The sequence below is a fragment of the Primulina huaijiensis genome, chromosome 7 (assembly GCF_012295235.1).
Source record: "Primulina huaijiensis isolate GDHJ02 chromosome 7, ASM1229523v2, whole genome shotgun sequence".
Lineage (NCBI taxonomy): Eukaryota > Viridiplantae > Streptophyta > Magnoliopsida > Lamiales > Gesneriaceae > Primulina > Primulina huaijiensis.
In genome coordinates, this window is record NC_133312.1 from 17,780,932 (window position 1) to 17,853,020 (window position 72,089).

The 72,089-nt window shown below is 36.4% G+C and overlaps 5 protein-coding genes and 1 long non-coding RNA gene across 6 annotated transcripts; 2 read left to right on the forward strand and 4 right to left on the reverse strand.

The window, feature by feature from the left end:
• Nucleotides 1-11,130: 11,130 nt before the first annotated feature.
• On the reverse strand, nt 11,131-13,321 carry LOC140981261 (GDSL esterase/lipase At5g22810-like). Its single transcript, XM_073447615.1, has 5 exons — nt 12,979-13,321; nt 12,782-12,912; nt 12,247-12,480; nt 11,657-11,912; nt 11,131-11,522 (listed from the first exon to the last, which is right to left on the reverse strand). The coding sequence occupies exons 1-5, from the start codon at nt 13,223-13,225 to the stop codon at nt 11,329-11,331; spliced, it is 1,062 nt and encodes a 353-aa protein (XP_073303716.1). The 5' UTR covers nt 13,226-13,321; the 3' UTR covers nt 11,131-11,328.
• Nucleotides 13,322-18,500: 5,179 nt separating this feature from the next.
• Nucleotides 18,501-25,467, forward strand: LOC140981648 (poly(A)-specific ribonuclease PARN-like). Its single transcript, XM_073448068.1, has 9 exons — nt 18,501-18,525; nt 18,716-19,079; nt 19,402-19,532; nt 23,227-23,412; nt 23,491-23,603; nt 23,678-23,791; nt 23,870-23,984; nt 24,071-24,286; nt 24,507-25,467. Exons 1-9 carry the CDS (start codon nt 18,501-18,503, stop codon nt 25,163-25,165), a joined length of 1,923 nt encoding a protein of 640 aa, XP_073304169.1. The 3' UTR covers nt 25,166-25,467.
• Nucleotides 25,468-26,695: 1,228 nt separating this feature from the next.
• LOC140981649 (serine/threonine-protein phosphatase 7 long form homolog) lies at nt 26,696-28,363 on the forward strand. Its single transcript, XM_073448069.1, has 5 exons — nt 26,696-27,175; nt 27,320-27,480; nt 27,565-27,683; nt 27,770-27,857; nt 27,962-28,363. The coding sequence occupies exons 1-5, from the start codon at nt 26,716-26,718 to the stop codon at nt 28,361-28,363; spliced, it is 1,230 nt and encodes a 409-aa protein (XP_073304170.1). The 5' UTR covers nt 26,696-26,715.
• A 2,537-nt stretch (nt 28,364-30,900) lies between these two features.
• On the reverse strand, nt 30,901-33,182 carry LOC140981358 (uncharacterized). The gene is made up of 2 exons (XM_073447739.1): nt 31,179-33,182; nt 30,901-31,047 (listed from the first exon to the last, which is right to left on the reverse strand). The coding sequence occupies exons 1-2, from the start codon at nt 32,261-32,263 to the stop codon at nt 31,044-31,046; spliced, it is 1,089 nt and encodes a 362-aa protein (XP_073303840.1). The 5' UTR covers nt 32,264-33,182; the 3' UTR covers nt 30,901-31,043.
• A 10,508-nt stretch (nt 33,183-43,690) lies between these two features.
• LOC140980738 (uncharacterized) lies at nt 43,691-49,068 on the reverse strand. Its single transcript, XM_073446780.1, has 2 exons — nt 48,252-49,068; nt 43,691-43,755 (listed from the first exon to the last, which is right to left on the reverse strand). Exon 1 carries the CDS (start codon nt 49,066-49,068, stop codon nt 48,307-48,309), a length of 762 nt encoding a protein of 253 aa, XP_073302881.1. The 3' UTR covers nt 43,691-43,755; nt 48,252-48,306.
• LOC140980433 (uncharacterized) lies at nt 45,947-49,709 on the reverse strand. The gene is made up of 3 exons (XR_012175948.1): nt 49,193-49,709; nt 47,608-47,642; nt 45,947-46,264 (listed from the first exon to the last, which is right to left on the reverse strand). It is a non-coding gene; the product is annotated as an uncharacterized lncRNA (long non-coding RNA).
• Nucleotides 49,710-72,089: the final 22,380 nt, after the last annotated feature.

The following is a 72,089-nucleotide window of genomic DNA, read 5'->3' on the forward strand; positions in this document are numbered from 1 at the left end:
TGTCAAATGATTATGATTGTGAAATTAAGTATCATCCAGGATCAGCGAATCTTATAGCAGATTCTCTTAGTCGCAAGGTGAGATTATCAGCATTTTAGACAAGATTCATATCATGTGTAATCCAAGATTGTTGTTCTCTAAGATTCCACTTTCGTCATAAGAAAAGAATGGAACACATTGGAGTAACGATCATTTTATCTGAATCGACGTTATATGCCAAAATCAAAGAAGCTCAGTTTTCTGACCCGAAAGTGAAAAAGTTAGCAAAGTTAGCTAACGGAGACAACACATCTGGCTTTGCGTTCCAAACAGATGGAACCTTGTGTCTGTCAAGAAGAATCATAGTTCCAGAAGATTATAAATTAAGAGACAAGATTTTATCTCAAGCCGATAAGAGTAAATTGAGTATCCACCCTGAAAGCATGAAAATGTATAAGTATTTGAAGACCAGGTTTTGGTGGAAAAGTATGAAGAAAAGTGTTAACCAGTTTTTTGCCAAGTGTTTGGTTTGTCAGCAAGTGAAAGCTGAACATCGACGACCAGGAGGATTACTTCAGAATCTTCCTATCCCTGAGTAGAAGTGGGAGCAAGTGACGATAGATTTTGTCACCCACTTGTCGTTGTCTTCTAAGAATTGTGATGCCATTTGGGTTGTTGTGGACAGTCAAGAATAAATATCTGTTACCATGGATCGATGATTTGTTTGATCAACTACAAGGGACTTCAGTGTACTCGAAGATCGATTTACAGTCTGGGTATCATCAACCTCGAGTTCATCAACATGATATCCCTAAGACTGCATTTCGATCAAGGTATAGGCATTACGAGTTTCTAGTGATGCCGTTTGGTTTGACGAATGCTCCAGCAGTATTTATGTATTTGATGAACCGAGTATTCTAAGAGTATCTTGACAAGTTTGTCATTGTCTTTATTGATGATATACTGGTATACTTTCGTATTCTTAAAGAGCATGCACGACATTTAAGGATTGTGTTGCTAACATTAAAGAATCACCAATTTTATGCTAAGTTGAACAAGTGCGAGTTTCGGCTAGACAAAGCTGTCTTCTTGGGACATGTCGTATCCAAAGATGGGATATCAGTGGATCCTAGTAAGATCGAAGCAGTGTTGAGTTGGGCACTATCGGAATCAACTCAAGAGATAAGAATTTTTCTAGGTTTGGCAGGTTATAACCGGAGATTCATCTCAGGATTTTCTCAGATTGCCAAACCATTGACACATCTGACGTGTAAGAATGTGCAGTTCGAATGGACACGTGATTGTGAAAATAGTTTCAATGAACTTCGTCAATGTTTGACAACTGCACAAGTTTTAGCTCTGCCATCTGGATCAGGAGGGTACATTGTGTACACTGATGCATCATTTCAAGGACTTGGGTGTGTTTTAACCAAGAATGGTCATGTGTTTGCATATACATCCAGGCAGTTGAAGAAGCGTGAAGAGAATTATCCAGTTCATGATCTGGAATCGGTAGCGATTGTGTTTGCTTTGAAGATCTGACGACATTATCTCTACGGAGAGAGATTTGAGATTTTTACTGAAAAAAATAGTTTGATGTATATCTTCACTCAAGCAGATTTCAATATACGCCAAAGAAGATGGATGGATTTGTCAAAGGATTATGATTGCGAAATCAAGTATCATCCAAGATCAGCGAATCTTATAGCAGATGCTCTTAGTCGTAAGGTGAGATTATCTGCACTTTAGACAAAATTCATATCAAGTGTAATCCAAGATTTTTGTTCTCTGAGATTCCACTTCCGTCATAAGAAAGGAATGGAACACATTGGAGTAACGATCATTTTATCTGAACCGACATTATATGCCAAAATCAAAAAAGCTCAGTTTTCTGACCCAAAAGTGAAAAAGTTAGTAAAGTTAGCTAACCGAGACAACACATCTGGCTTTGCGTTCCAAACAGATGGAACCTTGTGTCTGTCAAGAAGAATCATTGTTCCAGAAGATTCTAAATTAAGAGACAAGATTTTATTTCAAGCCCATAGGAGTAAGTTGAGTATCCACCCTGAAAGCATGAAAATGTATAAGTATATGAAGAAAAGTGTTAACCAGTTTGTAGCCAAGTTTTTGGTTTGTCAGCAAGTGAAAGCTGAACATCGACGACCAGGAGGATTACTTCAGAATCTTCCTATCCCTGAGTAGAAGTGGGAGCATGTGACGATAGATTTTGTCACCCACTTGTCGTTTTCTTCTAAGAATTGTGATGTCATTTGGGTTGTTGTGGACATACTGAATAAGTCAACACATTTCATTCCGTATAGTTGGGAATATAGTTTTCATCGTATGGCAAGATTATACATTCAAGATATTCTTAAATATCATAGTGTGCCAACAAGTATAGTCAGTGAAAGAGATCCACGCTTTATCTCAAGGTTCTGGGAAGTTTTCAAAAAACGCTGGGGACGACATTGAGTCTGAGTAGTGCTTATCATCCAGAGACCGATGGTCAGTCTGAAAGGAATATTCAGACACTCGAGGACATGTTGCGTGCTTGTGCTTTGGATTTTGGGCCAGCATGACACGATCATCTGTCTCATGTATAACGATTGTGAAACCCCATTTTTTTTCTTGAAATAAGTATATCAAGAATTTAAATAATGAGATAATAAATACTTATATATGTGATATGTATTTATTAATTTAATAACCTAGAGAAATATTGTAAAATCTCGTAAATTCTAAATCATTATTTATTTGTACTCAATATGGTATTAATTTATCAAGGTTTTGGTATATACTGTACTATGAGGCTTGTTGTTTGACGATTATGTGATTGTTGAGCAACGTCGGTGTCGGATAACCTTGGTCTCGGGGCGTGACATTTAAGTGATATTAGAGCCGCCAGGTTCATAATCTAGTTGGGAAAAAGGAAAAAAAAATTAGGAAAAAAAAAATTTCGGTGGAATTTTTGATCGAGCCGATGCTATCCCCTCCAAAACAGCCCAACGAGCAATTTTCACGACTTTTTCGTGAGGTAGGGGTCAAAATGGCCAAAATCCTTCGTTTAGGTATCCGAACTCGCGTTTTTGTCGTTTTAAGAAAGTTTCGTAAACCCTGTAACTTTTTGTAGGAAACTCCGAATTCGATTCCGTCAATTGTTCTGAAATCCTCTCGACATATGCTTCGGACTCATATGTTTATCTCCAAACCTTCCATTTTTGGTAAATTTCTCGAAGAAAATTTATATTTCCATGTATTTGACTCTATATGATTTTGATACTTGTCATTTTCTATCATATATATGATTAAGTCTATTCTGAGCCTTTCCATTTTTTTCGGAAATGACTCCATCAACTCCCCTGCAACCCCGCACTCGTGCTCAGGCTGTCATTCGTATGAAACAGCTCGCCCTTGACTACCAAGCCCGCCAGCTTAAGCGACTTAGAGCCAGATTAGGTGAGAAGAGGCGTGAGATCGAGACCCTAGCCACTGAGAAGGAGGAGGTACGTTACCAGCTTAACAAGACAATTCACCGATATATGAACTAGTGAGAGGAGACAACATAGACCAGAACAAGTAAGAGAGGAAATGTTGCGACAAGACATGGAGCGATACCACAAGGAGTTAGAGGAAGAACCAGAAGAGATAGAGTCGGAACCCATATAAACCGTCGGGAATGAAGAGATAGTGGAGTAGAGTGTCTTAGTTGTTTGCACTATTATTACTATGAGTTTCTTCCATATTTTGTCGTTTCTTTTATTGACATTCGTACGCTTCATTTTCGGTACTACATTTGTTATTCTATTCAGACTCCCTATGTTTACCTGCTTTTAAAAAATCAATAAAGAAAGTTTTATTTGATCCATTGGTTTCAATTTATTTTCAGCACAATCTATTCGATTATTTCTGCTGATACGAACTCTTAGAAACCTTTTAGCTGTAGGAAATGGCCGGCAAACCTCCAAGAAAGAACCGTAACCCCCGCTATGCAAACAACAACCATGACAACGAAGAAGATAATGGACCACCGCCAGGATTAAGTCTTAACCAGGCAGACCTGATGGCCATAGCCACGATTGTGGCAACGACACTGCAAGGGTTAGTGAACCCGAACGCCAATCAGTAACCTCCACCCCCACCACAGAATGGGATCAAGTCTGAATCCCTCCGTAAGAATCGATGCCCAACATTTAAAGGTGACGCTGATCCTGAAGTCGGCCAGAGTTGGCTAAAGAGTATAGAGCCTCAGCTACGACTATTAGAAGTTCCCGAGGCACTTAAGGTGGATGTGAGCGTGCCTTTCCTAGAGGACAAAGCAGGCAAGTGGTGGGAAGCAATCTCGCCAGCCATGACCGCTATTGGACCAATCACATGGCAGCACTTCCGAGATGCCTTTCTGAAGCAGTATTATCTAGCTGAGGTCAGACTGCAGAAACTGAGTGAGTTCGAAAATTTCACTCAAGCTCCGGATATGTCAGTTGTGGAATACACCTCCCAGTTCAATGCCCTTGGATCCTATGCTCCGGCAATCATGGCAGACGAAGTCTTGAAATTACATCGCTTCAAGGAGGGATTGAACAGCCGAATCCTATCAGCTTTAGCAGTCTTCCAGCCATCCAATTTTTCAGACCTGATGGGCGCGGCCATCCGAGCCGAAACTGACATCCGTCGAAGAGAAGAGGAAAACATAAATAAACGTCCTCTTATCAGCCAGCCTTCTCAGGGAGCACAGAAGTTCAAAAAGTCTAATCAGTCAGATGGACCTTCTACAGGACAATTCTCTGCCACAAACCACTTAGAAATTAGACAGTGCCCCACCTGTCATCTCCGACACAGCGGAGAGTGTCGTCGAGTAAGTAGAACTTGCTTCGGTTGTGGAAAGCCGGGACACCGCATCACATATTGTCCTGAAGCCGCCAACAAGACATCCGGAACCAACAAAAGAACCAGACCAAAAACTGAAGCAAATCCCAACAAACCAAAAAATAACAAACCAAACGCCCATGTGTTTGCCATGATGCAAGAAGAGACAGAGGACGCAAACGACGTCGTGTCAGGTACCGTCCTAATTTACAAGTTCATGCCTATGTATTATTTAAATGTGGCGCTACACACTCTTTCATATCTAAGGAATTGCTAATAAATTAGGACATCAGCCGGATGAATTAATTGAGCCTTTTTATAATAATAACACCTACAAGTAAGACTATTTGAGATTCATAAAGATTGTAGAACTAAGACGACGCTCTATCCCCTACGTCAAGGTGCAACAATATAATCATGTAGAAAAGGAAGTCACGTGGGAGTTGGGAGAAAGAATGCAAGAAAAAAAAATATTCTTATCTATTCAAATATCAAGTCAACCCAAGTTTCGAGTACGAAACTTCCAATAAGGTAGGAGGGATGTGAAACCCCATTTTTTCTGGAAATAAGTATATCAAGAATTTAAATAATGAGATAATAAATATTTATATATGTGATATGCATTTATTAATTTAATAACCTAGATAAATATTGTAAAATCCCGTAAATTCTAAATCATTTATTTATTTGTACTCAATATGATAATAATTTATCAAGGATTTAATTATTTTAAACTCTTCAATAATTTAATTAAGTAGTTAATATAAATAAATATATATACCTATGTATATGTATATATATCTTGGGATTTAGATTTAGTTAAAGAGATAATTAATATAGATACATGTATGAGATAAATAAATATTGATATATGAATAGAAGATTAGATAATTTTGGACAATATATGTATGCATGATTCTCGAATTGAGTATATATAATTTTGATTCTTTTAAAATAAAATAAATGATATTTTATTAACAAGAGATTTTACTAATAATGGAAGAAATATCCTTGAAATTATGGAAGAAGTATCAACCCGGTTATGGTAAGATTTTTATTCACACACCTATAAATAAGAGGGCCTATGCATTCAAAATTTACACATTCCAAGCTCAAAATTTCGAGCTCCTCTCTCTCCAATTTTCTAGAATTTCGTCCCCCGAGGTGCTATCAAGAGACCGAAAATCTGCCCACGTTCTGAAATTTCATCCCATCACTCCAGGTCTTAGAATCCAATCTCCCCCGTTCAACATATACTTTCATATGTTATGAACAACATATCCAAAATTCAGTCCAATCCAACGGTTGGTTTTAATATATAGTCATTTCAAAAATACTGCTCAGATTCAACGTCGGAACAGCATATCTACGGTTTCTTGTTCATAATCTGGTACAAAAGAAGTCCAAACGCAATCTGCACCGTTCATATCTTAAATAGCATACTTTGGAACGTGCTGTACAAGTTCGAGTTTGATCCAACGGTTCATTAAGTCGCAAACGTGCCTGCAAGTTGGCTGATTTTTGAGAGACAAATTTCAACTTGTTCCTTCAACTTTTTCTTCAAGAAAGATCTAAGGTAAGTGGGTTTTTACTATATTATAATTTGCACACTTGTATTTCGTAAGTGTGTTTTTGCTATATTATAATTTGCACACTTATCTTTTGTAAGTGCGCTTTTGTTATGTATATATTCTTTCGTAAGTGAGCTTTTGTTTTCCACACTTGTTCTTCGTGAGTGGGCTTGTTTTAAAATATGTTGCGTATGAATTATTTCGTTTTTGAAAATTCGTTCGAGCATAATTCCTTGTTCATGATTTGTTTTCTTCAAGATTTGTCAAATTATATGTTCAAAGCACTGTTAGGATTTGATTGGATATGAGAAAGGATTTCCGAACTATGACCCTTATACGGTGGGATGGTAACCGTTGTACGGTATCACTCCATAGAGGATTAACATATTGGACATGGCCTCACTCCTTAGAGGATTAACCTATAGGAGACTGATATCAAGAAACCATGGAAATGAGATAACTTTCAGTGCTAAACAAATATGCTATACGAGTATGATATGTGATTACATGTTATGATTATAAAGTGTGAATATTTGTTGTTATTCAAGTTATTTTATGCTATGTAAAATTTGAATTCAAGTATATGTATATTTTGCTTCATGTTTCGAACGGCCTCCACTTGCTGAGTGTTTCCCAAAATACTCACCCCTTACTTCCTCCCCACCCAGATAGGAACGAAGAACAAATGGATGAAGAGGAGCAAGAGCAATTTGGAGATGGTAGAAGATATCGAGTTATCCCAAAAATTTTAAAGCTTAGTTTATATTTATCGCTTCCGCACTATTAAAACATTTTTAATCAGTTTATTTTGGTATTAAAGTTGTAAAAACGATTTTTTTGTTGATTATGAGAAATAAACTGGTTTTGGTATATACTGTACTACGAGGCTTGTTGTTTGATGATTATGTGATTGTTGAGCAACGCCGGTGTCGAATAACCCCGGTCTCGGGGCGTGACAACAATAGCTATCACAACAGCATTGGTATGGCTCCGTTCGAAGCATTATATGGTAGAAGTTGTCGTACTCCATTGTTTTGAGATGAAGTAGGAGAACTACAATTGCAAGGACCTGAATTAGTGCAACAAGCGATGTGGAATTGATTAAGAATAAAATTAAAACTGCACAAAATCGTCAATCGAGTTACGCGAATACCAAGCGTAGACCTCTACAGTTTCATTCAGGAGAAAAAATTTTCCTTAAAGTTTCACCATTCCGCAAGGTGATGAAGATTTGGACTCAAGGAAAAATTAGCCCCAAGATTCATTGGACCTTTTGATATCTTGGAATGTGTTGGAAATTTGGCATATCGATTGGCTTTGCTGCCGTATCTGTCCAGCATTCATAATGTCTTTCATTATCGTTGCTACGACGGTATGTAGCAGATGAATCGCACGTTCTTGGTCCGACAGATGTTCAACTTGAAAAAGACATGACTTATGTCGAGCAGCCGCTTTTAATCCTTGGTAGGAAAAAGAAAAAGCTCATAAACAAGACCATTCCACTTGTTCTAGTGCAAAGGCAACATCGAGGTACTGCAGAGGCGACTTGGGAGTTAGAGAGTCATATGCGCTCAGAGTATTCACATTTGTTTTGAGTTTTATTTTTGTAATCATGAGTTGTATTTTATTCAGTTGTATTGTACTTCAATTCTGATTTCGAGGACAAAATATCTGTAAGGAAGGGAGTATGTAATAACCCGAATCTTTATTATGAATGAAGTAAAAATTAAGAGATAATTAAATAGTTGTTAATTAAGTATTATTAAGGAATTGATATTTCGTAATCAAGCTGTTGGGATCCACCGAATTTAAAATGGACAACCCGATCTATTTCAGATTACATTATCCCAAGAAATCCAACTAGACAAATGAGATTCTGACACGTGGTAGATAAGATTGATTTGGATTTTCTGAACTATTTCGGATGCAGCCTATAAATGGAAGTTGATTTCTTTTGTTTCCTACACCGCATCATTCAGAGAGAGTTCTAGTCTTATACCTTAGTTTTCTGCTCAGTTTCTAGGGCACTCTGGTGTCGGGAAGTTTCGGAGCTAGTGTCGTCTCGAGGGGGGTCGGTGAGCTGGAATCGAGACATCATCAGCGGGCTGACGACGGACGCAGGTATAATCCTAAAGCCTTTAGGAAGAACTTTGAAGTATGTTTGGTTTTAAGGATCTGATTTGAAAGTGATTTCATTTTGTTGATATTGTCTAGGTTCAGAGCTTTCTGTCAGATTGTTTTAGTGAGGTACGTGATGTGCTGACTGAGATATCCAAGCATAGTATACATACTTATATGTTGCATATTTATCTGTTGCAAGATACATGTTTGACTGCTTTGGCATATTATGCATGACATATCATGTTGAGCCTGATATCTTTTGAGATATATCTCATTTGTTAGGGCCTCAGCCCTATTCTGTATTGTGAACGATGGGGCATTGAGAGCTACAGTGTCCAACGGGACCCACGAGCTCTGATGACTTGGATATTGTAGGTCCACGTCTTGATAATGAGTGTGGGAGCCAAAACATGCCTAGGGCAGATCAGAGACTACACACTCAGGCACCTCTAGACTGAGCATGAGATTCTTGACTTGATCCTCAATATCCGAGCATATTGCATTTCGCATGCATCATATCAGTTTGTATACTCGTACATTCTCGTATTGGGCGATTGTTGCTCACGTCTTTGTTTTCATCTTGGGCACCCCATTCCACGGGGCAGGTCTTAGGTTAGACGGTTCGGACGACCAAGACAGTGACTAGAGCAGTTGGGTTTTCGGTGGTGATCCAGTGGAGGTTTTATGTGGGTTATCTTTTTCTCGTTCATAATTATGTTTTCGATATGGTTGTATTAATGTTCAAGACTGCTGTTATTTTTCTGTTTTCGTTTGGGTTGTAAGATGATTAAGTTATTTGATTTCCGCTGTTTAATTTTTGTTATTAAGTTTTAATGTTGCATGCTTATTAGTTTGTTTAGTAGTGGCTCGGGTAAGAGCGCTACATTATTCTCACTAGCACGATTTGAGGTTTCCAATAAGGATATTGCAAGTCAACAACACAGACGAAATCTTAAAATAGAAAGATTGCCAAAATATCCTACTAACTCTCGAATCACAGATAGACTGCAGTCTGACAAGTTTTTTGATAAAGTATGGACTTAAAAGTCGCAAAAGCAGGAAGGATATTAATAAACACTAAATGATAGTTGCAACGACGGATGGTGACATGTCCATATAGTTGGGAAATATTACAAGTTATCGTTGAACGGACAAATTAAAATGGTACTATAAATAGAGGATGTCAAGAAGAGTTGAAGATACGAAATTTTACAAGAACACACATTCAAGCTTACATTCTCTGAAAAGATTTCTGATCACTCTAAATCATTATTCACTACTGCTCATTAGCCCTTGCATGAAAAAAAAACATGTATGAGATCTTCAAGGATCATCAAGGGCCTCTGTCAAACCGGTCGACTGTTTTGGTATAAAATGTTTGAAGAGTTGTTCGCCACTTTGAGCATGGAGATTCGCATTTTACTTATTGTATTGATTGTTAGACTGTGTGTCTCAACCGATTGAGTTATTATGAGTTTGAATTTAGGAAGTAGATAAGTCCTAAAGTTGAAGTGAATTGTTACAATATTTGTAAAACCAAAATCTTCTAGTAAAATCTTTCCATAAATTGAAGAAGAGATGATGTAAGAGCTTGAGTATCTGAACATCCATAAACATCACTTGTGTTACTTCTTTAGTTCTTTTACTTGGCTTTTTAAATTTTATTATTTGAGCATAAAGTAATCATAAGATTCATCGAACCGTTTTCGCACAATTTGTAATTCTACCGTTTCTTAAGTGTTCAGAAAATCTGGCCTTCACATTTAACAACATCAAGACCGGTCGCTCTATTTGACAGATTTTAGAAGAAATTTTTTAAAAGAATTTATTCACTCCTCTCTAAACTCTAACCCGATCCTAACATTCTTGTTTCTCGAAGATTTCCTCAATTTTATGTGGTACATAGTATAGCAGTTTGTCATAGCGATGTACCGTCTTTTGGATCCCTCTATGATCTCCGAAAATTTTAGAAGAACTCGTGACTATTTCTAGGAACATATTGCTCTGAGTCATAAAATTACCTTATGATTTTGATATGTTTTTATTTGCTCCTGATGTCTAACCTTGGTAAGATCTTCTTGTCTCAAATATTCAAAAATATTTGAATAAGTCATGTAAATAATTAATCTCGAACGTATGTTCGGATCCATAATTTGAGAAAAATCTCCTCCTCAAACATATAATTACATTGCAATAATAATATTGTATATTTTAAATATTTTACATCTGCTCTGTTAATATTTATGGTTTATAATAAAATCAAGAATGTTTATTATCATTTATGTCCAAATCAGGGAGTTGAAACTAAGTTTTTATGTCATATTGATTGAATCTTAACTTCCCCAATTTACCCTTAATACAGCATACATATATCTTATTAATGTTGTATTTTTGACAATTTTTAAATTTCATGGGTAGCTTAGCTAATCTATTGATTTGAATATTTTTATAATCTGTAAATGCGTTTCTATCTAATTCATTCCATTTTATTTTTTGCAATGTTTTATTTATTTAATTTTGAGAGTTATATTATATTATACAATCCATTTTATTAATAGTAGTTATTCTTATATTTTTATAATTTCGGTACGAGTAGTAAAAAGTAAATAACAAATGGTATTTCCCAATTTTTATTTAATAACTAAAACAAACTCAACGGGGGCTACGACAATATATAGCATATTTATAACATATGAATATTCAGCAAACATTCTTAATTAAACCGTACATTGTGGGAACTCACACGTACGTATAATAATAATAAACATAAAAATTATATGCCGATATTTCTCGATTACGAGATGAGGGAGATCCCCGCGGCTAGCAAATCATCGGATAAAATCTTGTTTGCAGCTTCCGTAGGATGAAATCCGTCCCAGAAAACATACTCCGATGCATTTTTACAAGTTCCGGGAGACTTGGAATTGCACAAAAACGACGTCTCAAGCAATCCTGTCCCACAACATGCCTTTCTTGCTTCAAAGAAACCTACAATCAATATCATTACAATCATTTGTACCTATACTATAAAATATAACACAAAATGTTTCTGTATACAAAGACAAATGAATATTAAAAAATATATATTTGAGTTCGAATTCGAGTTCGAATTGAATTATTACCATAATCCGTGGGCTTGGTAACGAGGTCGTGAAGAGGCTGATAAATATCCAAAACGACGAGGTTTAGAGAAGAGAATTTGGCTTGCAATTTTTGAGAAGTTGAGTTCAGCTTATTGTTGAATGAAACTGCTGCTTTGTTGATCTTCTCCACACAAGTATTGGTGTCATCTCCAAATATGGTGATCACCGCAGGCACACATCCAAGCGGGGGTAATGTCGTCACGCCGATGTTTCTTGCTCCCAATTTATGCAATTCCTGTCACAAAATAATGTTTCAATTCCTTCGTGCATATGTACATGGAATTGGGGTTGTAATTGAGTCGAGTCGCATACGAGTAGTCCTCTACTTGGTGTCTCTATGGGAAAAGTTTTATTTGATCTTGGCCTTACCAAATTTCTTAGGCTTGAATTAGGAAGAACTCGGTCTCAAAAATCTGCGGTATTAATATCGAGCTCGAGGTCAAGCTATGTTGCAATTATCTAAATCTCAAACTTTTAAGTATTTATATATATAATGAAATCATTAAGTGTAAATAACACAACCCATATATTATTATACGATCATTCAAAAATTGTTATAATTTAATTACCTGCACAAAGTTAGTGTAGGATTCCAAAAGAATGTCGGAGAATTGATCAGTTGTATACTTCTTGTAAAGTAGAGGGTTAATATAGTAATTTTGGACAAAATCACTACTTCCAGTACTAACGAAGTATATTGAGCCATTTATAATTGACGAAGCATTTGAATTCCCAACAATCCCCACCAACTTTTTTTGGAAACTCTCGTAAAATTCCACCTGTTTGCTCAATGGTATAGTATTCTGCATGCAAAAACAAAAGTTTCTCTAAATTAATGGTTAATNTGTTTCTTTTTTCGACATTTTTTGTCGGCTTGGAAGTATTAAGTAATTCAATCAAGAGATCTTAACGCGAAAAATGGTGGGAAAATAAACAAAATTTTATTTATTACGATATTATATTTTTCTAATAAACAATTTAAAAATAAAATATTTATGCATGTTGAGGATTGATGTCTTGTAATAAATAATTCAAAATGGATCATCGCCAAAGATCTCGATCAGAGCATGCAGGCATAAATACCATGGTTATATATAATCTTACATAAATTTTTGCTGTAGTATCGTAGTATCCGGATGAAGCCGATGCGAAATTGGCTCCAAGTAGGAGTTTATTTCCTCTTGCTTGCTTGCTGAGATAGGGTGGTGGATATGAAGTAAATCCAAGATTTTCAGCTGCATTTCATTTTTCTTTAAATAGTATTACTTCCATATACAAAATCCCCAGGATAAANGAAATACCAGTGAAATCTGATGCAAGCTTTCCGTTGCAAAATCTCCCGGTTGGTTTGTGTTCTAAAAAATCTCTTCCATAAGGTGCGAAATTCGCTTTAACTATAGTTTCAAGAACGTTATTGTTGCCCGCGTCGACTATCGAGTCTCCAAATATAAAGAGGGCAGGGACTAGAGGTTGTGCGCTAATCGCTACGAGGCATGAAACTATTACAAGAATCGAACAATAGTTTATGAACAAACTTGAAATTGTCATTATCTTGTCTTTTTTTTTTTTTGTTTTTTTCAAATTCTTGTTGAAGGAGTTGAATGTATAGAGTTTGAGGTGATTGAAGGAGCAATTTAAAGAAGGGTTACGAAGGGATAATTTTGGTTGAAATGGCAACATCTTTAGATTTTATGCACTGTAATTGTAACAACATGGACTAAAAAAATGGGAACCCTTGCGACAGAAGATTGTGTCCAATTGATTGATTAGTATGTTTCTTGTCAGACGGTCTCACGAATTTTTATCTGTGAGACGGGTTAACCCTACCGATATTCACAATAAAAAGTAATATTTTTTCATGGATGACCCAAATAAGAGATCCGTATCACAAAATATAGCCTGTGAGACCGTCTCACACAATTTTTTGCCCTGATTTGATATCTCCCTGCGTAAGTATATATTCGATGTGAATATGACAACTTATAATGTCTTAATATAATATTTTTTTAAAAAAATCAGCTATAATGATATAATATGAATTACATGATTGTGTATAAAAAAATCTAAATTTTCCTAAATATCTATACTATACCATACAATAATATTATAAAACGTGAAAGTATTCGAATAACCGATTTTATTATGGTATGTTACATTGATTTTTTTTTCTTTCAAATTTTAACCTACCCAAAATCATATTTGATATGTTAATTTTATTCAATGTATTTATTAATAATTTTAGTATATCTCACCTGACGGCATTAATTTATACCTAATATACGTTATTTGTTCAAATAAATTAAGGGCAGTAGTTTAAAATAGTTGAAATAGGCTTGTCTTGCTGAAGTTGGCTTTTTCTGAGCTGTATGCGATTCGGCATTGGCTTTTTCTGAGCTGTATACCAATGGGCATGAGTTTGTAAGAAACCTAAAACCAAATATCAAAGAGTAATTAACCTACATTCCATGTTTATAATGTTGGACGTTTGCTGTGAAAAGTTTATATATTTCGGACTGTCGAGGGAGTGTTTGCAATCATTAACAAAAAGTGATCATTCACTTTTATATTAAAAAAAACATCTTTAAATTTTTTTGTTAAGATATAATTTTGACTGAAATTTTGGTGATAACAAAATGAACTGATATGATAATAATGCTGAATTGATAGAGTATTAAATTGATATGATAAAAGAAAGTTAATCTATTGAAAGTTTGGATTGATGAGCTTAAAGATTAACATTTTGGTATCGATCCGATTTTCTATTTCATTTAAGACGTTGCACACTAACTGATATGACTGAATATCCTCTATGTACTACAATTAGTCATCTCAGAGTTTAATGTTAAAAGGAAGTTTCTCATTTTGTCTACAACAATTATGAATAATTGTAGGCTAAATTTTCTAGCTAGAGTTCAAGGGCATTAAATGCTTAAGTACTATTTTTTGAAAGTGAAAAGGACACATGACTCTCTCTGCATATTTTTCGGTTATTAAGTACAATCATGGGCACCGTTTAGATTTATTAACGTTGAAATCGACATCTATAAATGGAAGAATGCATCAGAGTGTGAAGAACAAAGAACGAATCAACTGAAAATTCGAATCATCACATTTCTGATATTTTATTAGCATCTCCAAAAAATCTATCATATTGAGCTTATTTCACACGTTAAAAGTTGTCGTGTCGATTAAGGATCGACTCGTGCAATCTTTTCATTATCACTTAATCTTTGTATATTTGAGCTAATTTGTATCATGAAAAGTTTGTAACTGTCAGAAACTTATTTCTGAACAGATTGTAGCTGTTTTGTATTTGCTAGAAGTTTCAGCTCATTAGGGTTTGTAAATCGAGGTAAACTGAGTTTGTAAAAGTGTTATATTAATCAAATCTTTTAGTGGAATACTTCTGAAAGCGGATGAAGTGTTGTAAATAGGTGCCTTTTTTGTAATGATCATGGGTCATTAGGCTGAAGCAACATGGGCTTCGGCCCATACCCATGCACCACTACTAGTCATGGGTCGTTAAGATGGTCCAACATGAGCTTAGCTCATGCTCATGCATCATCACTCATAGAATATCTCACCCAGAATAGTGGTTTCTTTAGCCTCTTCCAACACTTGAACCCTGAAAAGTGTTTTCTTTCACCATTTGCCTACAGGTGAAGATATCCTATGTATACATGTCAAAACGGGTTGGCAGGATGGGCGTGCTCGCCACCCACCGCAACCCGCCATTTTGGCAGGCCTCTAAATGGCCAACCCAGCCCAACCCATCTTGGGCCGCGGGTTAGACGGACTGACCTGTTTATTTTTTTTTAAGAAAAAAAATACTAAACAGTATTACAATAAATATAGAAGAAAAATATATTTCAGTCAAATAGTTTAATAAAATACTTTAAAACATTGAGATAAGACATTGAAAGCATACAACAATCAACATAATCCATAAAAAGTAAAGTGCTTATTCTAATCTACACACAAGATTTCATCGTACACATGTACTAAAAATTAACTCATGTAATCTCACCAACCGTAAATACAATGAAACCTTTAAAAGTGAATTCCAAATCTTTTTTATAAGTATACACTTCCCCAGTTTCTTAAGGGTTTGTCCTCACGAGAAAACAAAAATTAACGATCTTAAGGGTTTGTCCGCACAAGGCACCTAGCTCTTACCATCCTCATTTTCTTAAAAAGTGAGAAACCTTGGAAAATAACAGAAAATCGAGGAAACAGACGGTTGTAAATTTTAGAAAATATTATGTGTAATGGAATAATTCGAGTTAAACATTACAGAAAAATGGAGGAGACTAGAGAGCATAACTTCTTCAAAAAAAAGTAGAAGCATAGAGATTTTACCAGAGTGATGGAGGCCAGGAGTAGGAGAAAAAATAAGGAAGAAATAGGAATTTTTATATAAAACTTAAAAATATAAAATTCTACCCTAATTTGGCGGGCAAGCCAGTCCCGTTTAGGCCCGCCCCGTCTTGGCCCGTAACCCAAACAGGCTGAGCCCGTTTGGCCTGTCTCCAAACAGGCCCAGGCCAAACGGCTGCTATTTTATCAACCCAACCCGCTCAATTTTTATAGCGGGACGGGCCTGACCCTATTTGACAAGCTTAATCCTATGTGAACTGATTAGTGGCAATGGTAAGACATGTGCATTTTGGAAAGGTGTTTCCTCAGTTACACATATCATGTCGCAGTTATTACTCAAATATACATCACATCGTTATCGAATTCAAATACAACTCTCAATAAACAAATGGTTGCAGATTTGATCAGGATATATGAGTTGAAGAGAGTGTACTATACACTAACCATAACTTAAAGTTCTTGCAGACACTAAAGTGGTACCTAGGGGATCATGGGGTGATGCTATTAGACACTCTTAACATGATCCGATGGGTGCAATCAGACTTTAGTTCTGACATTCTTGATCAAGGGGTTAATGAAAAGAATGGGGTTAATTAAGGTAAGTCAGAATAAGAATAAATGTTATTTGGATCGCAAGAAGTTGTGAACTCTTGGTTTATTGTATTCATGAACCATTGAAGATCACACAATATCGAATTTTGTGTTCCCGTTGAAATAGTCAAGATCAAATAGTTGAATTTGACGACTATAGTTTGACTAGGATCAAAAAAATATCTTATAAAAAAGTTTATAAATTGATTCCATGTAATGAAAGTTGTGGAAGTAAGCTTAACTGCTAATTAAGCGAGGAGAGTGAAATTGCTTGTTTTGGTGAAGGAGTTCACAAAACTGACAGATGCAAAAAATTGATGAGAGAAAATTTTTATTTTTGAATTTTCAATGTTCATTATACTAACATAATTTGTACCCACGATATATCATCGTTGTCTGATTGTCGATCGAGGTTATAATGAGTTCACAATTATTTATTTAGTAAATTTAGAATCTACTAATTAGATAATAATGTTAGTAGTGATTACTACTATTTGTACACGATTCTAATGAAATGTTCTAGAAGAATCTAGAATTGATTAAAAATAAATTAAATAATTGTTATTTAATTTTACATATATCTCTATACATATACATATGTGTATATGTATGTATAGATGCATTAATATAAATAAATAAATATTTATATGTATATGTGGAGATATAAATATATATTATGCATTATTAAGAGTTGATTTTACATGATATATAAAAATGAGAATTTTAATTAATTAATGAAAATAGAAATTCTAATGGGAGTGGGATTATGAATTCAGTCTCTGATCGTGGACCTGTTTAGACAATAAAAAGATGAGAAATCCGTTCGTAGGGAATTACAAGAAGCGTTATATCAGTTTAAATACCGGAATAATCGGAGTCGTTGTTAAGTACGTAAAATTAAACAATTATAAACACCATATAGATGTTTTAATTCATACGACGCCAAATGAACGTCTCGATGTCGAAACTAAAATTTTAAACCTCTGCTACGTCTCGGATAGAAAAAACGGTGCTCCAACAAAATCTCTTCGTAACCAAGGCAAATTCTCATCACACTCGCCAGAAATTCGCTATGCTATTAAGCAGGGACTTCCAACATTATTATCAAGAAGCCAACCATGTGGTACACGATTTCACAAAAGGACGACTTACTAAGGACGAAATTGTTTTGTTTGATGACTTTCTGTACACTAGCAACCGAGACATACACGTTGCGTGTGTCATTAATATATTGAGCTAATAAAATAAACATTCATTATATTACAACAGTATGACACCGAAACATTTCGTACGTGAATCATGGAAGTCAATGGATTCCGAAGCCTAAATAAATCTGCCAAACTCAATTTGTTATCTTACATGATATATGTTTTGATCATAAAAAAATATTATTCTTTTGAAGCCGCAATAACATCTCATCTGAAATAATGATAAACTTTAACGTAAAAGAAGTAAACAAATAGTCAAATGATTTTCCAAAAAATATTATAATATCATCGAACTAAAATTTATTGAATATAAAAACCTCAAATTTGTCTCTTAAATTCAGCTAACAAATTGAACAAAAACAATTAAAACTGTATTTATCTTTAGACATTGTATGCATAAATTAAACCCTCTTTATTATAGCGATCAATAAAATATTTATTTTATCGAATCATACCCAAGTACAACATAAATGTACAAAAGAAATAGAGAAATCTATTAAAGTGTGCTATAAAAAATTGACATGATATAACAAAATGTAAACTATTGCATGGAGTTCGTCAAATACATGAAAAATAAAGTAGAAATTGACAAACTCATTTTATTTGTCAAAAAAACCAAAATATTATAAATAAATTATTTCACAAAGATGAACAATACAAATTCTAGCAATAGTGATAGAATTAAATCATTTCCGGAAGACACATATGATGTTTTGCTTAAGTTGAAATATAAATCAACAATTTAAGTAGATAGAGCAATGAAAATAATAAGTCTCTACATAAGTTTTTTTTGTAATGGAATGTTGAATTTTAAAAATTAAAAATAAAATAAAAAGTTCTTTTAAACTAAAAATTACATCAGACCCTATTTTAATATATCCTATTAAATTTATATATATTTATAAATNCAAAAGCTCCATCTCTAATGCTTTTCAAACCGCCGGCCGGCGCCGCCTCCTCAGCCGCCAATGGCCCATCAAGCAAGTCACAAAGGCCAACTTCGCAGAAGCTTTGGCAGAAATCAAAACCCTTATATTCAATTCCGATTATGTGGCGGTGTCTATGCAGAGAACCGGCAGTTACTCCTCCCCATGGCAAAAAATCCTCCCCGTCGATACGGAGGAGATAGCGTATCTCAAGGCCAAGCGCTCCGCTGAGCGGTATCAGATTCTCCAGTTCGCGGTCTGCCCTTTCTCCGTCAAAGATTCCAAGCTCATCGCGCATCCGTAAGTTCCCTCAACTCATTTACTCCATTTTGCGGTCTGCCCCTTCTCTGTCAAAGATTATCCTTGCTCTGCCTGTCGTTTTAACTCAATAATATTGGGGGGAGTAAAATGTTTTTCAAACGTGTTAGCAAACCTCGGAGTAAATGACTAACACAAACATTAGCTTTGTTTCGTTAAAAAAATATTCGTAGTACAAGAAGCAGAAGCAGATGGAAAAAATAAAGCAGAGGAGGTTTAAAACTAGTTAACATGAACCTGTAATTTAATATTAGAAGTCGCTTAATTTTTTTAACTCATTGTTAATTTCTTGCTTCTGGTGCAGGTTTAACTTCCATTTATTTCCCAGGGATGAGTTGAAAATTGGGATGCCGTCTTACGGTTTTTCTTGTCAATCCTCACATTTAACTTCTATGGCACGAGAAGGTTTTGATTTTAATACTTGCTTTTATAACGGTATGTGGTATCTATCTATTGGATCCAAATGTTTGTTGAATCAAAGCATATCTATTGTTTCTTTTAAACATTTCTGATAAATAAATAAATAAAACCAATAAGACTTGAGGAAGAATAAATTCCGTGATCTGCATTTCACCTTTGATCTCATTATCTAAAATCTGGCAGTTTAATGCCATACAAAATTCAAGAAATCAATTGGACAGATGAATTTCCATCCCGTACAACTAAGACGATTTTCAGTCATTTGAGTGTTTTGCTCTCATGTTTGAGTGTTTGCTAGTTATTTAGGCCTATTAAGCATGAGAGGAAGAAATCAATGTCTGGTCTCCTTGAAAGCAAAACGATGGAAGTGAATGTTTAAGAACCTTTTGAAATGTCCACTGTTCGCTTTCTTTAAAATATACTAGAATTTTTTTCTTTCTTTTCTTAAAATACTTTCGGCCGAATATACTTACATATATATATAAATACTTTGCAACATTTAAAATAAACTCACCGACCAATTATTTGAAAATACAAAACGCAGTGCGAAACATAAAATCGTAGAATGTCAACCAAACCTAAAACTAGTATCTTTCAAAATAAATTATAAGCATATTAAATCCTCTCAAAACCACTCAAAAGCATCAAAAGTCATAAACGTCATAAAATCTTTAAAATCATACTAATGCGGAAAAACTAGCAAATGTCCTCGGTTTATGTGCATCATCAGTCCAACCATCAAATCCTCCAGCATCATCAAAATAATGCTCACCTGCATCAATCACACCTATTGAGTCTAATGACTCAGCAAACCTTAACCATGATAGCAAGTAATACATATGCATTCACATGCAACAGTGAAAATACTTTTAATAAAATAGTTTTTCATGAACATGCATAAACTTTAACCTTTTTCCTTTCATCATATCCTTTTCATTTCATCATAAACATATACATATACATTCCCTTTAAGGTGAATTCCGTTCATTATTTGTGATCATCCTTTCATCCTTTGGTCGATTGATCAATCCTAGCTGTAACCATGATACCAGGCGGTGAGGCAACATTAACCATTTTTCCGTTATGTGCCTTGGCCTATAGTCGGCGGGGACATCAGCTACACTCTCACTCGTCAACTGAGTCTTGGCCTTATATAGCATCATATCCTTTCGATGGAAATTCGGTCGTTGGGTTCTCACAGAGCTTTGTCCCATAAACGGGTTCCACTGGGACTTCGTCCCTCACAAATCTCCATTTTCTTACCATCACAATTAAATCACTTCCTTCCAAACATTCGTCCTCGTTTCCATCTGTATAGAAAATACATGCAATAATATCATTTTCTTTTAAACTAAGCATGCAACACGGTTTTTTGCATTTATCGTTTTTCACCATAAAATTCCATAAACTTTCAAAATAATCATTTTAACATTCATTACAACATTCAGAGTACTGCTAGGACGTCTAACATTTTTTTGGTGTAAAATGACAGTTTTGCCCCTGAAACACTAACTTTTCAATATACCCTTGGACCTTAAAACGACGACCCGATTCCATCCAAACTTACCATAACACCTTAAAATACACCCACAACTATTTCTTAGACGTAAACTTAAGCTCCTTGACTAATTTCCCAATTAGTTTTACAACTTAAACGTACGTCCCGGTTTTAACTGAATCAACTCGAAACTTAACCAAATTTGAACCATAGCTTATTAACACCTAACCATGCTTTATGCAACCCAAATCAAGCCATTTAAAGCCCTTGATCAAGCCTAGAACAGCCACTGAAATTCTGTACTCTTTTCTTTTCTTTTTCGAAACCCTAGCTCTCACAAACACTATGCCTCTTCGTCCCTAGCCTTCAACCAACCTGTCCAGCCCCTATGCAACCATCCTAGGACCATACTCGAGCCCTTAACAAGCTACTGGACCAGACCTACCTAGCCACGCAAGCCGCAGCCCTCACCCGTCGATTACAAGACCCGCGTGCTCACGCCTCCACGTTCCAGCCCTAGGCCTTGCACCAGCCTTCCTTCAAGCCATCTAGGACCATGACTAGACCCTATTAGGACCCACGAACACGTCCCTACAGCAGCTAGCAGCCTGCTCCTTCCTAGCCACCAAATCGAAACCCTAGCCCCCTTACAACCCAAATTTTTGTTCATCCCTAGGCTTGCTTCAACCAGCCCTGAACCGTGGCCCCTAAGGACCCTTTAACACACTGAAATTCGTCCCTTCCCATAGCCCCATCATGGCAGCCCTTTTGTGCATCATAAACATGAGTTTCAAAGCATGAAAATCAAAGTTTTAACATGTACAAGCCATAAAAACGAAAATATATAAGAGGAGATCATGTTTTTCATGCAATCATGTATAACACACATATTATGGTATGAACGATGAGTGAAGGAGGATTAAGGCGTGCCTTTGCGTGTTTCACGTATGAAAAAAATCCTTGACGCGAGGGACGTTGGCGGAGAGACGGGAGAGGAAGCTTGCTGCGTTTTTCCTTCAACCTCACGTGAATTTGCCTTCAAAACGTGGGTGTGTGTTCGTGTGTTGCGGAGGAGAGTCCTAGTGCTTGAGGCGTGAATTATGTTTTGTTTTAGGGTTTGGAAACTCTATAATTTGATATAAATAATTGTGTAGGAGTTTAGGTCCAATAACCTTATTATAATAGGCCCATTATAGTGTAGGTAAAATATTTTGTTTAAGAAAGTTTCCGAAAATATTAACCGACCTCCAAAAAGTCCTTGTTTTCGTCAAAAATCGATTATCGGTTTAAAATACGACTCGACGAATAAAAACACCTCAAAAATCACCATTTCCGAAAATACCATTTAAAATATACCATATATTAAATATTAAAAAATATTCATTTAATAAAAATATTTTCCTTTTATAGTCCTCAGTCTCCGTTCCTCGATCGCGTCTCGAATAACCTTTAAAACATAGTTTTATGCATTTTAATATAAAATCCTATTTTAAACATGTAAACATGTCTACCATATTTAATTAATGCAATTAAAACAATTAAATTTAGTATTTTCTATTTTTCCTAGATTTGCATACAGTTGGATTACATTATCGCATCTTAGACTTTACACTTTCTCTTGTGGGTAAAGATCCCTAAAGTTTTAGTTCTATTATGAGTCATTCATATAAAAATCAATTATGTCCAAATTAAAGCACTGATTGTTTAACTATAGTGGATTTGATTTTATATTCTTAATTTGCAAACAGTACATCTCGGTTTCATGGCTGAAGAATTTTTTCCAAAATGTTGAGTTGACTCTTTAACATGGAAAGTCTAAGATGATGGAAGAATTTGATTTGGTGGGAGAGATTTGATTTGGGGAGGGATTTGATGGGTGATTTGAAATTGCACCCAGTTTGGATGGATTTCAAATCCATCGTAATCATCATTGCATTTAAATAAGTTAAGGGTGGGGTGGATTTATTATACATCAAGTATAAATTCATCGAAGCAATCAAATGGATTTGAAATCCATAGCTTCAAATCACACCATCCAAGCAGAACCTACATGTTTTGTATAAATGAGCCCTATGGATGGGCACTAGCCTAATATGCTTCAGTCTATAGGATATAGACAGAGAATGTTGACCGTACTTTTGGGATTTCTAGTAATTTTCTGCTGTGCTGAACCTTTGTTCTGTATCTGAACAAGGTTCTTTTTTCAAACAGGTATATCATTCTTGTCCAGAGCGCAAGAATCTGCTGCCATTGTTCGAATGGGGAATTTAAGATCAATTGACAATGGAGCACAATCTTCTCCAGTTCATTCTGTTGCTGATTCTGTTTTCTCAGAAAGGATCAAATCTCGAGTAAAGAACTGGAGAAATGTTTGTAAAGATTCTAATAGAACTGATGGTGAGCGAACTATAAGCGTACCTTATCATATATTATCATTTCTTTGACTGTTTTCATCTAATTGCTTAGCAATTGCAGATGCTTTGATCAATTCCTTGAGAAAAGTTATAGCTGGAAGTGAGAAGTATGGCTCCAGACCATGTTTGAGCATAGATGTCTGCAGTGAACGTCAAGTGCTACTCGTATTAGAGGTGACCCTTTGTGCCATTTAGCACCAGTAATGTTCAAGTTGCTGTCTTATTAGTTTTCTCGGATTGGGCTGCAGATGTTGGAGGGGTTTGCTGATGTAGTGCCGTTACGAGCTCCAGTGAAAGGGGGGGACATGCAAGTTCTTCGAGTCATTTGGACTTGTTCAGAGGAAGACAAGAACCTTCTTGAGGTGTAAAATGAACATCTATCCTTGGTTCTTAAATGTATTATTATATATTGGATCTGTAACCTTATAATCAAACTACAGGAGGAACTTCGGAACATGGAAGCGGAGCAAAATAGGAGTATCCGTGGCTTTCGAGAGGTGATAGACCTGATTTCTACTTCTCAGAAACCTGTTGTTGCGCACAACTCACTTAATGGTCTATCTCTTGTGAAAATTTTGGATATATTTTGGGGCCATGATTGCCAAATAAATTTTGATAATTTTTTATGTTGCTTTTTGCAGACTTTGCATCCATATATTCAAAGTTTCTAGCCCCACTTCCTTTGACAATGAATGAATTCTGCAGTTCCTTGCTTCTGGTTTTCCCTCTCATCCTTGATACCAACCATCTTTTGACAAAATGTAAACCTTTTGAGAAGTCGGGCAACTTAACCGGATCAATTTCTTATTTGAAAAAAAGGTTCTCCGCACCAATAGATATGGAAATTCCCGATCGAGGCAAGTACTTATCTTTCCCGGTATTTTAAGGTTAACTGATGCATATGCCGTGTCTGTCTGATACACGTACATCTGTCTCCAACATATATGCTGGTAAAAAGATGCTCATGGTAATCTTTTTGGCTGGTCACTTTCTTGTTCTTATTAATTATTAAAGCATTGGCTTTAAAAAAGTGCTTATCTTTTCAATTTGGCAACTCATGGAGATGCTTGCTTTTTCCAGAGTCTGGCAATGTCAATGTTCAGGGGCATTATGTTCTGAAATTATGCCAGTTGTTTGTGGCGTTGCATTCAATCTTGAAAATAAATCCCGAAGTTCATGAATCTGATAATAGTCCTTTGTCTCCTTCCGTTCAACGTCATGCCAATAATTTTGGTCCTGTTTCGGATGATTACGGAGATTCTAGTGCCGAAGATATCAGAATCTGGACTAGCAGTAGTAGAAGAGTTAGCACAGACAATTTAGTATTTTTGTTGGGATTCGAAGCTGGTGCTACTGCTGGGAAGGTTAAAAGAATTCTGCATGATTCACATGATGTTTTTTCAAAAGAATTTGATGTTCGCATGGTGGATAGGACATGTGCTGTAGTTGTTTTCTGGACTCCTGGTTTTGCAGAACGGTTTCTGAAAATCATGGGTTCTGGAGAAATTTTATTAGGTAAACTGAGAGAAATGATTTCAGAAGGTCTTCGAGCTGTAGACTATGACACGTACAGAAGAGCTTGCAAGTCTGTTCAGTGGGAAACTGATTTAGCGGAGTGCTTAGACGAAGCCTCAGGAGACAAAGAAACACCCCTTTCTGCAGCCATGCCACGGCAGGAGCAGCAATCGGTAATATCTTGGAACAGTGATGAAATGATTAACCTGGACGAGCTTTAAAAGTCACCGATTTTTTTTTTTGTTATACTTTGGAATGGGTTGAAAATCTAGGAAGCAGGAGCGTATATATGTGCACCAATACCTCAAATCATGAGATCGTGCAAAACTTGGCCGTGCCTGTCTGAAATTCAAATTCGGAAAGCAAGCTTTATTTATGTATGTTGCTGAATGATTGGTTTCACAAAAGACCTGGTGTTGAGCTCCGAATCTGTAATTTATGAAGGGCTTTCAGGTTCTGTGATTACAGTGAGTATCTCTGCATTAGATTTTACAGCTGTGCTTTGGATGTAGTTGTCCCGAAGTCGGGTTTTTTTTAATAATATTATATTTTTAAAACTTATTTATGAAAATATTGTAGAATTGGAAAGTTTGTAAAAATATAACAATCCGTAATTTACTGCCGCAGATTCAGAATTTTTGAAAAAAAAAAAAACATTTGTGTCTCGGATTCATTGAATCTGGGACAGCTCGTCACGGATTCTTTGTCCCAGATTCTGAATCTGGGACAGCTCGTCACAGATTCTTTGGAATCCGTGACATTTCCGCTTATTTAAAAAGCCGAGCAAGGTGCAAATTTTTTTCTATTACCGAACATCGAGCACTCTTTCCAGCACCAAATTACTTTCAATCACTGAGCATCGAACACTCTTTCCTTCCGATTTTTTCATTTATTTATTAGCCCAAGTCTTCGATATTTTTTCAGAATATTAAGAGGTAACAATATTTTTTTTGTTTATTATATTTATTATTGTTCGTTTATTATACCAGTTTTAAGTAATAACAATAGTTATAATATTAATTATATTATTGGAATTATAATACTGTAATTTAGAATTTTTGCATCACCGAGTACTTCATGAACGCATCCGAATAGATTTAAGTAATAATAATAAATATACTTAATTTAATTAAATTAATTATAATATTAATTGTATTATTGGAATTATAATATGTATATAAATTACGGATTTTATATATACGTGAAATTTTAGTTATAATTATATGTTTAATTATAATATGTATATTATATGTATAATTATAATATTAATTGTATTATAAATTACTGAGGTTAAAATTACGTGAAGTTTTAAAACTTATTCTCAATTTGTTTTTTCTATACTTTTTGATTTATATTAATGAGTGATATATTTTAAGAAAAAATGATATAGTGGCAAAAATAATTATTAGTGGCAGGAATTAGGTAATAACCAAACTAAAATTAATAGGAAAATAAAAAAATGACACGTATATATTATTTAATAACATGTAGTAAATTCCCATATTAGGATATAATTGTCCTTATTCTTATTAATAATGTATTTATTAGAAGTATATTATTACGAATGTATTTATTATAATTAAATGTTACGTATTATGAAATATTATTGATTTTTAAAAGAAATTATTTAATCTACATAATTAGTTTTATTATCAATTTGTTATCAACAAATACATTTTATTTTTTCGAGCCGGAAATATCAAATAAATTTCGTTTAATTTAAAATATGTAGTTAAATTTTATTGATAAAAAATAAAATATTTGTTAACTAATGATTTTTGTTTGCAAGATGGTTGAAAATACGGATAATGTGTTGTATTTGCGGGGTAGACACATATCAAATAATATCAACGCTGAGAACATGGATGCACTAATTCCGCCACGCCGGTCTGACAAATGTCTTTGGAGATTGCTTAATGCTGGGATTCACCTCCGTGTCCGCCTATGTCTTGCACGCATAGGATTCTATGGTGTCATTCAGTGTGATCTTATTAAAAATTATGATAATCATTTGCTTACAGCCATTGTTGAGAGATGGCGACGTGAGACACACACATTTCACCTTACAGTGGGCGAGGCAACAATCACCCTACCGGACGTTGCCCTTATTTGGGGGTTGAATATTGATGGCATGCCCATCACTGGTGTAGATACCGCGTACAACAAACATACTTTACAACAGCGCTGCGCTACTTGGTTGGGTTTTACGCCTACATCTTCTCAGATCAAAGGTGCACATTTTTATCTGACCGCTTTTCTAGACCATTGCCTACATAATATGATTAATGATCAAAGCATTGAAGAAGACGTTGCACAATATTCCCGTTATGTTGCTTTAATGATCATTGGTGGATGTATGTTTCCGGACTCGGAAGGTGCTGCTGTGAAACTTATGTATTTGCAGTTTTTTGAGAACATAGAAATGGTGAATACGTTTAGCTGGGGTTCTGCTGTGTTGGCATATCTTTATAGAGAGTTGTGCGACACATCAATGAGATTAAAGGTCGATTTGTGTGGCCCTGTTCAGATATTGCAGGTATTTTTACACTTCTACGGTCATTATATTTGTTGTACTTAATTTTTCTTATGATTTGAGTATTTTTATTGTATGTTATTGCAGATTTTGGTATGGTCTAGAATTACTCTTCTTTGCCCTGATAAAGCGCAACAAGTATATATTTCAGAAGAGCAGGCTGGAGATGTGCTTCAGGGTCTACCATTCCCACCATACGGCGCACGGTACTAATAAGAAATAATTAACATTTATTATTATTATTTTGTTATTTAGTTTTAATGAAACTATTGTGTACTTTTATAAATTGCAGGTGGAGACGCGGATTCTCTTGGACACACACGGTCCATCATTCGGTCCGTATAATGAGAGATATGCTTGACATGATGGTAGAAGGGCAGGTAAATATATAAATTAGTTGTTTAGAGTTTGAAATTTTTTAAAAATTCAGTCTGAATTATATATTATCAACTTACTAATCTTTTTTTCATTTTATTTGCTTCAGTTTCTTTGGACAGTTTATGATATGGAATCCCCGGAGGTTGGCGGAATTCTTGATGGAGATAGAATTCATCTATGTCGGTCGGCATGCGCATTGATCAATTTTCATATAGTTGAGATGCATAGACCAGAGCGGTGTCTCCGACAGTTTGGAATGCTTCAGGGTATTCCGCCACCTGCTACTAACTTCGACAATTTTCATAAACTGACGCGACAAGGCCGTAACAACTTTGATTGGGCGACATATCACAAAGATTTTGTAGAAATGTGGAATCACAGATATCATTTTGTGATTGATGGGGATTATGTCATACTTGGAACACCCGCAATCACAGTGGACTATGTTGGTTGGCATCATCGCATTTCACAAATAGTGCTCTCGCCGGCTGTAATGCCCGAGATTTGAATTATCGTAATCCAGAATGATTTGTTGATAATCGAGGTAACTCTAGACGGACCACTCCGAGACCAGAATTGGAAAGGCAAGAGTTGGACATAGGTGAGCTACAGTAGGTAACGCGCACATGCGCGGCAGAAATGCGCGCATATGCGCGCTAGGCCATTGCCGAGGCAGAGAACCTCGCGCATATGCACGAGAAGAGGGCGCGCATATGCGCGAGCTGGTGGACTGGAATTATCCGGAGGCCGTAGGTCTCGCGCATATGCGCGAGAAAAAGACGCGCATATGCGCGAGCAGACGAGAAGCTATTGCGCCGAGACAGTAGGTCTCGCGCATATGCGCCGATGAGGGTCGCGCATATGCGCGAGACGTGTTTTACAAAGGGCGAGCCACCTAACCTTTACATGCAACGTGTGAATATATATATATACATACCAGCCTTCGTTCAGAGGAAAGAAAAGGCAGGGGAAAAACGAGAAAAATCCTTACGCCTTTTTAGATTTGTGATTGTGAAAGATCCGTCCGTCAGATTTTCAATCCGACTTCGGTACTGTGTTCCTATCGACGTAGGATACAACTGGACGTAAGTTTTGCTACGTTCTGATATGTTTTAAAATTATGATATCGTAAGAATCTGATATGATTCCTATGTGATGTTCTTGACATGTTAGACATCGTAAAATCAAAACTGGATTGAGGAAAAGATACCATATGAAATTGTTATGAATTTTGGAGTCGATTTGATATCAGAATTGAATTGTTATCGATTATGAGGGTTGAGATTGAGATCTGATTGATATGGTATTGCTGGGTATATTGAGATTATGACGTTGTGCTGTTGAAACAGAATTTGATTGACTTCTGATTATATCCAGTATTGATTGAGTGGTGTATTGATACCGTACCCTCGATATTGTTATTGCCAGATTGATATTGACAGGCTTTGAATCAGAGACTTCGACATAGTCAGAGTAACAGAGTGAAAGGTATAAATTAATGTTGAGTTGGGATTGCACAACTCGAGTGAGGTTTGACTCGAGTTTCCCTAAATCACATACTTTATTTGATTGCATTGATATTTGCAATTGATGAGATTGATGGTTGTAGTCTATTGATTCATAGACAATGTATGTACTAGTCACCGGCTGATTCGTCTGGTCATCGGCTGATTTGCCTAATCACTGGCTGATTCATCTGGTCAGTGGCTGATTCGCTTAGACCTTGGCTGATTCGTCAATTCTGCGGCCGATTCGCCCAGACACTGGATATACGAATTATATCGATGGCGTTTAGGGTTGATTCATTCCTATCGACTGAGATTCGATATATTTGTCAATATCCAGAACCGGGATCCCTAGATTAGGAATGAGTCGAGTCTGAGATGACGCGTCGATTGAGTCGAGTCTGAGATGACTAGTTGATTTACAGTTTTATATCATTCATGTTTGTTGAATTGCTACATGTTAATGATAGTTGTTATATGCTTTGATATATGTTTTTATATGATTGTATGCCTACATTGTTTATACTGGGATGTATTTCTCACCGGAGTTATCAGGTTGTTGTCTTGTTTTGTATGTGTGCATGACAACAGGTGGGGCAGGACCTGGAGCAGGAAGAGGATGAGATATTCAGGATTAGCGTGGAGATCCGGACTTAGAGTAGAGTGGTTTAGTACTTGATCTAGTAACTAAACTTTAGCTGAAATAAAAAAATGGTGTACAGGATTTGTACCATTAGATGTATATGCGTATTAGAATTGATTACTTTACGTTTCCGCACTTGTATATCTGATATATATAAAAAAAAATTTATGTCCCACATTACCACGCTAAACTCGTCTTCTCTCATCATCTTTTTCACCGCGATCCTGTCCCACCTGTTGTCATNGGCAGTGGTACCTTCAAACATCATGGGCTACCATCCTGTTGATGCAAACTACCGACAATTTATTGTAAGACATGTTCAATTTATCTACATATATACGTAAATATAATTTATTGTATTAAATATATGTTACATAACATATGCATCTATGTCACAGACACGCCCAGCTCATGTGCAATATCCACCGATGTGGACAGGAAATGAGTTTGAACCCGGACCATCATCTTCATATATGGCATACACTCCACCAGTGGTTTCAAGCTTTCTATCGTATGACGCTGGTTACTTCACTCTATTTGCTGGTAGTTTTACACAATTTTTACAAAGTGACTTTCGACCGGGTATGAATGAGAGTCGCCCTACATTTAGCACGTCGCCCATACCCTTTCAACAATATTCTGAACAGATGTTAGGTCGTGGACGGAGAGTGATTAGAAGACCACCGTGTGGCACTGGGGCCATCGTTACCATCAGCATTAACTATTTATTTAGAGATGCACAATTACTTACGTTGTATTTTTGTATGTTTTTTTTATTTTCATTTGAAGTTGTTGCTGCAACATTTGTATTTGAATAGTGTATACAAATTATTAATGATTTTTTAAAAGTGTGGAATGTGGTGATTGTGGTTTATTATTCTGTTACTAAATCAAGTCAAATAAATCAACACACTTGATATTAAAACATCTTTATAACAATACAACACTGAATACAATTTATTTACTACTTCTATTACAATGTAAAATCTGCGTCACAAACATAAGAATTTGGCACCATAACTCGATCTTGTCACCTGCACCTACCTGCAATGGGCAAAAATTATTAATAAATTTAAATATAAAATTTTAATACACAATTTTGTAATTACATAAATAACCTCACATGTTATTTGTTCGTAAAAGTAAGGTACAATACACTATTATAGATGTCTTACCTCCCATGTTGTCTCTCCCTCGATAATGGTTGATCCATCTCATTTCTTATGCGTGTCCTGCGATCTCTACCAGCCTGCCTCCTTTGTCGACGAACAGTATTGTGTTGTAATTGGAATGTAGGTTCATCCCAATATTGTTCATCATGAATAGGGTAGAATCTTCCATCGTATGTGTTCACGTATTCGCTCAGTGTAAACCATGGTTGTACAAGCTGTGCGGGATTTAAACCAAACCATTTCGCTGCACATATAACATGTGAACAAGTAATCCCAAATATTGTGAATTTACCACATGTGCAATCACGGGTAGAAATGTTGACAACTTGTACGTGATGTTGACGACCTGGTCTTCCTCCTGTCGCGACGGATGCTGTTTTATCCCTTTGGTCAAATCTTACTACTCGATGTTCAACTGACTTTTTTGACCACATATCAAATTTAAAGTATGCATAGTCGGTCCATGGTTGATTTTTTTCCAGCATCTTATCAATTCGCGCTCGCCGTTGAATGAAATAGTGCACGCATCGCTGTAATGTCAGCTCCACTATTGCAGTTATTGGAAGACGTCGAACCCCTTTCAATAAACCATTAATACACTCAGACATGTTCGTCGTCATTATCCCTCGTCTCCATCCACCATCATGAGCCAATGACCATTTTTCTTTTGGAATGTTAGACAAATAAGTGAAAGCTGCTGCATTATTTGTTCTAATTGCCTCCATTGTCGTATTAAATTTTGATACTTGGTGTTGTATCCCTGCTTCCCAACATAAGTCTTTCAAGTGAATGTTTTTCAACTTACTGTAGAAATAAGAGCAAACATGCCTCAAACAAAAACGATGAACACCACGAGGAGGCTTGAAGTCAGGGAGATCTTGCACTGCACTTGTTATACCCGCATGTCTATCAGATATAAGGCACACACCACTACACCCTCTGGTAATATGTCGTGCAAAATTACTGAGGAACCAATGCCAAGACTCATAATTTTCTTCGTCAACGAGCGCAAATGCTAGCGGCAAAACCTGGTTATTGGCATCCAAAGTTACTGCTATGAGTAGTTTGTGCTTATATTTGGTGTACATATGGGTACCGTCTACGTTGATTATGTTGCCAAAATGTCGAAAACCATCTATACATGGTTTGAAGGCCCAAAATACAAAGTTCAAAATTTTATGTGGATGGTCATACGGTCGAAAATGCTTCCATTCTACAATAGTTCCTGGATTCTACTTCGACAAAGCTCCCATATATTTAGGAAGCAAAGTTACAGAGCTTTCCCATGTGCCATAGATTACCTCCACCGCACGTTTCAAACTCTGCCATGCCTTAGCATACGATATATCATACCCATATTTTTCTTCAATACTTTCTCGCACATATTTGATCTCGTATGCAGGATCACAACGCACGATTCCAAAAAGTGTACTGGCTATCATGTTTACGTCAAGGTTGTGGTGATCTATACCGACTTGGGTAGACATGCATGTGTGATCATCACCATATTTTTTGATAATGAAGTAGCCTAAACTTTTTTTCAACGATGCTCGAAGTCCCCACCCACAATTGCCACCTTCGGACCAGTTCTTGCATTTGACCTTCCAAATTGTCGAAGAACTTTGGACAACGATATATTCACGTCTCAAAACCCGAACAGAAAAATCCTTTACTGAAGCTATTAAATCTTTTTTGCTCTTAAAAACCATTTTTACATCGAGCTCTGGCCTTTCAGGATTGTAAAAGTTTGTGTGTGATGCAGAATGAATACCAAATGAATCTGGAATTTGTTCGTCATAGACTTCATTGAAAAATTGGGGAATTTCACGTAATTGTTGCTCCGGTGCAATAGGAATGTTCTCTGTCATTGTTGCTCCAAACATTAACACACGCGTCGATGTCCCTTCATTTGCATTGTCAAGATGATCAATATCTTCTCCGTCAATTGATGTAGTATACAAATCATCATCGCTATTCATGACATGATGCGAACTGTCCCCAAATAAATCATCTTGATCATCCATGTGTTCTGTAATTGGGGCGGAAATATTTGCAGCCTCTGCTCAACTATCAAAATGTTTGACATTTGTGATATTTTCTTCATCAGCCCATGAATTTAAATCCAAATGGCCCGTTCTACTAGAACCCCATGCGACATCAACTCCTGATGGAACCGTGATATGATGATCCCAACCCCCAGTGGTAAAATCCCATTCTCGTGTTCTATTCATCCCCCATGCATAGTCGTCTTCAGTGTGAGCCGTGATATGGTGATCCCAAGGACCAGTGTCGATCCCAGAGTATGTCTGAGCTGACTGTTCATCGACGTGATACATAGAAGGTCCCGCTTCATTTAAACCTACTGTTCCCAAACCTTGCGTTATTACCGGCATGACTACACCAAAATCGTAATCACTTACATTCTGTAACACTGGCGATGAATCAACATACAAGTACATGCAATTCAGTGTCGACAACTCAAACATAAATTGAAGACTATCATCATCTGTGATATAGAGATGCTCTTCAATGTAACGAGACAAAGAGTTATAACAATATTTCGTTGACAATTTTATGCAGAATTTTGATGGGTCGATCTCCAGCTTGCAATGCACAAAATTCACCAATTGGGAAAATGTAGTAGAGCGAGGGATTTTAATGGGCCTGGTCGCGGGGATACTATATCCAACCCTATCATCTTCAACAATGACATAGCCACCTACGTAAAGTAATGCCCTGACAGTATCCATGTCTGCAACCAAAAACCATGACATATTGTATACAATCATAACAAAATTTAACTATGAGTTTCTAACACATATATTAAAACTATGACATAATGTATAAAATCATAATACAATTTCAAGAATCACTTACACGTTTTTAATTATTATTATTATTAAAATTTATTTTGTCAAATCATTTTTATTAAAATTTATATTTAATAATACCAATGTATGTTTTCATAATAATAAAAAAAATGTTATGACTTATATTAAAAATTTAAGTTTTTAAACATGTGTTATTAAAATTTTCAAATATATCAGTTTTCTTATATTAACAAATTCAACATTTAAGATTATCAATAAATTTAAAATAAAAATAAACATAATAAACATAAACAAATGAAAATTTTGAAAGATAAACTTATATTTGTCAAAATTGTTTTTCTACATAAACACGTGAAAAAAAAAAATTTCCTTGAAACTTAATTTAGTTACTAAAATAAAAGTTTAAATTAAATTAATTCTAAACATATCATTGAATAAAAATATATTATTATTATTATTAATTTAGTACATGTACTGTCGAGGCGTGCCACCTTGAAATAATTACAAAGAGTCATTTATATTATAATTTTTTTAAAAAAATGGTAAATACAAGTAATGCTTGGTAAGTAGGCGTGATACATTAATTTTACAATTAATTTTTTCTCAATTTATTTTATTACATAAATGTAATTAATACACTCAACAATGACAAAACTTTTAATATTAACTCATTCTCATATTTAAATAATATAATATAATTACATTTAAAATTCAAACCATTTAAAATACGAACTTTGAAAAAAATTTTCCAACATCAACAATTTATATTTATTATTATTTTATTATTATTACTCATAATAGTAATTTTATAATTTAATAATATTAAAAATATAAAATATATCAAAATTATACATTATATTACACGGAAACCGAAAAATTTTATAATCACATTAATGAAACATAAATAATACAATTACAATATAAGAAATTATTTAAATTACCTTTTCAAATGTGGTTGTACAGAATTTGTAAAATAATGAGCGAACGATGTTTGATATCTGCAATAAATGACAAACATTATCAGAAATATTATACAAAAATATATCCAATATAAAAAAAAATTGACTGAGACTCGGCGCAATTCTCCCAAATTCTGATACCCAGCACAATTCTCCCAAATCAACTTCTGAATTACTGAGACTCGACGCAAATCTCTAAAATTCTGTTATTCGACAGAATTTCCTCAAATCAAATTAGAAATTTTAATAATCACACAATCGACGCCATTTATAAAAAGAGGAGAGTCACGAATTATAAAGGGAAGAAAAAAAATTGCGTAGGAAAATGTGGAATATTTGTGCCGAAGGATTTTGATGAAAAAATATTCGCGCCGAAGATTGATGAAATAATGTTTCGGAATTTGATGAAAGAATATTTGCACCGAAGCTTTATGAAATAATGTTAAATAATCGGTGCAATTTATAGGCACAAATTCAAAGAATCCGTGACGAGGGGTCCGGGACCCGGATTCTAAATCCGGGACAGACTGTCCCGGATTCATTGAATCCGAGACATTCACATGTCACAGATTCATTTGAATCCGTGACACAAATAAATTTTTTTTTTCAAAAATTCTGAATCTGCGGCAGTAAATTTCGAATTGTAATATTTTTACAAACTTTCCAATTCTGCAATATTTTCATAAATAAGTTTTAAAAATATATTATTTTTAAAAAAAACCCCCGAAGTCTGCACTTGTAATATTGTTCTTTTTTAAGAAATAATTTATTTCGTACTGACATGACCGCTGTCTTGTTTGAAACAGCCCGTCAAAAGGTTTCGGAGCTATTATTTCAAGGACAACATGGTAAAAAATACAATTTTTTTTTTAAATTTTCTCTTTACTCTTTCCTTCAAATTACTCTTTCCTTCAAAACTTAGTTTTTACTCCTCATTCTTTTAAAATTACCAATAGTGCCCTTATCTTTGTTTTATGGTACGTGAAATTGTTTTACATATCGAGTATGTTCTTAAAGACATGTAGGTTGAATACATACAGCTACGGAAGGTTTCCAGCCTATATATTTTATTCAGATGATCGATTTTTTTTATTATTATTTTATAAATGGCTCATTATGTTTCCTTCTGCCTTCTTATTAATAGAAGCCCTTGCAGATTTGTTTTTCCGACTTCAAATTCTTGCTTTAATTTTTCTTTAATGCCTTCCAGCTGTGGTTGGCACTATCTCTTGAGTGAGTTGAGTCGGTGGTTGAGTGATCCCTTATCTTGAGTTGTTCTTTTCCTAGATCATTAATCTAGAAACAACTTGTTCTTCTAATTTTATCTCCTGGCATAAATAGTAGATATGAGCCTGGATCATATCAGCTGAGATTTCATCACCCGCTTCTTTTAGAAGTTTGTATAGATCTTTGAAGATCACCAACTGCTTTCTTTTTGCCTTAATCCGTCTTTTGGAAACCTTGAGATATGTATAATACATTTTCTTTGGTTCCAAACTTCGTTTTAATTCTTGTGTGATTTTCTTGTTCAAATTTATTCTATATTTATATGTTTAAGTTGGAAACATAATTTCAGCTGCTTGAAAAACTGTTTATTTATTGGGCTAACTGATCAAGTAATCGAACTACACAGCTTGCCTAACTGAAGAGTATTGCGTGAATTAACAAAGGCAATTGAATCAAGCTAAACTGAACTGACAAAGTAAACTGACTGATCAGTTGGAAACTGATCAGTTGAACCTAACAGGACTTTCGAAGACAACTGACTGATCAGTTTCAGTTGATTCACTTAGTATGAGCTTATCAGCTGATCGATCAGCTATACACGTCATCAGATGAAAAGGACATTCAACAGACATTAGTACAAAGCAGACTGCAACTCGTAGTGGAACGCCGCATTTCAGAGTCTACAGTGTACGAATGTCAGAGGAATATTGACGTGGCAATCAACGGATATAATATTCAAATATCCTATCAAGTTACCGTTGGAAGAGAAGCCTATAAATAGCTGAAGAGAGCAGCTGAAGAAAAAAACAACGAAGCAATTTCAACGCAACTATTTTATTCAAGTTGTTACGCTGCTAAAATCACTACGCAAATCAAAAGCTCACACTTATTAGTTTTATCAGTAGCATTCAAGGCTACATTCTCGAGCTTATTAGCACGTTGTAATCTTTGCTAGATTCTTTACGTTGTGCTAAGATCAGTTACGAACTCTAGAAGTTTTTGTTGTAACTAAGAGTTTAAGTTTTGGTAGTGATAAGTCCAAACTGAAGTGGGTCAGTACAAATATTGTATTCGATCAAAGTCTTTTAGTGGAAATTCTATCTTCGTGATAGAAGGGGTGACGTATAAGTTATTCTATTCTCCGAACATCCATAAACAATCCGTGTGCATTTTATTTCAATTATCATTTTACTTCAGTTATTCTATCTTTCAGTCAGTTTACTTCCGCAACTGTTTTTTCTGTTAAACTGATTGTTATCGACTCACGAGATACCGGGTGTCAGTTTGTCACTAAACTGAACTCAATTTACGAAAAGAACATATAATCCGTGAGTGTTTATTCACCCCTCTTCTAAACACTTATTATTTTCTAACCGATCCTTTCAGTTTATTTGGGTCCAAGTCCTTTTATTAGTGGGAAAATCAAATGCCTATTTTGCTTTTATCGGTGTATCTTTATCTTTTGTTATCCCATATGAAAAGTGATTAGGGTCACATGTCCACTTATTTTTGTCGATAATTTTTAAATTTTTGATATCCCCGAGGAAAAACGTGGTGTTGATCTTTCACCAATTGGTCCTGTTTCTGCTTGATGCTTCTTTTCTAACCGAGGTCTGAAGCCCTTGCCAAATTCTGGCTCTTTTTGCTTTGGGCATTCTGGACAGATCTGTTCTGACCATCATCCCACATGTTCCATATTGAAAAATTTCCGACAAGTTTCTTTACTCCCCGGCAGCTTGCTATTCCACCAAATATTTTTTTCTTTTCGAATAAATCTTGTGCAAAACTTGTTTTTCCTGTAATAGTAGTTAACAGGAATGATCCGTTTACCGAATTATGATAAAATTTTAACATAAACTTTACTTTGTCCATCTCAGTTAGACAGACCCATAGACCCCATGTTCTTCTGGTAAAAATGTCGTTTTCAGTTATAGAAGTGACAAAGGGTGTTTCTTCTATCGGAGGATCTTTGATGAATTTTTGAACATTAATATATTACCTCCTTAAATGATGAAATGAAAAGCTTCGTGAGAGCCGTTTTCTGTTGGTTCTGGTGCTGTGCTAGAGAAGTATAGCTTGAGAATGCTCCTCTGGACAAATAGTCGTTAATTGCCCATGTTTCAGGAATCGCTTCCTGAATCCATTTAGGTAGTCCTAAAATTTCGGGGAAGCTAGGTGATGTAGTATAAATCGAGGCAAGAGCCCCAAATTCATACCAGACTTTTACTTCATTTGGATATGAATTTAGTTTCATCCATACCCGAGGATATTTTCCTGAGACATCACCTGATTGTGGCGGGGTTAGTGCCCAATTGATAGGTGTCATTTTTACGTGTTTTATTACATTAGTTTTATGTGTGTTTGCATTGTGCATGCGTGCATTTCATTTACATTTTGTTCGTTTTAGAATTAAAATTTGCATATGTTCGTGTCTGACTTGTACGTGATGAATTTGCAGGTGAAAAGTCTGGAGAATTGAAATCAGAACAAAAATGTACAAGCCAAAAGAAAGTGGCAGAAAGGCTGGCGCCCGAGCGGTAGAATCTTACCGTCCGGGCGCGAGATTTGATTTTGAAGATTAAAAACCAGAAGACTCGGCGCTCGGGCGGTAATATTCTACCGCCCAAGCAATAGTGGTGTCCATTCAGAATAGAAGCCTTGGAGCTCGAGCGGTAGGATTTGAATAACAGAGAATAAAAATTGCGAAATACAGTCTCTAGTGGAACGATACTCGTACTCTCGTACACTATATTATTACTTGACATCGTGCACTTGCGATTATTTCGAGCTTGAACATTCTGACCAAGGATTTTACAGTGCAAGTTTCGTTCGATCAGGTTATTGACGCTGTCGTCAGGGAATGTTAATCCACAATTTTATTCTTAGTTATTTACTTTAGAATTCTTTATTTTTGTTTTGTTTGGCACTTTCGATTTATTTGCTGTTATTTCTCTCGGTGCATGCCAAGATCTCTAGTCTGAACTAGAGATATTCGATCCCGAGATTGAAAGAACCCTAAGCAGACGAAAGGAACAACAAAGGCTGAGAGACATGCTGAACAGAAACGAACGAGAGGAAGAACATCATGAAGATCTAAGAGTCGAAGAACCAAGGCGAATACCCATGTTGGAGTATGCTCAACCTTCGCTTGATGGAGCACGTCCAAGCATGGTGTGTAGAACCTTACCCGAGCCAATACTAAACAGACTAATACTCATGCAACATTAAATCTTAATAACAACAATTAAACAGCGGAAACCAAATAACTTGATCAACTTACAACCCAAACGAAAATAAAACAATAACGGTAGTCTTAAACATTAATACAACCATATCGAAAACATAATTCTGAACGAGAAAACGATAAACCACATAAAAACCTCCACTGAATCACCACCGAAAACCCTACTTCTCTAGCCACTGCCTTGGTTGTCCTAACCGTCTAGCCTAAGACCTGTCCCGTGGAATGGGGTGGCCAAGATGAAAACAAAGACGTGATCGACAATCGCCCAATACGAGAATGTACGAGTATACAAACTGATATGATGCATGCGAAAATGTAATATGCTCGGATATCAAGGATCAAGTCAAGAATCTCATGCTCAGAAAAGCGGGCGCCCGAGCGGTAGAATCTTATTGTCTGGGCGCGAGATGTGATTTTGAAGATTAAAAACCAGAAAACTCGGCGCTCGGGCGGTAATATTCTACTGCCCGGGCGCGTGTGGTGTCCATTCAGAACAGAAGACTTGGAGTTCGAGCGGTAGGATTTGACCGCTCGAGCGTGGATTGATGCAAGTAAAAGATGAAAACAGAGGACTTGGCGCTTCAGCGGTAGGATTTGACTACCCAAGCGCCACCTAATTTTGGAAAATTTTTTATGACCGATTTCTTCCCTTATTTCTGAGTGGGGATGATATGAAAAGGATTATTGGACGATTTTGGGGATTATTCAGACATTATTCAGCAGCCACCAAGGTTTTGGAAGAGAAAAAAAGCTTGGAGAAAGCTTGGAGTTGAATATTTCAAGATTCCGTGCAACATTCGTCGCATTTTCGTCACGTCTAGTATTTCAAGTTTATTTTCTATTATTTAAATATTGTTTTGCTTAGTTTAATTATGACATCGAATTGCTAATTTACGTTATTTTTTGGGATTTAAGGGGATCCTATCACGAAAACGAGTTTAGTTAATTCATATATCGACTTTTGATTTATTTTTGATTATGCTATTTTTTTCATAGCGTTGTTGAAGCGTAGCTAACTTTAATAATAATTTAATATTGCGAGTGAGTTCGAGAGAATAGCCCGTGATAGGAACGAGTAGCATAATCCATGGATTTAAAATTTACATAGAAATATGAAGTCAGATACGCGTCTATAGTCATAGTCCGGTAGGACGAAAGCTAGGGGATTTCATAGAACGACATGCAATTCATCTTTAATAAATAATTAAAGAGATTTAATTATTTCACTTAGTAGAATTAGTTTGGAATAGCTCGAGAGGGCGTGTTCAATTGGATAGGAAATCATGTCGGAAGCGTAGATCACTGTTGAACGGAATAAGTAATTGACGATTGGTAGGTGAATCGAGATTCCCAACAAATTCATTTCTCATTAAACTTTAATTAACAATTCTAGCTTTTTTATTTTATCATTTAATTCTTGAACTATTTCATTGAGCTTTTATTTAAACATTAAAGTAGTAAACAATCATCCAAATTTTCGTTGCTAAAGATTTGAATAGTAGAGAATAAAAATTGCGAAATACAGTCTCTAATGGAACGATACTCGTACTCTCGTACACTATATTATTACTTGACATCGTGCGCTTGCGATTATTTCGAGCTTGAACATTATTAATTTTGACCAAAGATTTTACAGTGCAAGTTTTGTTCGATCAGGTTTTTGGTGCCGTTGTCTTGGACTGTTAATCCTCAATTTTATTCTTAGTTATTTACTTTAGCATTCTTTATTTTGTTTTGTATGACACCTTCAATTTATTTGCAGGTATTTCTCTCGGTGCATGTCAAGATCTCTAGAGTCTGAACTAGAGATATTCAATCCCGAGATTGAAAGAACCCTAAGCAGACGAAAGGAACAAAAAAGGCTGAGAGACATGATGAACAGAAAAGAACGAGAGGAAGAGCATCATGAAGATCTAAGAGTCGAAGAACCAAGGCGAATACCTATGTTGGAGTATGCTCAACCTTCGCTTGATGGAGCACGTCCAAGCATAGTGTGTAGCGCCCTTACCCGAGCCACTACTAAACAGAACAATAAGCATGAAACATTAAATCTTAATAACAACAATTAAACAGCGAAAATCAAATAACTTGATCAAGTTACAACCCAAACGAAAATAAAACAATAATGGTAGTCTTAAACATTAATACAACCATATCGAAAACATAATTCTGAACGAGAAAACGATAAACCAAATAAAAAAACTCCACTGGATCACCACCGAAAACCCAACTTCTCTAGCCACTGCCTTGGTCGTCCGAACCGTCCAGCCTAAGACCTGTCCCGTGGAATGGGGGGTGCCCAAGATGAAAACAAGAACGTAAGCGACAATCGCCCAATACGAGAATGTACGAGTATACAAACTGATATGATGCATGCAAAAATGCAATATGCTCGGATATCAAGGATCAAGTCAAGAATCTCATGCTCAGAAAGGCGAGCGCCCGAGCGATAGAATCTTACCGTCCGGGCGCGAGATGTGATTTTGAAGATTAAAAACCAGAAGACTCGGTGCTCGGGCGATAATTCTATCGCCCGAGCGCGAGTGGTGTCCATTCAGAACAGAAGAATTGGTGCTCGAGCGGTAGGATTTGATCGCTCGAGCGCGGATTGCTGAGAGTATAAGATGAAAACAGAGGACTTGGCGCTTGAGCGGTAGGATTTGACTACACTAGCGCCACTTAATTTTGGAAAGATTTTTATGGCCGATTTCTTCCCTTATTTCTGAGTGGGGATGATATGAAAAGGATTATTGGATGATTTTGAGGATTATTCAGACATTATTTAGCAGCCACCTAGGTTTTGGATGAGAAAAAAAGCTTGGAGTTGTAGATTTCAAGATTCCGGGCAACATTCGTGGCATTTTCGTCACGTCTAGTATTTCGAGTTTATTTTCTCTTAATTAAATATTGTTTTGCTTAGTTTAATTATGACATCGAGTTGCTAATTTACTTTATTTGTTGGGATTTAAGGGGATCCTATAACGAAACCAAGTTTAGTTAATTCATATATCGATTTTTGATTTATTTTTTATTATGCTATTATTTTCATTGCGTTGTTGAAGCGTAGCTAACTTTAATAACGATTTAATATTGTGAGTGAGTTCGAAAGAATAGCCCTTAAAAAGAACGAGTAGCATAATCCGTTGATTTACAATTTACATTGAAATATGAAGTCGGATACTCGTCGATAGTCATAGTCCGGTAGGGTGAAAACTAGGAGATTTCATAGAACGACTTGCAATTCACCTTTGATAAATAATTAAAGTGATTTAATTACTTCACTGAGTTGAATTAGTTTGGCACAGCTCGAGAGAGCGTGTTCAATTGGATAGGAAATCCTGTCGAAAGCGTAGATCACTGTTGAACAAATTAAGTAATTGACGAGGGGTAAGTGAATCGAAATTCTCAACAAATTCATTTCTCATTGAACTTTAATTAACATTCTAGCTTATTTATTTTATCATTTAATTCTTGAACTATTTCATTGAGCTTTTATTTAAATATTAAAGTAGTAAACAATCATCCAAATTTTCGTTGCTGAAGATTTGAATAACAGAGAATAAAAATTGCGAAATACAGTCTCTAGTGGAACGATACTCATACTCTCGCACACTATATTATTACTTGAGATCGTGCACTTGCGATTATTTCGAGCATGAATATTATTAATTTTGACCAAGGATTTTACAGTGTTCGATCAGGTTTTTGGTGCCGTTGTCTGGGACTGTTAATCCACAATTTTATTCTTAGTTATTTACTTTAGCATTCTTTATTTTGTTTTGTTTGACACCTTCGATTTATTTGCATGTATTTCTCTCGGTGCATGCCAAGATCTCTAGAGTCTGAACTAAAGATATTCGATCTCGAGATTGAAAGAACCATAAGCAGACGAAAGCAACAACAAAGACTGAGAGACATGATGAACAGAAACGAACGAGAGGAAGGGCATCATGAAGATCTAAGAGTCGAAGAACCGAGACGCATACCCATGTTGGAGTATGCACAACCTTCGCTTGATGGAGCACGTCCAAGCATAGTGTGTAACGCCCTTACCCGAGCCACTACCAAACAGACTAATAAGCATGCAACATTAAATTTTAATAACAACAATTAAACAGCGGAAACCAAATAACTTAATCAACTTACAACCCAAACGAAAATAAAATAATAACGGTAATCTTAAACATTATTACAATCATATTCAAAACATAATTCTGAACGAGAAAATGATAAACCACATAAAAACCTCCACTTATCACCACCGAAAACCCAACTTCTCTAGCCACTGTCTTGATCGTCCGAACCGTCCAACCTAAGACCTGTCCCGTGGAATGGGGTGCCCAAGATGAAAACAAGGACGTGAGCGACAATCGCCCAATACGAGAATGTACAAGTATACAAACTGATATGATGCATGCGAAAATGCTATATGCTCGGATATCAAGGATCAAGTCAAGAATCTCATGCTCAGTCTAGAGGCGCCTGAGTGTGTAGTCTCTGATCTGTTCTAGGCATGTTTTGGCTCCCACACTCATCATCAAGACAAGGACCTATAATGTCCAGGTCATCAAAGCCCGCGGGTCCCGTCGGACACTGTTGGTCTCGATGCCCCATCGTCCAAAATACAGAATAGGGCTGAGCGACCCAACAAACGAGGTATATCTCAAAAGATATCAGGTTCAACATGATATGTCATGCACAATATGCCAAAGCAGTAAAACATGTATCATGCAACAGATAAATATGCAGCATATAAGTTTTTATACTACGCTTGGATATTTCAGTCAGTACATCACGTACCTCACTAAAACAATCTGATAGAAAGCTCTGAACTTAGAAAATACCAACATAATGAAATCACTATTAAATCAGATCCTGAATTACAAAACATGCTACAAAGTTCTTCCTAAAGGCTTTAGGATTATACCTGCATCCGTCTTCAACCCGCTGATGATGTCTCGATCTCAGTTGACCGATCCCCCCTCGAGTCGACACTAGCTCCGAAACTTCCCGACACCAAAGTGCCCTAGAAACTGGCTAGAAAGCCTAAGGTATATGGCTAGAATTTTCTCTGAAGGATGCGGTGTAGGAAACAAAAGAAATCAGCTTCCATTTATAGGCTGCATCCAGACTAGTTCAGAAAATCTGAATCAATCTTATCTGCCACGTGTCAAAATCTCATTTGTTTAGTTGGATTTCTCGGGATAATGTAATTTGAAGTAGATCGGATTTTCCATTTTAAATTCGGTAGATCCCAACAGTATGATCCCGAATTATCAATTCCTTAATAATACTTAATCAACAACTCTTTAATTATCTCTTAATTTGTACTTCATTCAAAATAAAGATTCCGGTAATTACATCCTCCCTTCCTTACAAAGATTTCATCCTCGAAATCAGAACTGAAGTACAATACAACTGAATAAAATACAACTCATGATTACAAAGATACAACTCAAAACAAATGTTGATGCTCTGAGCGCATACGACTCTCTAATTCCCAAGTCGCTTCTACATTACCTCGGCGTTGCCATTGCACTAGAACAAGTGGAATGGTCTTGTTTCTAAACTTTTTCTCTTTCCTACCCAGGATTAAAAGCGGCTGCTCGACATAAGTCAAGTCTTATTCAAGTTGAACATCTGTCGGGCCAAGAACGTTCGATTCATCTGCTACATATCGTCGTAGCAACGATACATGAAAGACATTATGAATGCTGGACAGATACGGCGGCAAAGCCAATCGATATGCCAAATTTCCAACACATTCTAAGATCTCAAAAGGTCCGATGAATCTTGGGGCTAATTTTCCCTTGAGTCCAAATCTCATCACCCTGCGGAATGGTGAAACTGTAAGGAAAACTTTTTCTCCTGACTGAAACTGTAGAGGTCTACGCTTGGTATTCGCGTAACTCGATTGACGATCTTGTGCAGCTTTAATTCTCTTGTTAATCAATTCCACTTGATCAATCTCTTGTTGCACTAATTCAGGTCCTTGCACTTGTCGTTCTCCTACTTCGTCCCAAAACAGTGGAGTACGACAACGTCTATCATACAATGCTTCAAATGAAGCCATACCAATGCTGGTATGGTAGCTATTGTTATATGCAAACTCCACAAGCGACAGATGATCATGTCATGCTGGTCCAAAATCCAAAGCACAAGCACGCAACATGTCTTCGAGTGTCTGAATAGTCTCAGACTGACCATCAGTCTCTGGATGATAGGCAGTACTCAAACTTAATGTCGTTCCCAACGCTTTTTGAAAACTTCCCCAGAACCTTGAGGTAAAGCGTGGATCTCTGTCACTGACTATACTTGTTGGAACACCATGATATTTAAGAATCTCTTGGATGTATAGTCTTGCCATGCGATCGAAACTATATTCCCGACTATACGGAATGAAATGTGATGACTTAGTCAGTCGGTCTACAACGACCCAAATGGCATCACAATTCTTAGAAGACAACGGCAAGTGGGGTGAAAAATCCATCGTCACATGCTCCCACTTCCATTCATGGATAGGAAGATTCTGAAGTAATCCTTCTGGTCGTCGATGTTCAGCTTTCCCTTGCTAACAAACCAAACACTTGGCTACAAACTGATAAACACTTTTCTTCATACCTTTCCACCAAAACCTGGTCTTCAAATCCTTATACATTTTCATGCTTCCAGTGTGGATACTCAACTTACTCCTATGGGCTTGAGATAAAATCTCGTCTCTTAATTTAGAATCTTCTGGAACTACGATTCTTCCTGACAGACACAAGGTTCCATATGTTTGGAACGCAAAACCAGATGTGTTGTCTCCGTTAGCTAACCTTGCTAACTCTTTCACTTTCGGGTCAGAAAACTGAGCTTCTTTGATTTTGGCATACAACGTCGGTTCAGATAAAATGCTCGTTACTCGAATGTTTTCCATTCCTTTCTTATGACGGAAGTGAAATCCCAAAGAAAAACAATATTGGATTACACTTGATATGAAACTTGTCTGAACTGCAGATATTTTCACTTTGCGACTAAGAGCATATGCTGTAAGATTCATTGATCCTGGATGATACTTGATTTCGCAATCATAATCCTTTAACAAATCCATCCATCTTCTTTGGCGCATATTCAACTCTGCTTGAGTGAAGATATACTTCAAATTATTGTGATCTGTAAAAATCTCAAATCTCTCTCTGTAGAGATAATGTCGCCAGATCTTCAAAGCAAACACAATCGCTGTCAATTACAGATCATGAATTGGATAATTCTCTTTATGCTTCTTCAACTATCTGGATGTATATTCAATCACATGACCATTCTGAGTTAAAACACACCCAAGTCCTTGAAGTGATGCATCAATGTACACAATGTACCCTCCTGATCCAGATGCCAGAGCTAAAACTGGTGCAGTTGTCAAACGTTGACGCAGTTCATTGAAACTATTTTCACAATCATGTGTTCATTCGAACTGAACATTCTTACACATCAGATGTGTCAATGGTTTGGCAATCTGAGAAAATCCCGAGATGAATCTTTGGTAATAACCTGCCAAACCTAGAAATCTTCTTATCTCTTGAGCATATTCCGGTCGTGCCCAACTCAACACTGCTTCGATCTTGCTAGGATCCACTGATATCCCATCTTTGGATATAATATGTCCCAAGAAGACAACTCTGTCGAGTCAAAACTCGCACTTGTTCAACTTAGCATACAGTTGGTGATTTCTTAAGGTTAGTAACACAATCCTTAAATGTTGTGCACGCTCTTTAAGGTTACGAGAGTATACCAGTATATCATCAATAAATACAATGACAAACTTGTCAAGATACTCTTGGAATACTCGGTTCATCAAATCCATAAATACTGCTGGAGCATTCATCAAACCAAACATCATCACTAGAAACTCGTAATGCTCATACCTTGATCGAAATGCAGTTTTAAGGATATCACGTTGATGATACCCAGACCGTAAATCGACCTTCAAGGACACTGAAGTCCCTAGCAGTTGATCAAATAAATCATCGATCCATGGTAACGGATATTTATTCTTGACTGTTACTCGGTTCAACTGTCGATAATCTATGCAAAGTCGCATAGACCCATCCTTCTTTTAAATGAACAACACTGGTGCTCCCCAAGAAGACACACTGGGTCTAATGTACCCATTGTCAAGAAGATCTTGTAACGTTGTTTCAACTCTTTCATCTCTGTTAGTGCCAATCTATAAGGCGCTCTGGAGATAAGTGCGGTTCCTGGTACCAAATCTATCTCCGCTTTAACTTCCCTCTTCGGAGGAAATCCAGGAATTTCATCGGGGAAAACATCAGGAAACTCATCGACCACTGGAATGTTCTTCACGTTGATTACATCCTTCGATACGTCAACAGCATAAATGAGGTATCCTTCTCCTTCTTTCGCTAAAGCCTGTTGTGCCTTTACAGCAAACACTACTGGCATTGGAGGTCGAGCTCCTTCACCGAAGAAGAACAAATTCTCATCTTCTTCTGACGAAACTGAATGAGACGTTGATAACAATCTACCGTCGCTCTATACTTAGTCAATAGTTCGATTCCCATAATACAATCGAAATCTTCAATAGCCAATATCATCAAATTGGAAGACAAGTATTTTTCCTCAAACTCTAACAAACAGTCTACTACAAATCGCTTAGGTAAAACCTCTTGTCCCATCGGTGCAGACACCGACATCAAAACATCTAATGACATGTAGGGTAGTTTATGCTTCTTAACAAACATTGATGCTATGAATGAATGCGATGCCCCAGTGTCAATTAATACATATGCAAGAATACCACATAATAGGAAATTACCTGCAATGACTCTATCATTTTGCTCCTCAGCTTTTTCTTGATTTAGGGCAAACACTTACCCCTGAACTCGTGGGCGTTGCTGAGATCCTTGTGATATTCCACCACAACGAGAACCTTGAGCAGGATAACCTTTCTGTTGCACAGTGGCCTTTGACTGTTTTCCACTGTAAGACCCTGCCATAGGACCTCCGCCTCCACTCTGATTCTCCAAATTAGGGCAATCCCTCCTCATGTGACTAAAACCACCACAATTGAAACAAGCACATGTTATTTTTCGACAATTCTCCATCTGGTGATTGCTTCCGAAGTGGCCACATTGCAGCTTTTTCCTACAAAAGCTGTGCACCCCTCCAGAGCTGGAAGAAGAAGATACAGACTTCTTGAAAGACTGACCCCTCGGTCCCAACGAACTAGAACTTTTGCTAGCTTGCATAGCCTTTCTCCTAGAAATACTGATCTCGGCTTGACGACAACAATTCACTAATCCTTCGTACAAAGTAGGATCGTCACAGACAGAAACCCGATCAAAAATCTCCTGGTTAAAACCATTCAAAAAGTGAGAATATTTTGCAGCAGAATTCTCAATGATGTGAGGAGCGTACGGAAACAGATCCGTAAAACGCTTTTGGTAATCCTCAATGTTCGAATCTCCTTGCTTAATGGTCAACAGTTCCATCTCTTTCGCTTGACGAAGAGCTGGCGGAAAGTGATGATTGATGAAAGCCTGACGGAAATGTTCCCAACGAATCCGCCCATGCTGCTGAACTAGAATGACAGAAACAGGTTTCCACCATTTCCAAGCTTCTCCTTGGATCATGAAATCGGCTACACCATCTTCTCATCCTCGTCATAGTGCAGCACTCAAAAATACTGCTCCATGATATCGACCCAAGCTTCAGCAACATCAGTATTTCATCTCCGGTCAACGGTGGAGGTCCAACCTTCATGACATCCATAATGTTGACACGGTTCCTACGTCTCCTTTCATCATGATCTCGGTGACGCCTTCCGTCACTATCTCTACGACGATGTTCTCGGCCAGCCTCATCGTCGCCATAACGGCCATTTCCCACACTCCCGTGACTGTTTTCTTCTCCTGACATCTGAAAAGAAACCAAAATCAACCACTCAATCCTCAAAATATAATTACTAATGTTCCAAAAATCTTTACATGCTCTGATACCACCAAATGTAGCGCCCTTACCCGAGCTACTACTAAACAGGCAAATAAGCATACAACATTAAATCTTAATAACAACACTTAAACAGCGAAAACCAAATAACTTAATCAACTTACAACCCAAACGAAAATAAAACAATAACGGTAGTCTTAAACATTAATACAACCATATCGAAAACATAATTCTGAACGAGAAAACGATAAACCACATAAAAACCTCCACTGGATCACCATCAAAAACCCAACTTCTCTAGCCACTGCCTTGGTCGTCCGAACCGTCCAACCTAAGACCTGCCCTGTGAAACGGGACTTTGACTTTACGACTGCCCTTCTGGAGCGTTTTCTCTTTTAATGCTCTGATGCAACTTCCATGATTGTCCTTTGACTGGACAATGACTTTGTACCTTCACGCACAGCTAGAATCCATTTACTGTAAGCTTGTCTTGATCTGCAACTGAAAGATTCTGACTGATGCTTTGAACTGGTCAGCTGGACTGATCTTCAGTTGGGCTAGTGAAATCAGTTGACTCGTCAGTTGAACTAATTTCACTCCTTCAGTTGAGCTGGTTAGCTGGGTTCTTCGTCAGTTGGACACATCATAGGCTGGCCAGGCTTTTGAGATCTTCCTGCTGAATCACCTATCAGTTTGGACAATCAACAAAACTGCTTGTTTGAAGAATCAGTTATACTGATTTAGTCTCGGCAATCAGTTGGTTCAATCAGTTGGCATCTCCGATGGCTTCAGTTGTTGTTTCGTAAACTGATTAATTCAGTTTTAGCTGTCTGCGCACTAAGGTAGATTACTAGAAACAAAATAATAAGTTTTGTTAGCATCAAAATCAATATTGCGAACTTGTCAAGTTCCAACAATCTCTCCCTTTTTGATGATTACGAAACTTGAACAGTTACGAGCAATATATTCAGTTTAAGTGTTAATACATTCAAACTGCTAAAGGCTCCCCCTTAAGAACTGAATTAAAGAAATTTTGAAGACAAAAAGAAAAACTCCCTTTTTTAAAACTGAATAGATAACCAAAGCAGATATACTACAGTACTTTTCAGTTGACTGAGAGAGTGACTGAATTTTTAAGATAAATTTTTAGTTAAAAAAAATCTCCCCCTCAGAGACTGAATAAATGCCCTGATAGGATCGATTAACGTAACAAGAGTGTTTAGAAGGGGGGTTGAATAAACACTCACAAATAAAACTGATCTTTTCGAGTTTTGAGTTCAGTTTGGTGAGAAACTGATTCTCGGAATCTTGCTGGTCAATGACAATCAGTTAAACTGAAGTAGTTGCGGAAATTAACTGACTGAAAGATAGAATACAAAACTGAAATAAAATACACAAGGATTGTTTTTGGATGTTCGGAGATTTCAATTACTCCTACGTCACCCCTTCTATCTCAAGGATAGGATTTCCACTAAAAGACTTTGATCGAATACAAGATTTGTACTGACACACTTCAGTTTGGACTAATCACTGCAAAAAACTGAAACTCTTAGTATTACAAAATGTTCTCAGTGCGTAGCTGATCTTAGCACTATCGAATTTAACAATTATTACAAAGTGCTAGTGAGCTCAGATTGTAGCCATGACTGCTACGAATAAATCAAGTAAGGATGAGCTAAGATTTTGACAGAGTAACAGCAAGCTTTTAATAGAGTGATCTGTATCTTCTCTTCTTCTTTTCAGCTGTTCTTCTGTCATATTTATAAGCTTTCCTTCCAACGGTAACTTGAGATATGTTTGAATCTTTGTATCCGTTGATTGCCACTTCATCATTCCTTGGGCATTGTTTGCTTCATTTATTATAATGCGGCGTCTTAATTGCTTTATCCAAAATGCGTTGTTCTAAGCTGTATTGATGGAAGTGAAGCGTTTCATATTCAGTTGCAATCTGCTATGTCTCTTTGTCGGTTGAATGTTCTTTCCCGAGACATGTTTAGTTGAAGGAAGCATACGACTGAATATATCAACTGATCGGTTTCCAACTGATCAGTTTAGATCTGCTGATTTAAGTTGTTAAGTCCAGTTTGCTGAATATAATTGCGCGCATCAGTTGGTTGATCAGTTTGTCAAACTCCAGAATTTAGAGTTTGATTCATATTTTGTCAAACGTAGGAATTTCGTTTCCAACAATTTCCCCCTTTATGGTGTTTGACAAAACTAAGTGAATAATACCTGATCATCTGAAAACATTGTAGATAAAATAAGAGGTTGATCTTGATCAGCTGAATAATAATCCACACAAATACAAGATAGATAGACTTGTATAGATTTTTCTTCAACGAGAAGGTTTCTTCTGTTGTTCTAGAATCTCTTTGATTTCTTCTCCCTTTTTGTCAAACAGCTCCATCTTCAAGGATAATCTCCGAACATCTGTTGATAGAAAGTTGACAGAGTTGCATACGTTTTCAACAGCAGAGGTTAGAGTGATTTGAAGTACATCTATCTTTCTTGATACAAGTGTCTCCACAGCATCAACTCTTTTGCTGATAGAGTCTTGAGTCACTGAGAGACTCTTAACTAATCCTCTGTTCTTCTGAATATCATCCACTGTTCGAGAGAGAGATATTAAAGCATCTTGAATTGTCGTCAGTTTCTGATACTTGAATTTTTCAGAATGTTCCAGTTTCAGAGAATGCTCTAATTGAGTATGCTGGATCTTGTATACATGATTGATCATTTCATTCATTTTCTGCTGAATTTCCTTAATATCTTCCAGAACTTTATCAAAATCTATAGAAAAATGAGGCGGAGACTGACAAGATGTTCCTGGTTCCGTTGAGACTTGATCAACGACCACCATGGTCTTATCAGATATCATCGTTTCAGAAACAGTCTGTGCTGGAACATCTGTTTCAGTTACTGCCGCCTGGACTGTAGGAGGTGAAGATTGATGATGATCAGCAAAGATGCTTTCCCGCTGAATAGGAGAGACTGCAGGATCTTCAGTTGATTGATCATGAGCTGATGCATCTTCTTGAAAATCAGTTGTGACTTGAGCTGGCTCATCAGTTTGAAGTTTTTCAGCAATCTGTTGATTTGGTGATGGGCTAGCCACCACTGTTTGATCCTCTATTTCAGCAACAACAGATTGAACTGGTACTTCTGTTGAGTTAGGAACCTCTTGAGCAATTTGATCAGTTGAGTGATCAACTTCTTCAGAAATGGGTTCCCTCATAAGAGATTCTTTCTCCACTGCTTGAATAATTTCATCAATGTTGGCAAAAGTCAGCTCAGCTTCAGAGTACATCTGATGTTCCACAGCAGATGATTGTGGCACATCCTGAACAGGTTTTTCAGCAACTGGTTGTGGAGATGGCTCTTTCTGCTGGGAGGAGAGTGTATCTTCTTTTGCTTTTGAATGGGAGGATTTTTCAGGGAGAACCAATTCCTGATCATGTTCCCAAAATCTGATTTCCATTTGTAGCCCACTAAGATCTGTGTCCAGTTGGGTGAACACAGCTCTATCATAATAGGCAGTTGGACCTACGGGATTGTAGTTGGATTTCAGCTCTTCAACCATTTTAGTCAGCTTTTTGACTCAAATCTGGTCAAAGAAATATTTTTACCTCTCCAATGCCTGGGCAATCGTAGCAGTTTTGACTATTTTCAACACAATCTCTTCAAGTTTAATAAAATTTTTCAGTTGGGATTTGCGCTTCAACTCTTTGGCAAAAATCTCAGTCCTGAACTTTTTCCAACTATCAAAAGACTTCAGTTTCGCTGTGGTAAATGCATTGACATGTTCCCAAACCAGGTCAAAGTGAGTTTGGATGGCATTAGATGGCCTTGGCTCTTCAACTAGCTTGCCTTTTCCTTTTTAAATTGTGAGAATGTGAGGAATATTCAAATCAGAATGAGTGGTGTCCACTGGTTCCCTCAATATAACGCCTTTAGATCTGGCCCGAGGCCAAATGGTAGGGCGATTTACATGAATCAAGGGAGCTCTTATTTTAGCGGGTGCCTCTTCTTCAGAAACTGAATCATCAGGTGGAACAACCTGCAAAGGTATAGCCTGAATAGGCTGTTGAGCAGCTGATTGAGTCAAGCTCTCAGTTGGAATGAATTTCACCGCTGTTATTGGTTTAGTTCTTTGCGTCCTCGGTCTCTTGACAAGCTTAGGAGGAGGAGTTTTCTCCGAATCTGATTCTCTGATAATCAGTTTTCGTTTTGCAGTCTTCAGTTGGGTAAAAGTTTTGGCCTTCTTGACTGGTGTTGGAGCAGGTGGTTGCGTCCCAACCTCCTGTTTGGTTTTTGGTGGCAAGATGTTCTTGGCAGTGAAGACCTTGAACTTTGATGATTTTCCAGCATTGTCAGCTACCAATCCCTTTAGTTTCAGAAGATAATTGATTGGAATGGCAAAGCCTCTTGATTGTTTGGTAGATTGAAGCATATTCCTTAGAATATTGAAGATAATGTGCCTCCAGTTAGCTTTCTTCTCTCCCATGATGATGGTCATCACTTGGAATTTCTCAAGAGTAAGGGCAGCATAAGAGCCTGCTTTAGCCAATATGCCCTTCGCCACAATGTCGGCTTATAACTGAACCTCGTGCTTCAGTTCCTTCTTAGGATCGGAAACTTTAATTTTCCGCCCATCAGCAGACAGCAAGGATTGAATTTCTTCAATGTCAGATGTTTTGGCTTCAGAGAAGTTGACGTACCCATCAGTTGGCAACGAGAAAATTTCTCCGAAGGTCTCTTCAGATAGGATCAACAGCTGACTATTGACAGTTACAGAGATACTTCCATCAGTAGTGACAAACCCCTTCATGTAGAATTCATTTACTTCCTTGGGGTAGATCTCCTGCGAAGATTGTCCCAAAAACATCCTGAGACCAGCAGATTCAATTTTCAGAAAGACGTTCTTAACATCAGCTTCTTGAACTGATAAAACTAAGTCAAAATCAATGGCCATAGCGTTCAACATGTGAGCTGGGATTTGATTCGCCATTTCGAAAAGTAAACTGATCTGAAATTCGTAAAAGATAAGCTTTGGAATTAGTATGCTCTTAGGAACTGATTGTATGCGTAAGAAAGAAAACTGAATTGAGGCGGGCATAGTACATTTGTTCGTGACTGTTCAAATTCGGGACACGTGTCAGTCCAAAAAAAATTTGAATAAAAATATGTGTACGTGTGCTGTAAGCGTGTGTGCAAAAAGTAAGCGGTTTAAAATAGGCCACGTTATGAAACTGCAGTCACGTTAGTTGATTTGGAATATAATAAGTTTTTTAATTTGTTAACTTATACGAGAAGATTTGTAAAATATCCAGCTGAACAATCAGTTGGGAGACTGATTCATTTCAGTTGAGAATTCACAAACAATTGTCCTCTCAGTTAACATTTTCAAAAACTGATATTCCCCCTTAATCGGTGCATAAAATAATTAAAGTGACGATATAAAATAAATTTAAGGGTCAGAAAGATTATCGTTTGCTGAAACGTTGACGGCCCTTCAGCTTCCATGAATTTCGGCTATAAATAGAAGTAACACGGTTAGTTTCAGTCATATTGGTGAAAATATTGAAGACAAAAAGAATGGCAGATACGAGTAGCTTGAGTGCTTCGCCGTTTGCTCTGGAGGCCAGGAAGGCTGTTATAGAAGATGAGGTCTTCTATAAGAGTCTTCACTACTGGAAAAAGTTACAGAAGCTTGAGTTCTTGTACAATACTGGGGAGGCTACCACTCCTGAACTGGTGGCAGAGATGAAAAAGTTGCGAGAGCACTTGAACATAGCTGTGTGGGTGGACGTCTTTAAGGATGGTCATCTCTATCAGCTAATGCTTCGAAAGGAACTGAAAATCCTTAAGAGCATAGCTGCTTCTCATAGCTTTGACAAGACATCTACCGGACCTTTATCCGCTTGGTTGAAAATGTGGATAATTGTTGTAGAGGAAAAATATGATGATGTAATCCGTGCAAACGTTTATGTTTGAATGAAGTATTTGTATGAGCTTAACTTTGTTTTTCTCTTTCCTGCAAATGATAAACTTCATCAGTTGTTATATATATGAATTGAGAACTTTAAACAGATGAACTGATGAAAGACTAACTTATATCAGTTGACTATGAACTGAAATCAGTTATGCATTAAGTAATAAATGACAAACTGATATCAGTTGATAATGAACAACTGATAAATAAGAAGCCTGGGTAAATGAGAAAAACGCTTCGGTTGACTCGAGACTCTTTAGCTTCTTCAACATTTAATGTCATATGTCTATAAAAAGGACGATAGAGATAAAATGTGATATAATAACAGTTCCATATGTCGGATTCAAGTAATTCTGATGCATGCAGCATTACGCATATTCAAGTTACCGAACAATTAAGTCCTTATTTAGAAGAGTTGCAGAAAACAATGGAGGAATATGTCTTGACGAAAGTGATGTCAACATGGTTCAAAATTCATGATTTGTAGAGGATAAGTAGTAGTGGTGCTGCTCCTTCTCGTGCTCAAGTAGCAAGAGCAAGAAAATACATTGATCGTTTTGAAGTCAGGCATGTTACAGACCTGGTTGATGACAATGTTCTGTTACATGCAATGTTATGGAAGGAATGACATGTAATTGAGAAGATTTCTACAACTGAATCATTTTCTAGAATCCGAATTTATGAGTTGAATAATTGGATTACAGGATGGCAAGATTCAGTTGGTTCTAAGTTATCTTCTGTACTATGGAATCGATTTTATTCTTAATAAAGTATCATTTCCAATTTGTTGTGTGTTCTGATTTTCTGCAAATAATTTTATTAGTAAAAAAGCATCAACAACAATTTTAAGACAAGTCAATTAAACCAAGAATATTGCGAAAGTAAGAAAACTTAGTCTCGGGTAATGGTTTGGTGAAAATGTCAGCTGCTTGTTGCTCAGTTGAAATATACTCCAGTCTGATGTACTTCTTCAAAGCATGATCTCTAATGAAGTGGTGCCTGACATCCATATGCTTGGTCCTTGAGTGAAGAACTGGATTATAGGTGATGGCAATTGTGCTCGTATTGTCACAAAATATGGGCGATTCATTTGTAATTACTCCATAATCTTTCAGTTGTTGCTGGATCCAGATCAGTTGTGCACAACAACTACCAGCAGCAATGTATTCTGCTTCAGTTGTTGAGGTAGCTATGGATGTCTGTTTTTTGTTGCACCAAGAGACCAGTCTGTCTCCTAGAAACTGACAAGATCCACTTGTACTTTTACGATCAAGCTTACATCCTGCATAATCTGCATCTGAATATCCAACTAAATTGAAAGTAGAGTCTTTAGAATACCATAACCCAACATTTTGTGTACCCTTAAGATATTTCAAAATTCTTTTAGCATCTGAGAAATGTGATTGCTTAGGATTTGCTTGAAATCTAGCACACATACAGACAGCAAATACAATATCAGGACGACTGGCAGTTAGGTACAACAATGAACCTATTAAACCTCGATATAATGTCGCCTCAACTGATATTCTCCCTTGATCAGTGTCCAATTTTACTGATGAGCTCATGGGAGTATTTGCAGCTGAACATGATTCCATGCCAAATTTCTTCAGCAGCTCCTTTGTATATTTAGTCTGACTGATGAATATACCAGTCTCCAGTTGCTTCACTTGCAGTCCAAGAAAGAATGTCAGTTCACCCATCATGCTCATTTCAAACTTATCCTGCATTAGCTTAGCAAACTTTTCGCATAATTTGGGGTTAGTTGACCCAAATATGATATCATCAACATAAATTTGAACTAATAAAATGTGATCATTCTTAGCAAATTTGAACAAGGTCTTATCAACTGATCCAACAGAAAAATCATGATCAGTTAGAAATTTTGAAAGAGTTTCGTACCAAGCTCTGGGAGCTTTTTTAAGGCCATATAAGGCTTTGTTCAAACGATATACATGATCAGAAAAGTTGTGATTTACAAAAGCTGGGGGTTGTTCAACATATACTTCCTCTTGTAGTTGACCTTTCAGAAATGCACTCTTTACATCCATCTGATATACCTTGAATTTCTTGTGTGATGCATAAGTAAGAAAAATTCTGATTGCTTCCAGTCTTGCTACTGGAGCATACGTCTCATCATAGTCAATTCTTTATTTTTGCCTATATCCTTGTGCCACTAATCTTGCTTTGTTGCGTACAACTGAACCATCCTCGTTCAGTTTATTTCTGTATACCCATTTTGTACCTATAATAGTTTTTGAAATTGGTCTTGGAACTAAGTTCCAGACGTTGTTATAAGTGAACTGATTTATCTCTTCTTGCATTGCATTTACCCAGTTAGGATCAGCAAGAGCTTCATCAGTTTTCTTCGGTTCTAGTTGTGAAACAAAAGCTGAATAGATAAATAAATTTAGCACTTGATTGCGAGTTCTTACTGGATCAGATGGATTTCCTATTACCATTTCAGGTGGATGTGATTTTCTCCATCTGTACTCAGTATTTGTTGTATCAGCAATTTCTTCAGTTGGTAACTGAACACAGTTTTCAGTCTCAGTTGGTGCTTCGTCAACTGGTATTTGAATGTTATCATTATGCTCTGTCAACTGATCATCAGCAACGACTTCCTGCACATCTGATTGGTCCAGTACTTCTGGTTCAGGTGTTTGAAGTATGTTTTGATAGCAATGACTTTCATTTTTGTCATCATCTTCCAAACTGATATCTTTAAGAGGATCAACTAGCTCAACTTGATCAGTTGGCTTATTAGTTAGTTCAGTTTCATCGAAATCAACATGAGCAGATTCTTCAACATTTAGGGTTTTCTTGTTGAAGACTCTATAGGCTATACTAACTGATGAGTATCCAAGAAATATTCCTTCTGCAGATTTAGCATCAAACGCTTTTAAATAATTTTTACCATTATCAAGAATAAAACATCTGCAGCCGAATATTTTGAAATAAGTAATTATACTTTTTCTTCCATGCCAGATCTCATATGGTGTTTTCATATGATTCTTATTAATCATTGATCTGTTCTGAGTATAACACGCAGTGTTTACTGCCTCTGCCCAAAATCTTTGAGAAATACCAGAATCAGCAAGCATTGTTCTGGCAGCTTCTTTAAGAGTCCGATTTCTTCTCTCAGCTACACCATTTTGCTGAGGAGTTCTGGCTGCTGAGACCTCATGCTTAATTCCAGCATTTTCTAGAAAATTTGAAAGAGTTTGATTGATGAATTCAGTTCCTCGATCATATCTGATTAGATCAATTCCAACTGATTTTTCATTTAAAAGTCTTTTGAAGAGCTTTATTAGTTGCGAAGCAGTATGGTCTTTAGATTTGAGAAAAATAACCCAAGTAAATCTTGAAAAATCATCTATGACTACCAAGGTGTATTTCATTCCTCCTAAGCTCATGACTGGTATAGGACCAAGGAGATCCATGTGCAACAGTTCTAAGCATCGGGATGAAGATTTACATCCCTTGTTTTTAAAAGAGGATCGTACTTGTTTACCATACTGACATGCTGAGCAAAGTTTTTCTTTTGAAAAGTCTATTTTGGGCAAACCAGTTACAAGTTCATGTTTACTCAGATAGGCAATGGATTTAAAGTTTAAATGATTTAGTCTCTTATGCCACAACCAGTTTTTAGATGATTTGGAAGCAATAAAACAAACTGGTGCATAAGTTTGATCATTCCAACTGACTTTATATGTGTTTCCACAACGTTTGCCAGTTAGTATGATTTCATCAGTTGAAGTTTTGACTAAACATGAGTTTTTGTCAAATTGTACTGAGAATCCACTGTCGCATAACTGACTGATGCTAATCAAGTTATACTTCAGGTTTTCTACTAATAGAACATCTTTAAAAGTAAAGTTACCATGGATAAGCTTACCCTTACCCACAGTTCTACCTTTGGAATTGTCCCCGAAACTGATGTTTGGACCAGTGTATTTGATCAGTTGGGATAACGCACTTGCATCTCCTGTCATATGTCGCGAGCATCCACTGTCCAAATACCATATTGAGTTCTTGTTTGTACCTGTTACCTGCAATCACACATATAATATAACTTGGTACCCATATCTATTTGGGTCCTGAACTGATTAGTCCCTTAGGAATCCACACTTGGATTAGTCTAACAGACTTTCCAGTAGCTGTATTCCAAATGGTTTTTCTCGGCTTTTGTGTGCTTGGTGTGTAGTGTACAGATGATACAATATTTGTTTTAGCTTTATTCAACTGATTGTTCAGTCTATATCTCTTCTGAACTGGCTTGCAGTTATAGTAATTGAAATAGCTATTCGAATAGTTCTTGTGAGACCTCTTTGATGACTGACTTTGTGAATCAGTTGAGAATTTTTGACTATAACCAATCCCATATCTTCTAGCCTTGTTCATATTCTCAGTAGGTTGCTCAATCAGTTTACTGGGCTCAATTTGTTCTTGTATCACTGCTGTTTTGACAAAATGAATGTATTTCCCTTTGTCTATTTTTGGCTTTGGTTGAGTATCATTTGGATATATTTCTCCTTGAGTGTTGAACCCTAAACCAGTTTTATCAGAAACTGATTTTTGTGAATTCTGCATCTCATTCAGTGCAGTAGATGACTTGTTCCAAGACTGAATGAGCTCAGTCTGTTTTGAGTTTTCAAGAATCAACTTCTGGATTAATGACTGATTTTTGTTTCTCTCTGCTTTTAACTCAGCAATTTCCCTTTTTAGACTCAACCCATCAACTGATTCATCAGTTTTTGTTTTATTGTCTGTGGGATCAGTTTGCTTTGCTTTGATTTTTTCAAATGATGATGCAAGCTTTTGATACTCATTTACCATGTCATGTAGTGTTAGAATGAGTTCTTCTCGTGTGAAATCAGTTGAGCTGAAATCAAATACCTGTTGGCTAGATGATTCTTCTTCTGCATCATTAGCCATTAAGCACTTGACTTCCTCATCATCACTAGAGCTGCATGAGCTTTCTGGTTCTGACTCCTCACTGTCAGTTTCTGCCCATTTAGATTTGTTTTCTTCAGCTAATAGTACCTCATGTTTCTTTCTGAAGGACTTCTTATCTTCCTTGTGTCTTCTTTTGTGCTCATATGATTTCTTTCTTCTATCAGTTGAGCCTTGACTGTCCTTCTTGGGTTTAGGACAGTCGGCCATAAAGTGACCTGATTTGCCACAGTTGTTGGAGGCATTTGATTCATCTTTGGAGTTGTTCCTTTGGTATGGCTTCTGGAGTTTCCTTGATTCTTTCTCATAAATCTTCCAAATTTTTCGATGAACAGTGACATAGCATCACTGCTCAACTGATCAGTAGTTTTCTCGACTGAACTGATTAGTTCAGTTCTGACAGCAGCTAGAGCAGTTGTGGCTGCAGGGGTAGATGGTTCTCCTTCTCTGGTCTGCAGCTCAAATTCATAAGCCTTTAAATCAGCAAAAAGATCATGAAGTTCAATCTGGTTCAGATCTTTGGACTCCCTCATATCCATGGTCTTGACATCCCATTCCTTGGGAAGACCTCTCATTACCTTCAGTGCAATCTCTTTGTTGGTATGCACTTTTCCAAGTGCATTTAACTCATTGATGATACTGCTTACTCTTTCATTATCCTCGTGCATTGATTCTCCTGCTTTCATTTTGATGTTATCAACCTTTTGAACAGCAACAGAAAGTTTATTTTCTTTGGTTTGATCATTTCTTTCGCACAGCTGGATCAGCTTTTCTCAAATTTCTTTGGCTGACTTACACATCTTTATTTTGCTGAAAGTTACTTTGTCCAGCGTTTTGTACAGAATGTCTTTAGCCACATTATCAAGATTTGTTTTTTTTTATCTTCAGTTGTCCATTCATCTCTGGGCTTTTCTATTCTTTATGGTGCCCCTTCTGTTATAGCAACTGCTGTATTTGTTTTTAGAATCTTCATGGGTCCATCGGTTATGACATACCACATGTCATCATCCTGTGCAGCTAAATGAGCCTGCATTCTGATTTTCCAATCATCAAATTCATCTCTGGAGAACATAGGAATTTTGTTGAATGAAATCATGCTAGCAAGTTTTATAGATCAAAAGTATTCAAGCACAAGATTCAACTGCTCTGATACCACTTGATAGGATCGATTAACGTAACAAGAGTGTTTAGAAGGGGGGGGTGAATAAACACTCACAATTAAAACTGATCTTTTCGAGTTTTGAGTTCAGTTTGGTGAGAAACTGATTCTCGGAATCTTGCTGGTCAATGACAATCAGTTAAACTGAAGTAGTTGCGGAAATTAACTGACTGAAAGATAGAATACAAAAATGAAATAAAATACACAAGGATTGTTTCTTAATGTTCGGAGATTTCAATTAATCCTCCGTCACCCCTTCTATCTCAAGGATAGGATTTTCACTAAAAGACTTTGATCGAATACAAGATTGGTACTGACCCACTTCAGTTTAGACTTATCACTGCCAAAAATTGAAACTCTTAGTATTACAAAATGTTCTCAGTGCGTAACTTATCTTAGCACTATCGAATTTAATGATTATTACAAAGTGCTAGTGAGCTCAGATTGTAGCCTTGACTGCTACGAATAAATCAAGTAAGGAAGAGCTGAAATTTTGACAGAGTAACAGCAAGCTTTTAATAGAGTGATCTGTATCTTCTCTTCTTCTTTTCAGCTGTTCTTCTGTCATATTTATAAGCTTCCCTTCCAACGGTAACTTGAGATATGTTTGAATCTTTGTATCCGTTGATTGCCACTTCATCATTCATTGGGCATTGTTTGCTTCATTTATTATAATGCGGAGTCTTAATTGCTTTAGCCGAAATGCGTTGCTCTAAGCTGTATTGATTGAAGTGCGACGTTTCATATTCAGTTGCAATCTGCTATGTCTCTTTGTCGGTCGAAGGTTCTTTCCCGAGACATGTTTAGTTGAAGGAAGCATACGACTGAATATATCAACTGATCGGTTTCCAACTAATCAGTTTAGATCTGCTGATTTCAGTTGTTAAGTCCAGTTTGCTGAATATAATTGTGCGCGTCAGTTGGTTGATCAGTTTGTCAAACTCCAGAATTGAGAGTTTGATTCATATTTTGTCAAACGCCGGAATTTCGTTTCCAACACGCCCGTATTTGAGAAATGCTTATACAGTCATTTAATCATTCAAGTATCGTAGACAAGAGAACTGAGAATATCTTATTCAATCACAACGAAACATAACTGAATAAAAATGATGTTTTATTTAAATAAATTTCCATGTATTTACATCTGAGTGCATACATCAGTTGAAAGGGAAAAATTGCTACAACAATAGCATATTTTAAACAACATCAGATATCAGGCCGTTTCTATGACGGAACTGGATATACCATCAGCTAGTTGTCTTGACTGCTTGAACTGCTGCATCAGTTGTGAGTTCAATTTGCTAGAGAAACGAGTTAAACTGCTTTGAGCTTGTCCTCTGTGCTCACCCAACTGGTCGAGCAGACTCTGACTAGGCTCTCGTGGAGTTCAGCTGGTGATTAAATCGACCGACATCCCAACATGGATGAGTTTCGTCTGAAGAACAGCTAACTTGGTAGGTTTGCAACTGAGTTCTTGTTCAGTGAGCAATTTAGATGTGCATCTTTGTAGATGATTCTCAGTTCCCTGCAGGCTGATTAAAGCCCCAAAGCTAGGAATCTAAAGAAGTGGCTGCAATGTTATTTGCAGAACCAATCCTCTCAACTCTTTGCTAAATAGCGACATATAAATATTTTCAAATAGTTTTGAAAATTGTATAAAATACTTTTAAATAGCTTTTAACACTATTTTAAAGTAACATATTTTTAAAACACAGTTTTCTTCAAATGTTCTTCTTAGAACAACCCGCTCTGATACCAATTGAAGGATCGAGTGTACTAGTGCCTTCGAAGGCATTTCAAACACTACATTCTCCAATGAGCTGCAATAGCTCGTGTTCTAAGAATATTAACACTGATGAATTAAATCGAGTTTGGTTTAAAATCAAGCGGAAGAAACTCGAAGTAATCTTTCGTGAAGAAGACTGTTATTAGAAAACATTTTAACTTATGTAAACTGAATAACTGAGAAAGACTAGATTAGTTTTTGCATTCTTCAGTTCAGTTATGGTGACAACTGAACTGACGGATGCTCTAACTGATCAAAACAATTTGAAAACATCAATTAATCAGTAAAATACACAAGATATGTTTATGGATGTTCGGAGACTTCAACTGCTCCTACGTCACCCCTTTTACCTCCACGGGTAGGTTCCACTAGAAGACTTTGATTTATACAACTCTTTGTACAAACCTACTCAGCTAGGACTTACACTATCGCCTAAACTGAACTCCTAGCTAGGATTGGAGACAGCACCTTGCAGCCAACACTTCTTTAACGTCTATGTGTCAAAGACTACATACACAAGTTTAACGTCTTTGTGCAAGACGGTATCTGAGTGGATTTGAGAGTGAGTGTGTGTGTGAGAGCTGAATAAGAATGTTCTCACATACTGAGGGAAAATGGCTTCTAAACTAAGCTGATACAATGATGAAGAATTCTCTCTGGGATTTAAATGCTTCTGAAAGCTGATATGCAACTGAGCGTGCCCTTTTCTGTTTTTCTTCTCAACTCTTTTCACTCTCGTATATGTCTCTTATTTGAGTCTTCATTGATCTTCTTTTTATATAGGCAGGAAAAAATGATCGTACAGTGAGACTCAATTATTGTATCCTTTGCATTTGAGTCGGCTCTTTGGACTTTGTGCTTCGACTTTATGACTGCCTTTCTAGAGCGTTTTGTCTTTTAATGCTCTAATGCAACGTCCATTATTGTCCTTTGACTGGACAATGGCTTTGTACCTTCACGCACAGCTGGAATCCATTTACTGTAAGCTTGTCTTGATCTACAACTGAAAGATTCTGACTGATGCTTTGAACTGATCAGCTGGACTGATCTTCAGTTGGGCTAGTGAAATCAAGTGACTCGTCAGTTGAACTGATTTTACTCCTTCAGTTGAACTGGTTAGCTGGGTTCTTCATCAGTTGGACACAAGGTTGGCCAGGCTTTTGAGATCTTCCTACTGAATCACCTATCAGTTTGGACAATCAACTGAACTGCTTGTTTGAAGAACCAGTTAGACTGATTTAGTCTCGGCAATCAGTTGGCATCTCCGATGGCTTCAGTTGTGGTTTCGTAAATTGATTAATTCAGTTTTAGCAGTCTGCGCACTAACGTAGATTATTAGAAACAAAATAATAAGTTTTGTTAGCATCAAAATCAAGATTGCAAACTTGTCAAGTTCCAAAAAGAACTGCTTTTAAAACACCTATAGGCACGACACCGTATAGGTTACTTTTTGGCAAGGCGTGTCATTTACCTGTTGAGTTAGAACATAGAGCGTATTGGGCAAGAAAAGCACGGAATCTTGATTTTTGCTCTTGCAGGTGAACACAGGTTGCTACAGTTGGACCGACTGGAAGAATTCAGAGGTCAAGCCTATGACCTGGCGTTGACCTACAAGTAGCGTACAAAGCAAGCACACGACAAACGCATATTGCTAAGGGAATTCAAAGAGGTGAAGCGGTGCTGCTATACAACTCCAAGTTGCGCCTGTTTCCTTGCAAACTTAAGTCAAGGTGGACGGCCCCATACATGATCACCAAGGTGTTCCCCTCGTGAGCAATAACTTTGAAAGATGGAAAAAATGAGCCGTTCACAGTTAATGCTCAACGACTGAAGCATTATTTGGGTGGCACAGTCGAGCCACAAATTGAAGTTGCTCGATTCCAAAATAATCAGAGCTGAGTGGAACCCCTAGTCCAGCTCTCGACTATAAATTGAGAACTAATTTCTTTCCATTCCTACTTGTTTCTAATTTTTTATTGTATTGAGTTGAGTCTTTAATTTAGATGTTGGTTGTTTTTATTGCTTTATCATTTTTTTAAAAAAAAATTAAGGGGAGTGTTCGCGACCGAGCGGTAAACACAGTGTAACTATTGGTTCTCTGCCTCTAGTGTCTTCTGTTGCTGAGGATCCATCAACCAGTTTTGTAGCATAAGAAGTCCCCAGCGAAGCAATCCATGTTTCGTCTGTAGCATTTGACACCACGGTTGATGCTTTAGACTCTGTAATCGATCAACCTCAGCCTTCCAAGTCTGCCAGAAAAACATCTTCTTCTCAACTGGCCTCCTTCAAGGCTAGAATACCCTCTTCATAAAATCTATTTGAACCCGAAGAAGAAGAATTTGTGGAAGAGAACAGCCAGAAGGAGATTTTGGATCGTCTAAATACTATGGATCAATCAATTCTTACCCTCAACCGGAAGCAATTTGATCTTAAGGAAGCCTTTCAATCCATGAAATCTGATCTCTCCAAGGAATTTCTTGTCTTGAATACAAGAATTACCCTCCGACAAGAAATGCATAATTCCTCGCATCTCAATATGTGTGTTGTGCGTTCAGGCCAAATGTCTAGACTTGAAGCACATGTTGACCAGCACATGGGTGCCCAAGGAGCACAAATTACTGAAATCATGCAATTCTTGATGCATGGTGTTGTCAAAAAGGGGGAAAGAGAGAGGGAGAAGGAACTTAATAAAGCATAAGAAGCGGTTAGGAAAAGGATTGCAGAGCATGCCAAAGAAGATGAAGCTAAACAGCTTGAAAAAAAACATAAAGGTTAATGTATTGTAATTGTTTAGCTGTTTTTATTGATGTTTTAATGCTTGTATTTTGTAATTTCATTCACTCAATGAAATATAATCTTTGTTTTATTTCGTTGTTTTAAAGTTTCTGTAAACTGGTGTATAGTTCTGCAGCTGGGTTTTGTCATCACCAAAAAGGGAGAAATTGTTAAGAAATTATTATTACACTAAAGTTTTGGTGATTGACAAAATCATAACTGAATCTAACTGTTTCAGAAAACGGCTGCAATCTTCTTTGTATAACAGGAACCATTTCAACCGTCTAGATTTCAAACGCTTGGTCTTCGACAGCTTGACCTTTCAACCGGATGTCCGCCTACAACTTGAAGAAGTTTCAATCATTAGAAGACTTTCAACCGGCTGTTCAAAGTCTTCAAACCGCTTCATTTTTAAGAGTCGTACATTGCTCACTTAATGAAAGACATTCTCCGACCGATTCAGGACTTCAATAGTTTTGCATTGCTACAAGTCAACCATGTCCTGCACCAGTCACGATAAAGATCTGGATTTATGTCACTATCCCAGAATAGAAAGATTACTTAAACATCCTACAAGCTTTGAGGGAACTAACAGTTACTAAAAAGGATGCTCGGCAGCAACTCTTTAAAAGAACGGGATTCCAAGATACACAAGCAAAGAGAACATTAAATATTTGCTGAAGAACATTCAAAATTTCTAATGATAGCTTCAACTAGTTGGCTGGCTTGTTAACAAGAAGCGGTTCGAAATGTAAGTGCTCGTGAAAGTAAAGACACATGATTTTTATGGGTGTTCGTAGATAAAACTCCTACGTCACCCCTTCTTCCTCTTTAGGAAGGATTCCACTAAAAAGATTTGGCTTTAAAAACTTATTGCAACAGCCCACTCCAATCAGCACTTATCAAGTGGTTTATATTCTAACCGTTCAAGAAAAACTTTCAACCGCCTAACAACGATTGAAAACAAATTTTGAAATCAAATATTTTTAAATAATTTATTCACCTCCTTCTAAACTCTTTCTCGATCCTAACAATTTCTTCATCAGAAGAATTTTTAATGTTTTCAAACTCTTATGTAAATTAAGTTATTTAAACTTTTCTTCTAGAAATTTTTCTAAATCAGAAACAGAAGACTTAAATTTAAAATCTTTTATTTCTAGAGAGGATTGAATATAAAAAGATGCAATAGAAACAATATTAGTTTCTGCTTTAGTTTGTACATGAACATCGGGTTTAATTTGATTGATAGCCATAACAATTTATCTATACGATCTTTTAGAGAAATAATTTCTTCTCCTATTATTGTAAGATACAGATTTGTATAATTTTGTTTTTCAAATATCTTATTTATATCTTTAACAGTTAATCAATAACATATCATTATCAAATAATTTTTAAAAGTAGTAAAATTTAAAACTTTATTATTTTTTATATAATAAAATATTGCTGAGGAGGATAAACATATTTTTGAATCTGTTCAAAAGAAAGTTTATAATTTCTTTCAAGAACAGAAATACAATCTATAACAAATGTTTTAAAAAATCAAGGAACAAAATTTATTAATTTATTTTGATTTTCACAGTACTTTTAAAATCCTGTAATTATATAATCAAATTCTTTTTCAGAGAAACTTTTAAAGTGCAAATCTCTGAAAGATTCTCATTTGGAATTATAAAATTCATGATTGATCATTGCTCTAGTACGAGATCTTTTTGTAAAATCAATTTTTGATTTATTATTCATTAAATAGTAAAATTCATTTATGAAACTGTATCACTTTTCCTAACTTTTTGAAAATTACTTTGATGTACTATATTATTTTGATTACTAATTAAATCTTCTACTGTATTTTTTAAAGAAGATTCTATGTCTTCTCTTATTTGAGAAGTAGAAGCTCCAGAAGTTTGAGGAATATCCATCATATAATCTAAATGTGAAATAAAAGAATGACTAGATATTGATCTAGCATAAACAGAAGATGATAATAATCTTCTTTGTTCATAATTAAACTATATTTGAACATATCCTTCTTTGGTGTGTATAACTTGTTGTAAATCTCTATTTATTATAGGATTTCTAGGAAAAGCTTGTTCAATCATCCAGTTTTCTGAAAATTCAATTTCTTCTCATTTTATAGATATACAAGTTGTAATATTAAATCTTCTAAATTAGTTTCTATTAGAATTGTTTCATTTAATTGTTTGTCAATTCTTTTACACATAGGATTTAGAGTGAATAATGGTTTATAATAAATACGATAATAGATACATATTACTTCTGTTCCAAGAGTATAATTATAACCATATATTTTAACATTTAATTTTAAAGAATCTAATATATTTATATCTGATAAAGATAAATATAAATTTAGATAAATATCAAAATATAATAGACCATGAAATAGATTAGATTGAATTATTCTCATTAGAGATTGTTTCCAATTTAAATTTGAATTTATGATTAAATAAGAAAATCATTATCTTCTTATAAATGCTATAATAATCCAAAAACAAGTGCATTGTTTATTTTATTTTATTGTAATTTTTTAAATTGAAAATTTTAAAATAAGATAATCTAAATTAAAAATTCAATTAATTTTATATTCTTCATCCTCTCCCTATGTTCAAACGATAGGGAATCACTATTTGCATTGAATTTGGGGGACATTTAAAAAAATGAGATTAAGTCATAAAAGATTTAAAAAACAATAACTCTGCTTTTTTTTAAAAAAAAAGAGTTGACTCTTGATTATTACATTAAACCTTAATAACACTTTTAACTTTATAAATTAACTGTTATCTTCTTTTTCTTCTCAGTAGACGCATTTCCACTTCTTCTCCCAAATTGAAAAAGGGCTCCCCAAATCTAAAACCTCATCTACCACATCTACTGCTTCCGCATTACATTAAATCCAACTTGATCACCGGTTGTTGCTCATTCATCAGATCTAGATCTAAATCTACTCCTACGTATCTTGCCCGATTCTTCTGTATTTGAAGACCAGTTAGTCTGTATTTGAAGAAAAAACACAGTAAGTTTTCTCCATTTTCTTTGAACCACATTCATTGTTTTTTTCATGTAGAAGAATTCATCTTGGTCGACCGAAATTAAGTCGGTCGACTGAGAAGTATTCTTCTTGGTCGACCGACTTAATTTCGGTCGACCAAGAAGAACTCTTCTTCTTGGTCGACTTAGAAGAATTATTCTATTTCGGCCAAGAAGAATTCTTCTTTTTGGTCGACCGCAATTAAGTCGATCGACCGAGAAGTATTCTTCTGGGTCGACCGACTTAATTTCGGTCGACCAAGAAATATTTCTTGGTCGACCAACAAATTTTGGGTCGACCTGGTGTGGTCACGCTTTTTTTATTATTATTAAAAAACTTTTTTCCATTCTAATTATCATATTTTTTATTTTTTGGTGAATTTTGTAGATATGCCAACAGTTATTCTTGTTCATTTCGATGAGAAATGAGAAGTGAGTGAGGAGCTGGTATATAAATAGAATCCAGGGCTCAATGCAAAGTTTGTTGCTATCCAGTTGAGGATGATATTTGTTATTTTGAAACTTTAAAAAGTGAACTATATAGAGCTGGGAAAATAGAAGATACAGTCAACTTGAGGATGAGTTATCTTCTAGATTTGCCATGCAACATTCAACCGATTTATATAGAGAATTACCATGATTTGAAAGCATATTTGTATCTTGGTTGTCCGAGAAGTAGGCCAGTGCTTCAAGTTAAAATTGAAGTTGTTGCTTCTTTTGACATTTTTTATAATGTGCACGGATACGGTATTGATGAAAATATTTGCAATTTTAACGAACATAGACATTTTGATGATAATTTTCAGTTGAATATTGTTTCTGTGGATCGTAATAATAGCAGTGACTTTTTCGATGAAGAACATAATGTGGATGCCATGCATGTGGATCATAGTAACACAGACGAGTTATGTGATGAAGCACGTAATGACGCAAATGAGGTCGAGGCAAATGTGGTTGCAAGTAATGACGCAAATTTGGTTGCGGATGTCGATATTGATAATGACACATTTTCATTTATGGATGGTTCAAACTTGTTTGTTGGTCAAGAATTTCCAAACCGAGAAGCGATGAAAAAAGAGATAATTAGAACAAGTTTGAAAGCTTGCTTTGAATTTGAGACGGTTAAAAGTAGCCAAAAAGTGTACGCCGTAAAATGTGTAGTGTCTGATTGTAAGTGAAGAATCTGGACCTCAAAGATTAAGAATGATTCACATGCATCTCTGTTCGGACATATTGAAATACACACACATGTGGTTTGACTGGGAGACGAAAGAGAATCTGTCGAGCGAGTTATGTTGTTGTTCGTGATATGTTGGTGGATAATTTCCAAAGTCATCCAGTGCCAATTGTACCAAAAGCGGTGATGGCGATGATGCGCAATAATATGAATGCTGATATATCATACTACAAGGCTTGGAAAGGGAAAGAACTAGCAGACAATATGTTGAAAGCTGATCCTACGAAGAATTTTACTCTATTGATTTGTTATTTGCACATGGTTGAGCAGATGAATCGAGGAAGCATAACAGAAATATTTGTCGACGAAAAAAATCGATTCAAGTATATGTTTCTTGCCTTTGGTGCATGCGTGAGAGGATATCGAAATATGCGGAAAGTTGTATTAATTGATGGTACGTGGTTGAAGGGCAAGTATAATGGTGTTTTACTGGTGGCATCGGCACAAGATGGAAATTATCACCAATATCCTTTGGCGTGGAGAATCGTAGATGTCGAGTCTACTTCTTCGTGGAGTTGGTTTTTAACGAAGTTGTTAGAAGTAGTACCAGATGAGGATGAACTGGTTATAATTTCTGACAGGCATCAGGGAATCATTAATGTGGTTTCTACTGTCTATAGAAATGCGCATCATGGTCATTGTACGTGGCATTTATCCCCAAACATGAAAACTAGATGCAAAAAGAAGGGTGCAACCGAAATGTTTTTGCACATTGCAAAAATTTATAAGCCTTTCGAGTTTGATATTGCATACAATGATTTTAGGAATAGATATCCTGAGGCAGCGCAATTTTTGGACGAGAGAGATTCACTTGATAGATGGAGTCGAGCATATTGTCCAAAGACCCGTTACAATATTATGACGACAAACGGGGTTGAGTCGATCAATGCTAGACTACTTGAAGAGAGGAAGCTGCCAATTATTGCACTCTTAGATTCTTTGCAGAAACTGACCTCATCTTGGTTTGCCCGATATCGCCACACATCAGTTGCAAGTAACACTAATTTGACCCCTACATCGATGGGATTCTTCGTAGCAAGTTCACTGATGCCCAGGGAATGCAAGTTTTTGAATTAGGACGTCTGGAGTTTGATGTTAGGAGCCGTGGACATTCGAACGTAGTGGACCTGTAATAAAAAAGATGCACATATTGAGTTTTTGATATTGATAGAATCCCATGTGCTCATACCATTACAGCCAGTTGGTTAGCCAAGATTGATATATATGATATGTGTTCAGAGTACTATTCTACAATGTCATGGTGTGTGGCTTACTCAGAGACTGTGTATCCTGTTCCGGAAGAAAATGAATGGCCATGCAACATTAATTTTCCATTGGTGTTGCCTCCTTTGTTAGAGAAGAGAGTTGGCAGCAGAAAACAAAACATAATTCCTTCAATCGGTGAATTCAGCAAAAGATAGAAGGCTGGAAGTTTGGGTCGATCGAAAAGCAAAGGGTCAACCCAAAGGCTGGAAGTTTGGGTCGACTTGTTACTTCTGGGTCGACCCAAAGGTGGGACTTTGTGTCGACCATTTGCATGAGGGTCGACCAAAAGGCTTGAGCTTTGGGTCGACCCTTGCAAGCTTGTGGGTCGACCAAAAGTTCTAGCCTTTGGGTCGACCCTCGACCCAAAAGCAAGCAAGGGTCGACCCAGAGTTCCAGCCTTTGGTCGATCCAAATTTTTTTTTATTGTGAAATTGAGATTCTTAATTGTCGAAAAGATGTAACATAATTGTGAAATTACGATTCATATTTTTA

Coding starts and splice junctions, on each gene's coding strand:
- LOC140980738 (XM_073446780.1), bottom strand. CDS start 49,068: ATGATCCAAGGAGAAGCTTGGAAATGGTGGAAACCTGTTTCTGTCATT.
- LOC140981261 (XM_073447615.1), bottom strand. CDS start 13,225: ATGACAATTTCAAGTTTGTTCATAAACTATTGTTCGATTCTTGTAATA. Junction 11,913..12,246: donor CCTACACTAACTTTGTGCAG/GTAATTAAATTA, acceptor ATTTTGTGACAG/GAATTGCATAAATTGGGAGC. Junction 11,523..11,656: donor TACCAAGCCCACGGATTATG/GTAATAATTCAA, acceptor TATTGATTGTAG/GTTTCTTTGAAGCAAGAAAG.
- LOC140981358 (XM_073447739.1), bottom strand. CDS start 32,263: ATGTACACCAAATATAAGCACAAACTACTCATAGCAGTAACTTTGGAT.
- LOC140981649 (XM_073448069.1), top strand. CDS start 26,716: ATGATTTTTGTTTGCAAGATGGTTGAAAATACGGATAATGTGTTGTAT. Junction 27,176..27,319: donor TACATCTTCTCAGATCAAAG/GTGCACATTTTT, acceptor CGGACTCGGAAG/GTGCTGCTGTGAAACTTATG. Junction 27,858..27,961: donor ACATGATGGTAGAAGGGCAG/GTAAATATATAA, acceptor TATTTGCTTCAG/TTTCTTTGGACAGTTTATGA.